Raw genomic sequence first — 60,948 nt, 5'->3', positions numbered from 1 at the left:
CTGCAGGTGGCATGACCCCGAGTTATACTGAAAGTCAGAGGTTTACATGGTTAACAGGAGCTCCTGAACTGCACACCATCATTTTATTTAAAAGTTACAATAAATAGAGGCATCAAGAAACACAGGATGTTGTAATATAAAAGGATTTAGAAGAGTTAAAATCACAGATTGTAAGTAAAAGATTATCAAATTACTTTAAATAATAGATGTGATAATATAAAGACGAGAAAATGTACAAATACAGCAGATTTGCACATGCTGTGATTCTATGAACATCTCTATAGAGAAAATATAAACTTCACACAAATGCATACAAACAGTGGGGACCCCCAAGCTGCCCCGAGGTGTGCGTACACAGCTTAATGTGAGACTTCCTGTTTCTGACAGTACTGTACAGTACAGTGGGAGATGCGCGTTGCATTGTGGGGGTACAAATACAGCGCAGAAAGGACAGCGGGGAGCACAAAGGGGTAAAAACTGCACCTCGGCAACTTTTAACACCAGCCTGCTGTAATGTGAATTCATGTGAGCCTTAATTAAAGCGCGACTTTTGGCGGCTGGCAGGCTGACAACTGCTGGAAGAGCGAGGAATGTGAAGGGAGCGGAGAAGAGCGGCAGGGCACACCGCTGTCTCCAACTGCTTTGTCAGCTGAGCTGTTTGCGACCCGAGGCCCATCCGTTATCACAGGCCTCACCCGAGAAGGTAAACTACCTTCGTCCGCTGTGCCTGATAACGCTAACCGTGGTGTGTATATTCCTGTCTGGTTGTGTTGCTTTCTCGACACTGAAAACGACAGACAAACCAACTAAGAGCGCCGTGTTGTCTCAGCTATCGCTAGCTTGGCAGCTAATGCCAGTTAGCTCCCGTGGAGCAGCTGCGTCAAAGTGCAGCGGCTAGTCTGCGGTCAAAACGGAAATGGGAATACGTCGGCTTCAAAATAAATGAAGTCAATTAAAAATGTTCTCTTATTTTGTATATTTCTGTCTTAGTATTTATGCAGATTGGTAAAATCTCAGACTGCAGTGCAGTTCAGAAAGCTAACTTAAAAAAACACCACAGGTCTACCAGCAATAGTTGTGAATAACACATGAATATAAATGATGACTAGTATAAATGGCTATTATAGTCATATAATAGAAATAATCACTTTACGTCGTGCAAGTTGTAGGTAACAACTGTGTTTTAAACCCGTTGAACGACACCAGTAACTGTCACACATTAACGTGCCCCATTTGCTTCAAATGATTTGTCAGGTTCGTTTGGCTTTTATTTTGAAAATTCAAATCGCCTCCTGGCAAACTCGGCGTCTGTTTGACACCGTTAGCTAGTGTTTGCTAAACTGTGATTGTTGTTGCAATCATGTTCACGGAGCATCTTGTCCACTTGAAACTGAGATGCACACACACTCGAAACACACACACACAGTCGTTCTTTGTTTGTTTGTTTTATTCACATTCTCAGCTTTCTGCTGTTATAGTCCTGCACTTTGCTCACTTTGGCTTCATGCAATGCAATTAGTATAAGTACAGGATGAAGGCCACGCCCCCTCGACCCTGTCGTCTGTCATATAGTCATTATTTAATCAGTTGCATGCAAGCTTATTTGTCTTATTATTCACCTGCTAATAAACTAATAAACAGCATCAAAACAAATCCCATCAACACTGTGCAAAACAAGGGATTTAGGAAAATGATCAACACCCTAGACAAACGCTGCACAGTGCCGTCCCGCAACTATTTTTCTGTTGTTGCACTACCTGCTCTGTACACGCAGCGTCGAGCAACGGTGGAGACGGAATTTCAAGCAGTACAACATTTTACGGCAACGACAAAATGTGAGACATTTGTTGTTTTTATGTTTATTTATTGTTTTTATGTTCAGTCTCAACTGTTACGAAGTTGATGTGGAGTTACTAAGTGCAATAAATATTTATACTGGAAAAGAGAATCGTGAGAGAATCGTGATCTCAATTCTAAGCCAAAAAATCGTGATTCTCATTTTATGCAAAATCGTGCAGCCCTACTCCATAGTGATTTAAATAGTCCTCTAATGAGTGAAAGGGCCTTGGTCTGATCACAGGAGGACACAAAGTGAGGAAGAGCTCCTGGTGTTAAGAAAAAAAATCTCTTGTGAATAAGCGAGCAGCCAGAAGTTTACCAAGTGCCCGTGCACTTTAAAAGGCTTTGTTCCTCTGGACGTTACAGGATTCTCCCATGAATTTCACTTCAAAATTCTTTCAGTGTCTCTGTCAGAGGAAAGTTTGACGAGGCGGGTAATATCATGAGTTAGCACACCGGGCAGATGCTGCATATGTGGAGGAATAACATTTGTTATTGATTTTTCTGCACACGTTTTGGAATAACTTGGGCGTGGAAAGTTGAATAGTCGATGCAATTATTTCTTTTCTTCAAATACATCTTCTCTCTTGTTTTTTATCTAGACGGTAAGAAAGATGGACATAGCTTCCACCATCCTGCAATCTGAAGGCCACCAGGTGGCAACAGGTGTGATTGTTAAGAGACTCCCAGTCTTACAGAAGTGTGTCGGGGTGAAAAGGCTTTCTTATGTTCGTCACCCATTATGAGTGACATCACACTAAATAAAAAATGAAGCCTGTTTTATAAACGTTGGTCAGCTGTGGTGTTTTCCACTTGATCATTGGCTAATGACTTACAGTCACAGGCCTGTCCTGTGAATCCACGGGCTCTGCCTCACGTTCTACTTTTAGAAACAACTGAGAGCGTAGTGCTCTATTGAGAAACCAGAGAGGCTTTTAAGACAGGACGGGGCCTGATTGTTCATAAATTTGAGAGAAGAAGGATTTTACCCTGAATTCTGGATTGAACCAACCTGGCTGCAGCATTTTGGATCAAGTCAAGACTTTCAGGGAGTTTTTAGAAGAACCTGAAAATCTGAAACAGGATATTTCTCATTTTAGCAACATTGCACAGATTTAAGACATGCCTGTTGTGAAACCTGACCAATTTATTGCTGACATTATTTGCCAATTATTTGCATTTACAACAACAGTTGAATGAAGAATTTAAAATGTAGAGACACCCTTCAACCATGTTGTGGGTGTCTAAATTGCCTAGTTTGCCCACCAAAGAGGATTGTGCAGCGTCGCTGTTGAAAACACGTACTGTGAATGCTGCAAAGAGAACAACCAGCGGATTCAAGCAGAGTCACGCAGACTGTAAATAAATAAGAGTGCGTAACAAACGTTTTATTTTTCTGCATCTGAATGAAAAAAATATTGTCTGGTATTTTGAATTCACTCTTGAAAAGGATTTGTGTCGTCTGACTTCATAGGTAAATGCACAGCAATGCAAATATAAATATATAAAGAAGAAGTAGAGGTCCTTGCACTCCGGAGCTCCATGATTCCCTCGAATCAGCCTTTTTTCTTGTGAAATGTCTGTTTGCCATCTCAGCTTCATGTTAAAGAACATTGATTTGAACAGGTTAACAGAAATCTCTTCTTCGGACAGGAGTCTAACCTCGTGGTGGAATTAAAGCTCGTTTTCTAATATGCTCTGTTTGCTGGTTCAGACTCCTGTTGCACCACCGCAGCCCAAATCTATAATTCACTTTGCCTTTACTGGGCCAACATGGCCCAAGAGTATTTTCCTTTGGTGAGGCCGTGTGAAGGAGAGTGCGCTCTCCCTGTGAGAGCCCCTTCACTCGAGCTTTTGTTTGATGGAAAATCTCATGCCTCAGAGAATCCACGTCTCGCAGACAGCTGCTCGAGTGTCCTGCAGTGCGCTGGCCTCCACATGGGTCTGGCTCGCATCGCCGCGCATCTGCTTTGATTGTTGTTACATAACTTGGCATTTGGTCCTCTGCGTTCCTACCCCTGCCTGCTTTCAGCCCCCCTTCACCTTCCCCTCAGAAAGCACCTCGTTGTATTCCTCTCTACCTTTATCCACTGTCCTCTGAACATCGAGCACTTGCCTGTCCCCCTCTGTCTCTGCTCTCGACGTCATGTCTTGCAGGGTAATATTTGACCCCTCGTTTTGTTTCTGTACTTCTGATTGTTGAGTAAGTCAGTGATTCCACACCCGAGTCTTTGACAGCTCGGCCTGGATTTGACACATTGACAATGATTTAAAGAATAATCATGTAAAGTTTGGGTCAGTAGAAAAGTCTCAAACTAAAATAAAGACAAAACAGGCTCTTAAAATGTCTTCAATGTCCTGTTGCTTCTTGGTGTTCAAATTGAAGTGCGATTACTTTTTGAAGTTGTCACATTATTCATTCTGCATCGTTCTTCTTTGGTCGTCACACACACTGTCATTTTAAGACATAGTGATGTGGTGTGACACACTAATGTGTCATCTTCTACTGGTCCTCTGTAGGGCTGGGTACCGCCACTGATTTCTAGAATCGATTCAATTCGATTTGAATCTGGGAAATTTTGCCTCACACAGTCAGAAATATTATAATTCAGATCTGTACATTTACATATTTTTGTATCTATAAGAAGGAAGCTGACACTTTCCAGACTTTATCAAAGGTGTGAGCATCACAGCGAGGCCTTTGTGTCAAAGTAGCTGAGGATAAACACAGAAACACATGAAGGAGATTTTCCTGTTCTGGATTTTATAAAAATATTCTGCAGTACATCAAAAACGAAAGAAAACCATTAATCAACATATGAACATCACCTCTGAAGTTACAGCAGTTTTATTACAGACACAGCGTTTTGCATTTTGCATCATTTTAAAAAGTATAAATTTGTTCAGTATTGAACAGCAGAAATGAGGTTTTCTTTTCGGAAGTAAGTAAAAGAAAAAAAACAGCGGCTGACAGCCTGTAAACAACGGCAGACTTGTGCGTAACAAGCAAGCGAATAATGAAGAAAACAGATTTTTAGACGGGAAACTGTTCGAGAGAGAGAGAGAGAGAGCTGTGCATCCTGGTGGAAGCAAAACAGTAAAAGTCAGAGTGAATCCATGACGATGTTTATGTGAAGCGTAGTTTGGATCTTCTTTGGCTGCTGGTTCGGTCAATATTGTTTGGAGAGACATCAAACTAACAGCTTTAGAATCAGTGAAAAAAGGGCGTAAACACAAAGCGCGGACCCGCCGACACATCAGAGTCAGCGAGCTGTCGGCTTTCAGCCCCGACCGTGTCCGTGCCGTCGGTGAGAAAGTCACATCTCACTGATTCTGATGCGTCGGCGGGTCCGAGCTTTGTGTTTACGTCTCTGTGCAGAGTCTGTGCTCCTGCTCTCATTTACTGTTACTGTCGATTATTAAAACCCAGCCTAGTCCTTTGGAAGTGTAACAGCAGCAGAGACAGCCTGATGACTACATATAAAACAACTATTCAGTAGTCATCATAGCCATGAGTAATGACATACTGCTGCAACAATCAAAAGTATAGTTTATAGTATAACAGCAACTACATGAGGATGGTGATATTTTGGTTGGTGCTGTAATCTAACCTCATTCATTTCATTGAGGTCATGCACTTCCTCAGCTCCTAAAATGTGTCTGTTTACAGTGTTTTTCTGTTGATTGCTGATTTAAGTGAAGTGAAAACCAGATACGTGTCACAAAGTTGGGGAGGAGGGCAGTGAACACGAAGGCGAGATAAGCCCTGACTCTCGCTGTTTCTGATCTGTGTTGGAAGGAAAGCTAATCCTTGCACACCTACAGAACTGAACCTCCACCAAAGGATGTCTGTGAATACAGAGCAGGCGAAGACACTCCCGGGCGGCAGCGAGCTCACGGCTACACCTGCTGAAGCTAACAGCCAACAGAAGAGCCTAACTGGTCTCCGACCCGGACCAAATGCAACAGCTTGTAGAAAGAAAATCAGTTTTAGCCGTCTTGGCCTGAGCTGAACTGAACAGTGATTTAATTTGAGCTGCTGTGAGGGAATGTGGTGTGATTGAGTTATAACTGATTTATAATAAACAACAGCTTTGTGTCATAAAGTGAATACAAGAAAGGAAAATCTTTTCATGAGTGTTTTTCTATTTTCTCTGTGGCTCAGGAGGCCGGTGGTTTGATCCCTGACCCTCCCAGTCTGCTTGTCAGTGTCCTCGTGCTGATACAGAACCAGAGTTTCTCCTCATGCGTTGCCTGGAGTGTGTGAATATGTGAGAAACTGGTACCTGTAGACTCAGAGCTCCTGAAGTAGCAGCCCTTTAACCAGATTCCTTGTTTTATCTGTCAAAAGTCTAAAATCCACAGACATGTGTAATTAGTCGTGCACCTGACCAGCAGCTATACGGTATATCATTTTTACATTGTTTGGTTAAGGTTTAAAAAGGATCTTGGAGAATATCCAAAGTATATGTTCATTCACAGCGATCTGTTTCTTTTACCGGTAGAAAGGACTGGCGCGGTAACACTACTCTTTTCCAAACGGAGGCATTTATTTATGGCTTTTTGTCTCTGCAGGACACGCATCCTTGGGATAAAGAGGAATTCCAACATGGGGGTGAAAACCTTCACCCACAGCTCGACCTCGCACAGCCAGGAGATGCTCGAGAAGCTCAACGCTTTGCGCAACGAGGGTCATTTATGCGATGTCACCATCCGAGTCCAAGACAAGCTCTTCCTGGCCCACAAAGTGGTTCTGGCCTGCTGCAGTGAATTCTTCCGCTCCAAACTGGTGGGCCGGCCAGAGGAGGAGGACAAGTTTGTGTTGGACCTTCACCACGTGACGGTTAGCGGTTTCGCTCCCCTGCTGGAGTACGCCTACACGTCGACTCTTTCCATCAGCACGGAGAATATCATCGACGTCCTGGCAGCTGCCAGTTACATGCAGATGTTTGCTGTGGCTAGTACGTGTTCGGAGTTCATGAAGTCAAGTATTCTGTGGACTCCGGGTAACAACAATAACAACAACAACATGGGAGCGGATAAACCTCACGAATCGGCACCGGAGAGCGCCTCGTCAAACTGTGCCCTGACACCGCTGGATGGCAGCGTGTCGCCGGTGTCTTCCGATTGCAGCGTGATGGAAAGAAATGTTCCCATCTGCCGCGAATCGCGAAGGAAACGCAAAAGCTTTGTGTCGATGGCTTCCCCCGAGAGTCCGCTCAAATGCACTACACAGATGGTCACCACCTCCCCTCAGATCCCCAACCCATCGCCCTCGTTCTCAGACAGCGCAGCCCAGCCCGTGGAGTCCTCCCTGGCCTTCCCCTGGACTTTCCCTTTCGGTATCGACCGGAGGTTTCACTCGGACAAATCGAAGCTGCCGGAGAGCCCTCGCTGTTTGGAGCAGGGAACCCCGGGGACCTCGGAGGTAGTGGTTGGCCGTCGGCTCAGCGACTTCCTAACGTGCGAGAGCTCAAAGACGGTGTCTTCACCTGTCGCAGCGGAGGAGGAAGATGTAAGGGTGAAGGTGGAGCGTCTCAGTGACGAAGAGGTCCAGGAAGCATCGTCACAGCCAGTCAGTGCCTCTCAGAGCTCGCTGAGTGACCAGCAGACGGTGCCGGGGAGCGAACAGGTCCAAGAGGAGCTCCTCATCAGTCCACAGTCCTCCTCCATAGGTGACCGTCTTCGTCCTACCTTCACGGTGCATTGTTGTATCATATGTGCGCCGATTATATTTGGTTAAAACGTTCGGCTTAGATAAAACTTCGATGTGCATATTGTGTTTCTCACTGGTGTAACAGGGCTGTGTCCTGACCCACTTAAGACGGCGCTGCTTTGCAAAGTGTGCAGTCAAACCTGCCTCGCCCTGCTCCCAGAGCTGCCTCCCCACCCACTGGATTTTTATTTGTATTGTCTCAGTGGAAAGTTTTATTGTCCACTGGTCCAAATTCAGCTTGAAAGGCTTTTCTGCCTTTCCATAAATAAAAAGAGGAAATGGAAACATTCGTCATTTTTTCCTAAACTGTTTAGTGGCACAGTGCTTTGTTATCCAGCAGCATCAATCCCGAAGCAGGGGATTAGCCTTCAAAGAGTGTATTAGTCTAACCGTGTCCAAGATGTCATGCTTTAGGCTTTATTTTCAGTCGACAGCTACCGTGAGTCATTTTCTTCCCTCCGTCTTCCCAGGCTCGATGGATGAGGGCGTGTCAGAGGGCTTACCGTCAATGCAGAGCACCTCTAACGCTGGAGGACATGCGGAAGATGATGAGAGGTATCGTGATTTGTTGAAACTCGCTGTGAACCAATCATAAAGTAGGAAAGAACATATAGACGCGGCTCTCGCGACTGAACGTCTGGGCCACACCTGGTTAGATAATAAAGACGTCGTGTTTGCACGGTAATCTAAAGAATGGTCGTTGTGTGATGCGTGTTAGCACGCTCCTCAGTGTGGCGCACATCGCTGTCGTCACTAATCACACGACACATATAAACACATATATACTTGGTTAGGGTCGTGCTTTCTGTTAACTCCTTATATTATAACCAGCAGATGCAACAACGGTACTTGTAGGTGCACGCACATGCTTGTTCATGCTCACACTTATGCTACGTCGTGCATGTCGAGTTGTTACCCTGATCCGCTGTCAACACTGTTAAAATAGAAGAAGGGCATTTTGATGACAGATTAGAGCTCTATACTGTAGACTGGGACTGGACTGCATCAATGACTAGTCCTCTGTTTGTGTTTCAGGTTGGAAGGTATTCAGTATCCGTACCATCTCTACATCAGTCCTTCAACACGGCCTGGCACCAACGGCCCTGACCGGCCCTTTCAGTGTCCGACCTGCGGAGTCCGGTTCACACGCATTCAAAACCTGAAACAGCACATGCTCATACACTCCGGTAGGTGAGATATGAAAGCAGGTGCATCACAAGATTCTTCATATATGACTGCGCAGCACCACGCCCCTCTGAAGTAAACAAAAATGTTGCAGCCTTTGTTTTCTGAGACATTTTTTGAGACGTTGTCTTTTTACTTGGAGACAAGAAGAACAACTGGGTTAATACATTTCTCGGTTGTGAAGTTGCTAATGAAGATTTTAATAAAAAGGTTAAACGATACAAGTTGCTGCTCTTGTAAATGCCTCAGGAAACAAAGGAGACTTTCAAGGAGACTCTGATCTAAAAAACCTTAGCAAAGGCTTTTTGTGATCTCACACGCGTGGACACAAACACTTGTGTAATGCTAATGTACAGATCAGCAAGCGTGGTTTTGTCTCTTTTTCCAGGCATTAAACCTTTCCAGTGTGACCGCTGTGGGAAAAAGTTCACACGGGCCTACTCCCTAAAGATGCATCGGCTGAAGCACGAAGGTAAACGCTGTTTCCGGTGCCAGATTTGTAGCGCCACATTCACGTCCTTCGGTGAATATAAGCACCACATGAGGGTCTCCCGACACATAATCCGCAAGCCGCGGATTTATGAGTGCAAAACGTGCGGCGCCATGTTCACCAACTCTGGCAATTTAATTGTACACCTGAGGAGTCTGAACCATGAGGCATCCGAACTAGCAAACTACTTCCAGAGCAGGTGAGGAGTCCGGGGGCGCCGCCCCCATCTTTACTCAGATCTCACCTGGATGAGAAAAAAGTTGAGTTTAGATTCTAACAGAAGGCTCGTTGTCGTGACTTTGGCTTTGTACAACTGTTTTTCAGATGATTTGAATGCTTAGATCAAGGGTGTCTGTATTTACTGGGGAACTTTAACTGCTTTGACACAATTGTTTTATATTTTGGGAATAAGGATTATCTGATGAGTTGAATGAAAACGTCATGACCGCTCTGATAACTGTGGTGTAAATGTGAATACTGATAATGAGGCCTTGTCCACAGCACTTTGGCCTCTGTTTGTTTCGGTCACTGCTGTGAGCACTGTGTGCTGTGGCAGGTGTGGAAACCCTTTTCCACATGATTCAAAACATGGGAAAACTGGGAGTCGTGCCCCGTAACTGGTCCCATGAAATAAAACAGAGAATATCATTTCAAGTTTCTCTTTGAATAAACAACAGTCATTCAATTACATGCATATGCTTGTAGATGGGGCTGCCACAAATTATTATTCTGATACTCAACTAATCAGATCCATTGGACGTAAAACGTCCAGCTGACTGCACCAGCAGCATCTGCTCTATCATTAGCTTACAGCTGGAAGTGTTTAAGGTGCTCACTAAAAATGAAAACAGATGATAGTTTATTAACTTTTAATGAAATTTGCAGATTGTTTCGGTGAAGTTTAATAAACTCCTTGCTATCTAAACTATAACAGGACACTGGAGTAAAGTCTCGACCGTCTCACACTGTTGTCAGTTTGATGTTTATTCAGCTGTGTAAAAACTTTAATCTCAGCCAAACCGATTTACTCAGGAACAAATAAAACACTGAAAAAGCCAAACAACAACATTCATAATAAGAGTAATATTAAAACTAAGTAGCTGCCGCCATTGTTGGAAACTGGAACTGGCTGAGCTGCGCTGTGAATTCTGCCATTTGTCGGCCGCATTTGGAGGAGTCTTTGAATTTGGACATCCTTTGTTGCGTCGCTGTGGCATCATTGGCTTACAAATGCAGCCGCAGGAGGATGTGTCCTCTGAATTTGGACACAGCTACGATACCAGACACAGCTTCTTCTTCTTCTTTGGTGTTTAACGGCAGCTGGCGTCCTTGTAGATGTAGTGCTGCCATCTTCTGTTTCAGTCCGTTATTACACTCTTAAATCAACGATTTTGATAGTCGACATAATTGTGACTAGTCGACTAATCGTGGCAGCCCTAGGTGGGATGCTAATAATAGTAGCCTTGTGAGCTGGGTGTAGCAGCAGAGGAACCAGTCCCCCAGCTGCTGCAGGCTCCGGTTGGAGTTCATCACCAGCTCACTTTGGAAAACGCTGCTGGTAGTTTAGTTACCGTTCGACTGGCCCAGCTTATGCCACACTAAGCAAACAGTTCCTGGCTGTAGCGTTGCATTTACTGCACACGAATGGTCTCAAGCTTTTCATTTAAGTGTCAGTAAAGAAAGTGAGTGGAGACATTTCCCAAAATGTCAAACTGTTTCTTTAACATTCACCACTGAGAGGAAATTACAAATACCTCAAATTTGTTTCAGCTCTGACTGAAAGATTTCCAGAAGTAAGAGGATGAAGTGAAGTATCGAGAGTACAAACAAGAACTTACTGAGTTTCCTTAACACACAGAGTAACTGTCCAAATTATAACTCGTAGTAATAAGCACGCCTGAGAAACTATAGCGTACTGTAGCAGGTACTGTGTGTGGTGCCTTTGTCATCTCTGCTTCTTTAACCAAATCTAGGAGGTTATTTGTTTTCATCATCAGCTAGTTAGCTTTAATATTACTCTTATTAATCTTTCTGGGTCACAAAATAAACTTTTAACATATTTTCAGGCGAGAGTGTAGCTGTGTAAACCTCAAATATCTGCTCGATTTATCGAGACATCGCATATTTGCAAAAGTGCTCCAACGTTTTCAGAGACGTCTGTTACCCACCAGCTCGAAAGCTAGCCGAGAGGTCGAGGGTCACTCGAGCCGGCGAGAACGGCAAATTTAAGATAACTTAAAAATGTTACTGTTTGGCTTTTTCAGTGTTTTATTTGTTCCTGAGTAAATCGGTTTGGCTGAGATTAAAGTTTTCACACAGCTGAATAAACATCAAACTGACAACAGTGTGAGACGGTCGAGACTTTACTCCAGTGTCCTGATATATTTTAGATAGCAAGGAGTTTATTAAACTTCACCGAAACAATCTGCAAACTTCATTAAAAGTTAATAAACTATCATCTGTTTTTATTTTTAGTGAGCACCTTAAACACTTCCAGCTGTAAGCTAATGATAGAGCAGATGCTGCTGGTGCAGTCAGCTGTAATTTTAACATCCAATGGATGCACGATCTGATTAGTCGACTATCAAAATAATAATTTGCGGCAGCCGTAGTTTGACAGTCTGCACATGTGCAGCTGCAAGATCGACGGCACTGACACGTTTGAAAGAACATCCATGGAAACCATGTGATGAAAGCTCGGTGTCACTTTGGCTCAGGCAGCACCAGTTTCTGTATCTCGTATGTTTGCCTGTACCAAACGTTCATGTAAAGGATGAGTCCACCAATCCCACACACTGAATCAGTGCTGTTATTACACCAATGACTGAGTCAGATGAAGGTGCATCACAAAGATGATGAATTTATTAACAAATTTAAACTATGCTGTAACTACAGAAAAACACTCTAAACATGTTTCCTTATTTACGATAGAGCGTGCTGTCATAGAAGGCCTGTTATCCCTGTTTTACTGTCTGCGTTATATTTACTGTACAGTGATTGTGCAATTAAGCTGAAGCCTCAGGCTTTGGGTTGCTCTAAACATTTAGTTTCTGACAGTTTTTCCACTTTTGGCTCAGTATGATGTCAGTAAATATGGTCGTCTCAGGCACGCCGTCGCTGTTTAAACCCAGTGTTTATGAGGGAGAGCCAATCACGCCAACGTTTACCTAAAGAGAGGGCGATGACGCCGTCTGTTTCCAAACGCTCAGGAGCTGCAACAGTTTACGATGTTTTTCTTTCAGTTGTAAAATACTGAAAGTTACCCCTGAAGACGTTTTCAATCTGCTACCATGTGAAAGAAATACAAGCAACAGACCTTACACGTGTGACCCTGATGATGGAACATGTGGAGTAGCTTTTAGCTTTTAGCGGCCCGATTATGAGTTTCCTGGTTATCTGGATGCTGAAGGTGGACAAAGTTTCAAAGGAGTTTGATGTACTGTGCAAAAGTCTTGAGCAGATTTCTTTATATATCTTTTCTGCTAGGAAAATAGGAGATTGTTACAGTGACTTGCTGAGCTTCAGGAACATTTCTCCATTCTTCTGGAAGGACATCCCAAAGCTCTTATTTTGACTGCATTTCGTTCCCTGCTCTCTGAAGATGATCCCACACTGCTTCACGGAGCTCTGGGCTCCCACTGGTCCTCGGTGTGGTTTGTCTAAGCTTTTACTGCATTGGCAGGATCTTTGTCACGCTGAAGAACGACGCTGCTGCCGAGCAGAGGCTTTCCACATGGTGGATAAAATCTGATGGTGCTTTTCTGCATTTATGGTTCCATCAATTATGGCAAACTCCTCAACACCACTGACTCAAACATGTTTCACTGATAGGCTCTAGCAGCCTATCTATAAGTGCCTAAACTGGTCCCTGGGTGTTAGCACTGATTCATCTGTTGAGTTTGGGCCTTTTAACGCTGGAATGATTCAGCTCAATAATAACCAAAAGAAGCGGCACAGAAAAAAGTCAGCCTGAGGGTGGCTCAAGACTTCTGCACAGTACTCCAAAGCTCAGGCTTCGGACCATCACGGACAGGTTTTAAACCGAGCTGTTTGTGCTGTTGCACAGACAATCCCTAACCCTAACGTGGTCGTCTCAGGCACACGGCTCTCTCTTCAAATCGTCTGTTTCCGAGCAGCCACCAATCAGAAGAGGGAGAGTGGTCTTGTTCCACATAGAGGACTAACGGCAGCACAGTGGGATAAATCTTTAACTTAAATATTAATAGAACTTGTTGGAGATTAGTTTCAGGTTTTTCAGCTCTGTTGGCTGCAGACCCACTGCCCCTCGATAGTCTCCTCCGTTGGCTCGGTGTTACCATCGGGATAAAGTCTATAAATACCCAGACCTCATCCCGAAAGTAGCCGCAGTGTCATCGGTGCATTTTTGGTCTACTGGTGGTCACAGTGACAGAGAGCTCATCTCCATGGGGAGACACGTGGACATATGTTCTGTGTATTACAGTATTTGTATATACAAGTATTTTACAGTGTGTTTTTGTGAAAATCACATGTGCAGTTATTGTCGGGTGACGGGGAACTTAACGTGTTCTCTTGGTCCACGCAGTGATTTCCTCGTGCCCGACTACCTGAGCCAGGTACAAGAGGAGGAGGAGGCGCTGGGAGTCCAGTACGAGCTGGAGGAGACCCAGCATCATCCGGTCTACCCGGGCAGCACCTCCGCTTCCACCACCACCCCCGCCTCGTCCTCCTCCTCAGTGCAGATGCCCGTCATCTCCCAGGTCTCCTCCTCCACCCAGAATTGTGAGAGTTCCTCTGGCTTCCTGTCACCTGAGCCCCTGGATCCCCTGGAAGCCCCAGCCTCCCCGAAGATGGACGCCGATGACACGGCGCCCATGACAGAGGAGACCAAGATGGACAACAGCGTTGGTGGCAGTTCCCCAGAGGTGTTTGAAGAAGAGCAGCAGCAGCAGCAACATGCTCGGGCCAAGGAGGTGGCTTCCATTACCATAAAGTGATTCGAGTCTTCTACTTGCCCATTATGTCTTATTTTGCAGTCATGTCATATGGGAATATCGGTTGGGACGACTGGATGTTGCCGCCTCATCGTGTGAAACTGTCAGGACGCTGCGATTGAAGTTTTCTGATACTTCGACTGACTGGCGTTTCTCTACGCAGATGCTGAACACCTCACCAAACCCAGCAACTCAATGTCAGCTGTTGTTGTTGTTGTGGGGTTGTTTTTGTTTCAAATATAATATTTCATAAACCTTCACTGTTGATGTGAGATTTCAGTGGGTCAGAAGATCTCGCTCGAAATCCAAGTTTTTTTTACGAGTCACTTAAAGGAGGAAGGTTGTTTTTCCCATATGACGTGAATGCAGCACAAGCTAAAGTCATTTCTGTCTTAGCCAATTCGAGGTCTGTTAAATCGAAGCCTTGCTCTACTTTTGGAAAGTGCCTGAGAGTTCCCATTTTAACAAAGTACCGTGTAGAGAAAGAAAAGCTCTTTGCTTTGCCAACAGTGACAAATCAAGTCTTTGGAAAAAATGTTTGTATTCATTTGTAGTGCTGATGCTAGTTTGTATTGGCAGAGACTGTGTTATTCCTTTAGTGCCGTTGCTATAGGCAAACTGTTAAATGTCAATATTATCTATATTGCAATAGCTTGTACTGTAGTTTTACTATTTGAATGCTGTGAATGTTGGTTGTTGTGAAATGATATGTCAGGTGTGTGTATGTGCATTTCTTTGATCAGTATGAACACATTTCATTTTTTGAAATTACTTGACAAAGTATTCCCGAACACATCTGTGCAGTATACGATTTTCCTGTTTAGACTTCGTGACGTCAAATATCTCAAGATTGGATCGGCACTAGAGCGACTTTTATTTTGTAATCCAACGAAATGGATACAAATCGAGACTGAAAAAATCACATTGTTACTTTGTCGTCAACGACTGCAGTATTATATATTCCCAAATGTGATATGGCAATGTAGCATCCCAGCCTTCTTTCCAAAGGCAGTTCATTGGATAGATGTTCACGTGGCTCAGCAGGTGCGTTGGACACTGCATCCTGACTATTGGAGCGATGTTACACTGACAGCGTGATTTTCTTTGCAGCTCTGTGGGACTCTGAGCTCAACCAGGATTTAGTTTTTTTCTTTCTAGTTGTTACAAAGGGGACGATTCCCTGACTACCATTAACACTCACTGAGCAGTTTACTGGGAACACGTAAACAGTGGCACACATCCGCTACATCCCCTGTAACAACGACCACTGTATAAGCTTTGTAACAACAGCTTATGGATACACGTGGCAGTGCTAAAAACTGCAGTTCCTCTAACGGCCACTGGGGGGCCGACTGTGGAAGCTTGTTAATACGCAGCAACTCACATATATGGGTGTTGACCTTGGTGCATTCAATTCATTTGTATGTGACCAACATGACAGGCTGGTCACATACAGCCTGTCATGTTGGTCACATACAAATGCACATACACGAGCTTCTTTGTGGCTCTACAAAGAAGCTCGTGTTTCAGAGTTTTATCAGAAACATCAAACTTTGCTCCTGTTGATGTTGTAACGTTGTGCTGGCTAACGTCGAGACTCTGAACTCTAAAACTAATATGTGACGTCACAGTAACGAGGAGTATTTTTACATTAACTGTTAAACTGCTCAGTGAGTGTACAGTTACTGTAGCCCAGGAAGCAGGAGTGACCCAGTGTGATCACGAGGCTGTCGAGTGTTAATGTGATAATGTTGTTTTGAAGTAACCCGTCTGCTAACCGTGAGTTGAACCTTTGGAAATGTTACCCACGCAGGCCGTTCTTCGTGTTACTGATTATTTTAAATGTGGATTTTCGGGTCAGACTTTCTGTTACCCGCATTGTGACAACGGGCTTGTGATTCTGTTGCGCCTGAACTTTGAGTCGAATGCTACTGACGGCAGCTGGGTTCTGTGCTTACGTTCACACGCGCCCCCAAAAGTCGTACAAACAGCTCATTCTTGCGCTCACTCCAGCAGGGTGCACGAGCTCGATTGTAAACGTGAGGATGAATACTGCTGAGAATCCAATCAGAGCCGTCTTAAGAAGCAGCGGTGTCGCCCCGTGCCATCCGTTCAGCCCTTTTTTAAATGTCGTGCCATTTGCCCTTTTTCTCTGGGTGCAAACCGAGCTTTTTCCTCTAGGACCAAATGTTCTCTCTCTTATTGGGGATTTGCCGTGGCAATCAGTACTTGCACATATTAAAAGAAAGAGATAATCATTCAAGCGGTCCATGTTATTTAGCTGAGGGGTCCTGCTGTTCTGCCCTTTACAACACTGTATGATGTTGTGCGTTGAAGAGGCTAGCCTTAGTAAGTGGACCTATTAACTCTAGTTGCACAATTTCAGAATTGAAAAAAAAAGACAGAGTTTTCTATTCTCCACGTGTGTGTCACGCTTTTCATCTGTTGTGTTGGTGTGTGTATTCAGATCACCTTTTTTATAATGAAATGCTGCTGTTTGTCGAAACGCAAAGTGCCCAAAATATTTTTGTGAACCAATGGTGTGCAATAAATGGACCGGTGTCGTTTTAAAGGTTTTCGTTTTTAAAAATATACATATATATATATATATATATATATATATATAAAATATAAATATATGAAAAAGAAAATAAGAATGTATCATTTTGTTTCAATCTAATGTGACTGAATGAAAGCGAGCCCGTTTGATCTGTGAACATCTGTAAGCTTTGACATGAAACGACTGGCTGTGTCCAGCTCCTCTGTGTTTGTTTGGGAAGGCTGCATGTTCGTGTCGTTCCGTGACGTGAAAGAGAGCATGTGCTGAGTTGGTGGTATGTTCTGTCAAGGCCTTATTTTGTAGCCGACTCTTCATCCGATCTGTTGTTCAGCATGCCCTCTTCTTCTTTTCTGTACGTTATCCCTTTTTTATGTGCAATGTTTCAAAAGATATCTTGATTATACGAGTACACTTGATGTTGTATATGTTTTCCAGTCCATACCATTTATTTAAAAGTATGAAAATAATAAAAAACAAAAAGTACCCCCCGAACTGGTAGCTCTTCATAATGGCATATATATATATTTTTGGTGATTTTTCTATTCTGGTTGCTGTTTCATGGCATCTTTGGATATTCTTGTTAAATGTGAATAGAACAGCTTAGCCTGGGAGTGGGCGGGGCCTTGGTAGTCTTCACTTTGTGACTGTCTGCAATGTGTGTGTATATATATAAATATCCAGTATATACACTCATACTATGTTGCATATTCTTTATACTGTAGGCAGCCTGATTACAACCTGCTTTGAGACAGATTGTTGTACTTTGTGTCTTTGATATTGTATTTAAACTGTAGTTTGGAGAACCTGTACAAAAACATCCCAGATAGTAATGCAACCTGCACACACTGTATCCGGGGAACTGACGTTTGTGGTGGTGTTGAGTGTTTTAACTGGATCATATTCCACAGTTGGCTGTTAAAAACTGACGAGACCACTCTGTATTTAAGAGTTTATGGTTGTTCTCAATCTTTGCTAGTGTTCTGGCTTTGCAGTCCTGTTGTTCTTAAAAATAGTTGTTTTGTAAAAGTTTAAAATGTAAATAAAAAAATCAAAGTCAGAAAGATTGTCACTGAACTTTGAGGATTTATTTCGGAGTGTGTGGAGTAACACGCCAGGGTTGTTGGCCCTGCCGTTGTCAGGCTCTGTCCACTTAACCTGGACCCCGTCAAGACAAGTCGAACATATACGGACATTTTTGTGTTATCAAGCAGTCACAGATACAGACAAGTACAGATAAGACAGTATTAGGAAAATATAGCGACAGCTTCTACAGACAACGAAACCATTTCATGTTTTTAAAGTTGAAGCCACTTAAAAGCTCCCAAAGAAAACACACCAGCAAAAACACGGTGCTTGTAAATCAAGACAATCTGACTGATTACAATGTTTCTTCCATTCATTTCATCTTTTTTATGTGACAGTTTTAGCATTTGTTCTCTTAGCTGCGGCTGTGCTTAACAGTCTCATAGTGAAGAACCGATAAAGCCTGAACTGAGACAGAGGCTTAGTCTAACTACAGATTTGACAATTCGGTTCAACTCAGTTTTATTTTGCGCCAAATCACAACAGCAGTCACTTCAATGTTCTTTACATTATAAGCCGCTGCAATAATACAGAGAAAATCCCAACAGTCAGATGAAGAAGCGGGAAGGAAGAAACCTCCAGCAGACCCAGGCTCAGGGAGGAGCACACCTGCTGCTACTCGATGGGCGGAGGGGAGGAAGAGAGCCAGAGGTTAATGATAACTAATGATTAAATGCAGAGTGGTGTATAAACACTTACTGAGTGAAAAGAGGTGGAGAAGTGAAGAAGAAACAGTGTGTGCATCAGTGCATCATGGGAAGCCCCCAGCAGAGCACTTCACTCTAATAGGGGTCAAACCACTAACCTTGTAAATAGCAGGTGCTGCTCTGCCTCCTGCTCAGGGTAACACTGCCGGTGGTATGAAGTTACCTCGATAAGCTCAGACCCTGTTTGTGGTGCTTCTGCAAATCATTTGCAAATCTGCCCATACAAATATCAACCAGTACCTAAGAATACTTACAAAACTGAAATGAAACCAGCCTATGAAACAATCTGCTATTGCGAAACATATAAACAAACAAACTTCCCACTTCAGAGGACCCCACAGAAGTCATCGTGCGCTGTCACAGTGAGCAGCCTGCGAGCCATTCAGCTGCTATTTCATTCTTTTGATTGTGTTGATGAAATGCGAGATCTTCCACTGTCTGCCTGGAGGACGGCTGCCACCAGAGCTAAGTGCTGTGTTTTTGTTTCATTTATAACAAAAAGCCACAGCTGCCGTCAAAGCCAACAACTGTGGGAGGCGGCGTTCTCTGTGTGGCAGACGAGATGCTGCAAAATGAAAAGACTTCAGTGGATTGTTGTTCCACCTTGTCAGCTCCATCTGGCCAGTGTGCACGCGTCGCAGGCCGTCTGCAGTAACCTTTAGGGTAGAAGTGATCGACTGGCTTCAAACCCACGGTGCTCCGGGTTTACACACCTGTGCAGAAGAACGCACCACTTGTTTATGTGGACCTATACTGAAGCATAATGGATGTTTACTGCTGTGGGAGACGAGAATGTGAAACAGTCAAAATGTCCACCTTTAACCAAACGTGCTGCCTGAACCTTGAACAAAGAATTTCAGTGGAAAGTTTCATTTGTGACGGGCTGCAAACTTAAACCTGCTCCGTTTACAAGCTGCTTTCATGAAGTCGAATTAAAACTGAAGAACCAACAAACAGCAGCCAAACCACGAAGAGGTGGGAGAGGTCCGGGGTTTCAATCTTATTTCATACGTTTTATATTTCATAACATCAGCATCGTAGACAGTCATAGTAGAACTCATGATGGCATCAGGACTGCTGTACTTGTACTGGGTGGGAAAACTGAGTCATTAATTTTTTGTTTTTAAAGCTAAGAACCTTTTCTTTAACGGAAATGAATATATATTAATATCAACCCCTGGTTCTGGTAACAAGTTGCCTTTCATAGTCATTCCCAGAAATATTTAGCGGAGCAGAAATGACCAGTGGATGAAAATTTGGCTAAGCTGGAGTCATTTGGGAACGTCTGGCTGATCGTAGACCCATCGCAGGAAGTCCTTCTCTTCGCACGGCTCATGTTGGATGAATCTTTAAAATGTTTTACACACAATTGTTTGTTTTTCTAAAGATGCACATTGGATGATTTAACCTCCTAGGACCTGGTGTCCACATGTGTGGACGTCACATTTTCGGTTATTTAGACCAAAATACTCAATCTTGCTCTACATGGGCCTGATATCCACTTACGAGGACGTTATGCTGCTACTGTCCTATCAAAATGTTAAACGAATGTCCTCATGTGGCTCTGATTTTTCTTAGAAACAAAAATTAGAATAAAAAAAAAATTCTTTGTTTTCACATTCATCGTGTCCCAATCAGCCCAAATATCAAAGAGAAATGAAAAATGCTGCAGTGGAAGAGTTCAGGTCTCAGGAGGTTAGAGTAGATGATCCTTCTCTCTTTGCCATTAAAGGCCAAATAAACTACAGCTCGTTTGGATTACGCAGGTGGATGAATATGAATGAATGAGTGACGGAGCAGTTGTTCACTCCCACCCCTGCATTGCTTCCAGTACAACTCCATTGCATAATACTGGGCTCAGACCTGTAAAGGTTTACTGCAGATGCATTTATGACTTGTTTACATTCTGGGCTTATCTGCAGGTCGTGAACGTCCCGAGGCGAGTTCTTAGACACACGGGATACTGCAGTTTTCTGAGCGATAATGCTGTGGCGCGCATCAATGCCAGGAAAAATAAAACACACTGCATGACTAATACACATGTCATACATTCCCAATCAATGGAGGAGTTGGATTCAATGGAATATTCCACAAATCCCGACCTTGCCAGATTCATTAGCCCTTTGTATCCACAGAAAATAATAACTCCGTCTTTCAAGCGACCCGAGGATCTGGGTAATGTTACCGGTGATCATTGCAGTTGACATCTTGCAGTTATGCAAAAGGTTTGTTCCATTACGTTCAAAGATTCAGGGACCATGATGACAGCTGTCTGAGAAGGATTGACCGCAATGATTTCTCCCTTTTCCACAGCTGCACTCGTGTCTGTCCACCAGTAGCTCTACTGCACTAAATACCTGCTAATAGAAGCAATAAGAAAATCGCTTCATCTGCCCACTGTATTATGTCAATTTCCATTCATTTCTAATGAGCTTCTCAGAGGCTCACTCGGTGTCTGATTCTTTCCACTACAGCTCAGAATTTATTGTGCTCTCTAGTGTTGGAAAAACCTCATTAAAGCCAGACACGGAACACCCGGCACCTCATTCCAGTGTAAATTCCTTCAGCTCACGTGATGTCGCACACAGTGCTGTGGCTAGACGAAGAACGGGAGGTAAACATGGCCACCTAAAGGGCCTGTTGCAGTGAACCGATGGATCTATCCTGTAGTAATAGGAGAGATAACCTCTAAAGGCCACTGTGATCACGGTTTAGGAGGCTGTGCACGCTTTGTCCTTCACTTGTGTTAATATAATAATATAACACTGATCAAAATAAGTTGCCTTGTCTTCCAGTCCCAGCAACACCTCATAGGATCCAAATTAAAGCTAATTTCATGCTGTGTGTACAGAAAGTGACTCGGACTCTTTGTGTGATGCCCCCACATGCCTCTCTGCCAATGATCCTAACTGATAGATGTTAGCAAAGTTCATCAGCACGTCTTTAGTGTGACTTCTCCCATGGCTCATGCAGTTGCCATCAGAGATGGGCAGTAACACGTTACTTGATAACTTTTTTCAAGTAACGAGTAAAGTAAGGGATTACTATTGCAAAATCGGTCATTAGATTACCGTTACTTTCCCGTAGGAACGCTGCGTTACTGCGTTACTAAAACCGTGATTTTTCTGCGAGAATGTCTCACGACAGTGATGTAAGCGAGTGCGACGTTAGTGACAACAGCTGTGTGCAGATCAACAATGGATCATATATCGAGTGCAGAGAGAGTATGAGCGTGCAGCGTTTAAAGCGTGGAAGTACTGACCTTACTTTGAGTTTGATTCCATAAAAAGTGACAAAAACATTAGTGTCCGCTGTGCGTGGGAAGAAAACTTCTGTTTACAGCGAAAAAAACCCCTAAACTTCCGAGCAAGCACCGAGTAGCTACGACGTAATGGGAAACTCACAGAGAAACTCGCGGATTCTTCCACTGACCGCGGCACACCTGCACCAGGGTAAACCTCCGCCTACCCCACTCCTGCTTTACAGGTGAAAATAGAGCAACAGGACCGCTGAGTCTTTGACTTTATTTATTTTCTGCTGTGTTTTACTTGCATCTATTTGAAAGACTGAGTGTAAACACAAAAAATATTTTATTTTATGAGCTGGAATGTGCAGAAAATAGGTTTAAATGTTAAACTAATTTCTTCCAGTCAGAGAATGTTGCAGATAATTAAATGTTTGCTTGATGCATAAAGTTAAAAGATTAAAACTAATAAAACAAGTTTTAAAAAGAGACTTTTCCATTTGATTACATTTTGTATGATGGATTATGCAGAAAAAGTAGAATTGGGCTGAAAGATCTATCGCTTTATCACCTCTTCAGGTTGTAAATCGTGTTTTTAAAAAGTAACTAAGTAACTAAGTAATTAATTACTTTTGAAAATAAGTAATCAGTAGAGTAACAGGATTACTTTTTTGGGGAAGTTGTCACGGCGGGGTGCGCCGATGTGTGCGGAAACAGGACCCAAAAACAGATGATGACGAGGAATAGTAATGATTAACAGAAAAGTGAACCTTTATTGCGATGACGACAGGAAATGAACCAAGAGACCAAAGCAAACAGGCAAAACACTAAGAAACAAAACACTAAGCTGGCAAAACACTAAGAAACAAAACACTAAAGGTACTAAGACCAAAAACTATAACTATGACTGAGGTGGAAAATAAACAGGCTATGACTATGACTGTAACTCTGGTGAGATAAACAGACGAACTGACAATGGCATGAAGAAAACAAAAGGCTTAAATACAGACATGAGGTGATCAGGGGAAGTGGCGACACATGGGGGAAAACAGCTGACAGACATAAACCTAATGACAGGACCAGGAGAGGAAAGCTAAATACAATGAACAAAGAACACATGACATTGTCAGAATAAAACAGGAAATGACAACACAACTTAACAGACCTAATACGTGATGAAATAAATAGAAAACCCCAAAACATAGAAAACCCAGGAACAATAACTGCCTAAACTAAAGGCAAATAGGAAATAACACAAACTAATAACATATCAAAAAATACAAAGAAAACTCAGAGTGCTGGGTCGGAGACCCAGCCTGTGACAGAAGTAATCAGTTACCGATTACTTTTTTCAAGCAACTTGACCAACACTGGTTGCCATACAATAAGATGAGACATTAAGAGTTCCCAGAGAGTGAATGGACCAACTGGGAGTTTTTGGCGTTCGAAGCGTGAAACTACTTGATTACTTTTTCACTCCAAGCCTCTCTCCTATGACTCTGGGAAGTTGTGGCAGATTTGTGGCAGATTTGTGGCATGCTAGGTTTACCTGGAGAAGGTCACAGTGGTGTTGTGCAGGAGAGCGTTTTGCTTTATAAAGCAAAGGGGGGGGGATAGCAACAAACTCTTTGATTCTTTGATAAAGTCGTGGATCTGGGTCATTTTGACCCAGCATTTTCAGTTTCATATATTTGTCTGTATTATGGGAGGTATTCTGATTCTCTTGTTATGCTTCGTTGATTATTATTATAATTCTGTGTTTCAGTTGATTCTGGTTTAGGGTTTTGTTCTTGTGCCCTCGTGTTTAGTGTAGGTTTAGTTCAGTGTCAAGTCTGCGTCTTTGTGACTTGTTTGTTTCCTGTTTTACTTTGAAGGTCCTTGTCTTATGTCAGTGTGTTCAGTTTTGCTTCCCCCGTCTCGTCAGGCTCATCAGGTCCAGCTGTGTGTAATCTCCCAGTCTCCTTCAGGAAGTATTTAAGTCATGTGAACTCGTGTTCTGATCGCTGCTCTGTGTGTGAATGCACTGTGTGTTCACCCTGCTGTCATATGACAGATAATGTATTTGAGTGGGTGAATTTTGTGACCCTTCCTCAGCGGCACTGAAGTGGCCGAGGGATTTCTAAAGAGGGGTGGACATGGAGTAGCGCCAGCTACTTCAACACTTACTTTAAAGGTGATTAAATGTTTCCTGTTGATCCACCTGTTTCACTCTTGGCCTCCCCTCAATCACCTCTGCGAATGATCTTGGTCTATTCCACCAGTATGACACGATTTTAATATTTTGACAAATAATTTAACGTCTTGTGATGAAACTAGCTGCTTTGGTTTGTAGATGCAGTGTTGATGATCGGGGAGCTTCAAGCTTAAAGAAATTAAATAGCAGTGCAGTAATGAATCACAGTTCATATTGTTGATGTGATCAGCTAGCTAGCAGGGCTGCATGTTATCTATCATATGTTTCTGTGAGCCTGGAAGCATCTCAAACACGGGCTGTGTTTCTTTGTATCCACGAGTCCATACGTTTATAAGGCCGTAGCATGTGTTCATGGAGGTATATAACTGGAAGAAGTATCCTTACCTCTCCCTGTCTCCTGTCTGTGTCACTGCCCAGTTAGCATTATAGTGCATGGATACTCCATTAATGCAGCACAGCTCTGTGCAGCACTCCCTTGCCTACTGTGCTGCTAGTAAACGTTTCAGGATGAAGTGTTTTGCAGGTAGTGCTCTCGCGCTGTGAACTGTAACACATGCTCATGCAAACTGCTCACGTTCTTCTCTGTTTGTTCTAGCAGAAGCACACAGGAGCAGGGTAAGAGAAGATGGCTTGGATTTGCAGCCGTCACTTTGAAAGCTTTTGCTGACTGCTGAGCGATAGTAAGTAGTAAAACACATTTATTCATATGAACATGTGCCAGACGGTGACTGTTTCCAAACATTATCCACCCACCTGTCTATCTTCAGGCTAGGAGCACATTTTCCAGCAGCAAACCATCCAGTGGGTTACATAATAAAGTCAAGATTTACTGTACGGCTGGTCAGCCTAGTGGCAGTCCTGACTTCCTATCCAAGCTCTGGGAAGGTGGCATCCTGCCCACCTGGGACTCGTATGGTTTCTAAGAACCATCTCCCATTCAGAAGCCGAGCTGTCCAAGCTGCTGCTGCTGCCTGTAGCCATGCTACATACTTCTGTTTGAGGTTATGTGAAATAGATTTATTGCTTTAGAAGAATCAGTGTGAAACTGCTCTGCATGGACACTTTGGGGTAATTGAGTTATACGATGGCCTGAGAGTCTTTGTGTGGCTCTCCGGATTTTCAGGAAAATGGTTCCATGTGTTTGGGTGTGTTTACATCAGTCTTTGTAGACAGGAGCAGTTAGTCTTCACCTTTAGCTCTGCTAAAGACACTGGGTAATGCCTGCCTGCGCTCGGAGCAGCGTCATTCACACCAACTGTGTGTCCCAGCTGATAACAGCAGAGCTGATGCACAGGAGTCCTTTCACCGACACTTACGGTTGGATGTGGTGACAGAAAATAACTTCCATCTGTAGGAGTAACAGGAGCCTTTTAAATCTGTCTGCCTGTTGTTACTAATGGTTTACTGATTTAGAGAGAGCACAAGAAACACTGACATACAACAGATTTAGTGATTGGCACATCCAGCAGACACTTACGTAATGAAAACAGTATATTTGGACAATAAAAAATAAAAACATTTCTACACAGATCCTCAGAGGCTCAAATGTAAAACAAACTGTCACGGCGGGGCGAGCTACGCACAGTAGCTCGGCGTGCCGGTGTAGCGTGCTGACTAGACCCAAGCGCGGCTACGGCTAGCGGTGGGTTTGGAGCAGACACGCAGTTATTCCAGTAACGATCAGTGCACGAAGCGTGGCTTCGGAACTGTCGTTACAGACAGAGAGCGAGCGGAGCCGGGAAGAGAAAAAGGATTGAAGGGAAAAACACTCACGGTTGCTGAATCAGGCGGAGACTGACGTCGGCAGAGTTTCGGAGCTCCTGACACGAAGAGAATGATGTCTGAGCGGCGAACAGGTGGGTGGCTTTTAACCCCGGCCCCGTGATCAGCTGATCACCAGCTGACACAAACGTTTAAAGAAATGAGCGTTAAATTAAATATGCTAATTTCAGCTCCATTTTTTAAATTCTTGGGTAGCAGCTTGATTTACGACTAATTTCTTCTGATTGGCTGTGCCTCAGAGACAGAAGCTTTTTGCTGCTGGTGGGAGGGGCTTTACAGCCGAGGCTGTGCTCCTCTCTTTAACACCGTAGACCCAAGAGTAGGAAACAACATGTTGAAAGCTGAATGCTAAGAGCAGGGAGATGGCGTGAGCGACATTAGAAAATATGCACACCAAACTAAAGGATTTCAAAAGCACGTATTTATGACATAAACTTTAAGATTCCTGAGTTCAGTGGTTGTTGTTGGTGCCACATAAGCTAGTCTGAGATTTTCCTTCATCTCCAGGGTTTCCAGAGAACGGTCTGAAGAAGGGAAAACTGTTCTCCGGGGGAAATGCTTTGTTGGTGTCAGAACAGACCAGACTGCTTCAAGCTGACGGAAACGCAACACCAACCAAGCTACGCAGACAAGCATCTCTGAACGCACAACACGTCAAACCGTGAAACAGGAGGGCCACACACTGAAGAAGAACCACACCAAACACGTTTCGAGAAAGAACAGGAAACTCAGGTGACAACTCAGTTTCACGACAGTAAGGAGAGTGGCCGGCATCGCCTGGTTCGATGAGTAGTTGATGTGGTAGACGGTAATTTGGTGTAAACAGCATGAAAGCATGAAGCCATCCTTCCTTGTGTCAGTAGTTCACAATAATGGTGGCGTGTGGAAAATAACGAGTTCACCGTACTCAAAAGACCTCAACAGTCACCAGATCTCAGTGCAGTGGAGCAGCTTTGGGATGCGGTGGAGAACGCCGCGGATGTGCAGCCAACAAATCTGCAGTGACTCTGCGAGGCTTTCACGTCATTGTGGACCAAAATCTGGAGGAAATGTTTCCAGGTCCTTGTTTAAGCTGCGCCACGGTTCTGAAAGCAAAAGGGGTCCAAACTTAAAAAAGGACCGGTGAGTGTATGACCTACCACACATTATCAGCCGTGTACATGTAAAAATATACTTACTGCGTGTCCTGAGGTAGAGAATCTGGAAGTCAGGTTTCATTACTTCCTGTGCCCTGATATTAGGACATGTGGGTAGATTAAATCTGTGTGATGTGACAAAGTGCTGACACTGGCCCGTGTGCCAGATGTTTAGTGCAGTCTGAACCTTGAGCTACAGTACTGGCTCACAGCATTTACTTGCACACACACGCCGACTTCATTCCTTAAAAATGAGTTCATGTTTAGTGTGAACATCCACGACTGGAATGGAAGATACATGACAAAATACGGAAAAGCAGAAGCAGTCGTCTTTAAATTACACTGGATATGTGATGGGTGACATAGTGGTGATGAAGACGTGGGAGGCGAGACACTGAATCTGGGCTGCTTCACTTAGTAGAGCTGTGAACAGCAGTAGCTGTCCAAATGTATAGTTTAAGTCTTATTTTACCAGAAGTTTATAAAGCACATAATTATGGAATAGGAAACAATAACCTGGTTTTAGTCTTTTAATAAATAGTCCATCTTATCTTAATGACCTTGTAGTACCATATCACCCAAGGCTGGACTGGGACAAAAAATCGGCCCGGGCATTTTGACTAGAGACCGGCCCACCAGGATAAAGATTGAAAATGTGACGTCATTCAGGGGTAAAACCGCAAAGGATTCTGGGAACTTGTGGCAAGAGGTACTAGCGCACGCAGGCTTTCAATTGAAATCAGTCACACAGCGATAAAAAGAAACACAAAAATGTCAAGAAGCCGTTGTATTATTAACTGCAATAGCCGGTTGCATGACAGCCACGGGAAGCCGACGGGTAAAGAGATCGTTTTTTTTATCGGATTACGTCGTTGAAGAGAAATTTTTTAAGCCATGTTTCCGAAGTAAGAAGCAACGGATGGTCTGGATATACCAAATATAACGTCCCAGAACACTCCAGCTCACAGGTTACTCTGCTCCAAGCATTCCCACAAAGGTCAGTCTGCTGTTGTAGTTAATGCTTCATTTTTCTTAACATAATTGGTGATATAGGTTACAAGCAAGTCTGGCGCTGAACAGAAATGGTCGCGCTATGCTCCTCCCTCGTCATGCTCTGTCGATATATTACCTCACTCTGTCCTGTCTGGGTCTATCACCAGCATTGGTCCCACATTACTATCCATCATCAACAGTTCACTGAGGCAAGGCTGTGTTCCATCTTATTTTAAACATACTGAGGTAACTCCTCTGTTAAAAAAAACAATCTCGATCCTAGCTCTGCTAGTAATTACTGACCTATTTCAAAATTGCCATTTGTCAGTAAATTACTTGAAAAAATTGTTGAAAATCAGTTCAGGTCTCTATTATGTCAATTACAGATTCTTGACCCTTTTCAGTCTGGCTTTCAAAAGCAGCACTCTACAGAGTCCGCTCTCTTAAGAGTCTATAATGATCTGTTAATGGCATCTGACGCAGGGAACTGTTCTGTGATCATTTTGCTTGATCTTAGTGCAGCTTTTGACACCATCGACCACAAAATCCTACTTAACAGGCTGAAGGTTTTGGCTGGTGTATCTGGCTCTGCCCTAGACTGGTTTTCTTCCTACTTATCAGACAGGACCTTCTCTGTTAGGACTGATAGGTTCTCCTCTAACACTGCTGCCCTGACCTGTGGTGTCCCACAGGGCTCAGTTTTAGGTCCATTACTATTTTCTTTTTATATGCTTCCTTTAGCTGGTATCATTCAATCTTTTAGCGACCTGTCTTATCATTTTTATGCTGATGACATTCAGCTCCATATGTCCTTTAAGCCTCATCAGCTGGATAGGCTGTCCACCCTAGTCCAGTGCTTAACCCAGGTTTCTGATTGGCTTTCAAGCAACTACCTCGTTCTAAATACTAACAAGACCGAGACCATGATCATAGCTCCTCCTGAGCTACATTCTAAAATCAGGTTCTTGCCTCTTTCTGTCCATCTGTCAAGTCAAATATTTGAAATCTTGGAGTAATATTTGACTCTTCCCTGGGCCTTGACTCTCATGTAAAATCTTTGTCTCGTTCCTGTTTCTTTCATTTAAGAAACATATCTAAACTGCGACATATGGTTTCCTCAGCTGAACTGGAAAAACTCATTCATGCATTTGTGTCATCACGCTTAGATTACTGTAATTCCCTGTTTACTAGCTTGGATAAATCATCTCTCTCTCGCCTCCAGACAATACAAAACGCAGCAGCCAGATTACTAACTCGCTCTACCAAGCGTGTTCACATCACTCCCATCTTATATTCTTTACATTGGCTCCCAATAGAGTTTAGAATTCGCTTTAAAATTCTTGTTTTAACATACAGAGCACTAAATGGCCAGGCTCCAGATTACTTATCCAAGCTTCTTTTAAAATACACTGCTGCTCGTCATCTCCGCTCACAGACTCAGAGTCTCTTAGTTGTTCCCCGTACACGACTGAAGACAAAAGGGGACAGAGCCTTTCAGTCTGTTGCACCAAGGCTGTGGAACAGTTTACCACTACAATTACGTTTGCTTGACTCTGTGGATTCTTTTAAAAAACAGTTAAAAACTCTTCTGTTCAAACAAGCCTTTTGTTGATCTACATATTTTATTTTATTTTTTTTTACATTATTTACATTTGATCTTTTACATTGTATATAATGTCTATTGATTTTATTGTTTATTTTAATATTTTAATATTTGTGTACAGCACTTTGTGATTGCCTGTCTGCGAAAAGCGCTTAATAAATAAAGTTTACTTACTTACTAAAGTTTACTTTGTTTATTGTGCATAAATAGTGAATTGTCCTGACACAATATTGCGTTTCGCTTCTGTTATTATGGTACATTGACAAAAACATATACTTTTATTCACAGGAGAAAACAGTTGTTCTGTATCACTAATTGTCCAGTACGATTACAGCATACAGTATTATTGTCACTGCTACATTTCTGTGATGGGTACCAGAAATGATTTCCACTACTAATTAATTACCGTTGAGCTCAAAGGTCCTATTAATAAACGGTTAACGAATGTGTATTTATGACGACGATTTGTGAGACTGGTAAACTTACCTTTGTTCGTACCATGGTCTTTGATTTTTTCCTCGTATCTTTTCTTTGTCTTTTCGTCGAGTCTGTCTTTGTACGGACCGGCATTGTTCTCCTTTTGTTTTGTACATTCCTTTTTTTGCGGCAAAGAAAAAACAAGAAGGTATTGGAACCGAAGAATGAACGTTTTGCGGTGCTGCAAATGCTTGCATTTGATGCGGTACTTGGATTGTTTTGCCACGAGTTCCCGGCATGCAATGCGCGAAAGTCACATGATTGCTAAAGAAGGGGGCGGGTGCATTTGGCCTCCTCGGCTGTAATTGGTCCAGCCCAGAGTCGATCATGACCAATTGGCCAATCCAACACCTTTCATTGTATATACCCTTCCTAAAAAAAATAAAAAAAAAATCCATCGGCCCATAAAAACAAAAAATCGCCAGCGGCCCACCGCCGCCCGGTATGCCCGATGGCCAGTCCAGCTATGATATCACCCTATTGCTGTACATTTTGGGAGGAACACCCTTCAACTGGTGCGGGAGTATGAAAGGGAATCAAGGAAACTAGCGGATTATAGGAACCATCTCCGTTTCAACCTAAGATGCAGACAAAGCAGAGTTGTTCCTAAGAGCCTGCGCCTTGGATCCACTGTCAGGGGATACAGAGCAGACTTGATTCTACAGAGAGCACAAAATCACCTTTTAAGTGAAAGGATAAGACAGGTCCATTTCACTATAGATGCCCTCCAGATCAAGATCAGCCAGACCCTGCAGGAACTGGAAATCCTTCTACCCTCTCCAATCTTAGAAGAGGTTTACAAGTTTGTGAACAAGGCTCAGCGGGCCCAACACTCTAAAGGAAAAGAAAGACAACGCAGGAAATTCCACACCGTGCTTTCAAAAACACACACTCCTCATCCTGAACCTACACAACCCAGAGAAGAAAACACACCTGATGCCAGTCAGGAGAAATGGGTGAAGAACTTTTCAGACAGGAATCTCACTGAACCTGAAAAGAGAGTATTAGCCAAAGGACTCAATTTTGCCATTTCTCCACAACAGCTGCCCATAGTGGACCTCATCACAGCCACAGAAACCGCCATACGGATTAATAAATTATCACAGACAGAAGCAGAGCAAATCAGGATGAAAGTCTCAGCCACCCTCTCCAGTGCCAAAGTCCCTCCGTCCAACCTCACAATACAGGAAAAGAAGGCCGTCGCTTCCCTGAGCAAAGACCACAACATCACTGTTTTACCAGCTGATAAGGGAAGATGCACCGTGGTCCTAAACACTACAGATTACCACACAAAGATCACTACTCTCCTCAGTGACAACAATACCTACGGAGCCTTAAAGCGAGACCCCACAAGCAGCTACAAAAAGAAAGTTATAGCTTGCCTTCAAGACTTTGAAAAGGACAAAATTATTGACCGCCTTACATATCACCGCCTTTACCCAGGGGATGCCATACCCTGCATCTATGGACTTCCTAAGATCCACAAAGAAGCTGTCCCACTCAGACCCATAGTCCCATAGTCAGTAGCATAAACTCAGCCACTTATAACATTGCTAAACACCTTGCTACCATCGTTGCTCCTCTCGTGGGGAACACCCCACACCACATCAAGAACTCCACCGACTTCACCGACAAGGTCCAGAAACTTACCCTGGATCCAGATGAAACCATGGTGTTCTTTGATGTAGTCTCTCTCTTCACCTGCATACCCACCACGGAGGCCGTGGAGACTGTCAGAAAACGACTACAAGAAGACAGCTCCTTGGAGGACAGGACCAACTTCACACCCGATCAGATCTGCACACTGTTAGACCTCTGCCTCACCACTACATACTTCAAATACAACGAAGGCTTCTACAGACAAACACATGGCTGTGCCATGGGCTCCCCCGTGTCACCTATTGTAGCAACCTTTACAGTGGGGCAAAAAAGTATTTAGTCAGCCACCGATTGTGCAAGTTCCCCCACCTAAAATGATGACAGAGGTCAGTAATTTGCACCAGAGGTACACTTCAACTGTGAGAGACAGAATGTGAAAAAAAAATCCATGAATCCACATGGTAGGATTTGTAAAGAATTTATTCGTAAATCAGGGTGGAAAATAAGTATTTGGTCACCTCAAACAAGGAAGATCTCTGGCTCTCACAGACCTGTAACGTCTTCTGTAAGAAGCTTTTCTGTCCCCCACTCGTTACCTGTATGAATGGCACCTGTTTGAACTCATCATCTGTATAAAAGACACCTGTCCACAGCCTCAAACAGTCAGACTCCAAACTCCGCCATGGCCAAGACCAAAGAGCTTTCGAAGGACACCAGGAAAAGTATTGTAGACCTGCACCAGACTGGGAAGAGTGAATCTACAATAGGCAAGCAGCTTGGTGTGAAAAAATCAACTGTGGGAGCGATCATCAGAAAATGGAAGACATACAAGACCACTGATAATCTCCCTCGATCTGGGGCTCCACGCAAGATCTCATCCCGTGGGGTCAAAATGATCATGAGAACGGTGAGCAAAGATCCCAGAACCACACGGGGGGACCTGGTGAATGACCTGCAGAGAGCTGGGACCAAAGTAACAAAGGTCACCATCAGTAACACACTACAACGGCAGGGAATCAAATCCCGCAGTGCCAGACGTGTTCCGCTGCTGAAGCCAGTGCATGTCCAGGCCCGTCTGAAGTTTGCCAGAGAGCACATGGATGATACAGCAGAGGATTGGGAGAATGTCATGTGGTCAGATGAAACCAAAGTAGAACTTTTTGGTAGAAACTCAACTCGTCGTGTTTGGAGGAAGAAGAATACCGAGTTGCATCCCAAGAACACCATACCTACTGTGAAGCATGGGGGTGGAAACATCATGCTATGGGGCTGTTTTTCTGCCAAGGGGACAGGACGACTGATCCGTGTTAAGGACAGAATGAATGGGGCCATGTATCGTGAGATTTTGAGCCAAAACCTCCTTCCGTCAGTGAGAACTTTGAAGATGAAACGAGGCTCTGGAGCCACCTCCACAGGACAAGACTCAGCAGTCCATCTGCATCTAAAGGTCAAAGGTCACTCATTCGAGGATGCCAATGTTCACATTTTGGACAGAGAGGACAGATGGTTTGAAAGAGGAGTGAAAGAAGCCATCTATGTCCACTGTGAGCGACCATCTTTGAACAGAGGCGGGGGTTTACGACACCAACTCTCTGCCATCTATAATCCAGTTTTGAGATCCTTCCCAGACGCCTTAACGCCCACTCACATCCTGGGCCATCTGACCTCAGGAAATCACATGATAAGGTGGGGCCAGGTTTCACAATGAACACACCCGAAACTCTGGCTGATTGGGACCCACACCCAGTTTCACACCTTGGCTCAGGCGATTAGAGGATCATCAGGGGTCCTTTTGTCCCTCGTTGGGGGGAAACTCCCACTAGGTTTATATCTGGGACTCTCCACCATTTGACCTTAGAACTGAAGAAGCTTCTCAGATGAGAGGTGAAACGTCTTCAAGCAACTTAAAGAAGTCCAGACGCTTTTCTTTACAAGCTCCTTTGATCACCCTATTAGAGCACTTCGCTCTCGCTCTGCAGGCCTACTTGTTGTTCCTAGAGTATTTAAAAGTAGAATGGGAGGCAGAGCCTTCAGTTTTCAGGCCCCTCTTCTGTGGAACCAGCTTCCAGTTTGGATTCAGGAGACAGACACTATCTCTACTTTCAAGATTAGGCTTCACACCCCTGTCTCTCTTCCACAGCATGTCCTTATCCTGTCTTCCTTCTCTCTCCCCCACCAATCACAGCAGATGGCCCCGCCCCTCCCTCAGCCTGGTTCTGCTGGAGGTTTCTTCCTGTTAAAAGGGAGTTTTTCCTTCCCTCTGTCGCCAAAGTGCTGCTCATAGGGGGTCATATAATTGTTGGGTTTTTCTCTGTACCATCTACTGTACAATATAAAGCGCCTGGAGGCGACTGCGGTTGTGATTTGGTGCTGTGTAAATAAAACTGAATTGAACATAAAAGGAAAAAGAGACCTTTCCCCCTGTATGTGTAGCATACAGTTTAAACATACAGTGACTCCTGTTGGATATCATAATGTAAACTGAGTGCTTGCAAGTGAACAATAAATTACAAAAGTCAGATGTGGTGAAAAAAATGAATAACAATTTCCAGTTCAGAGCGTGACATCATCTGGCAGTATTTCTTGATGTGTTAAAAGAGGACAAACCAGAGATTTAATGTGAGCATCCAGAGTGAAAGCTGCAAAAGTCGCCCCAAGGTTCCTGATAGAAGGTTTAGCAAATGTGTCAGGGGCACCTCGAGTTTCCATGACCTTAGTTACAAATGTGTCAGGGACGTAAACACGGACTTCTGTTTTCTCTTCACAGAGTTAATGGCCTCTCAGGCTGTGTGACTCCTAAATGACAGTGACAGCAGCGCTGCGGTGGTGGTGGAGTGGATTTCATCTTCTGCTGAAGCGCTGTACGTCAGTGGTGCTGCATCACGTCTTTGCTCTGCAGCTGCTGGGCACCTGAAGCTTCTCAAGTATCAGACGTCTTTGGAACATTGCAGTGATGTTCTTGCATCTTGGAGTCAGACATGCTTTATGAGGTTGTCTAATGGCATTCATACGTACTTACATAAGCTTAATTTATCAATGAGGTATTTGGCCTCGCACTCCGTTTGCCCATGTAGCAGTCTGCTGTCACGCTGTATGATTTGGTTAGCAGGAGTACGCTTGAAATCAAACCTCTTTTATCCGAGTAGTGCCAGCAGCGTTATCGGAAAAGTGTGTAAGTGTGAATCCTGGGGTAAGGCTTCCTGTCTGATTATTCACTTTGTGCTCAAAACCATCAGCATCACAGCAAAACTGGGAGCGACTGCATGCTGCAGCACTATCTATCAGTTATTTCCAGAAGTCTGCACACAGTCAGCTCGGAAACGCTGAACTGGAGACGACGCTCTGTTTTGATGACTCAGGCTGTTCATTTGCTAAAGTGTCACCAGGCATTTGTCAGAGCGTCTCCTCACGAGGATGTGCAACAATGATTCTGCGGGTATGAGTTAACCTGGGCAAACTTTACTAGTGTTCACATGTGCACCTGCTATAAAGGGTGTGAGCAAAAAGAGGGGCTGTGCCGAGGGTGAGTCTCTGAATAGCAGGTCGTGGTCAGTAACTTTGCTTGAAAGCTTTACCCTTCAAAGCCGCATCCTCACACCGTGACATACAGCGCTATAGAAAGCACACTGAACTTTTCACGTCACAGAATCTCCCACATCGACAAACGCGGCGACGATCCAGTCACTAACCTTTGTGCTGGTGCACGGCCCCTCTGGCCCCCGAGCCGAAGCCACCATAATAGGGCTCATATGATTGTTGGGTTTTTCTCTGTGTCATGAAGCGCCTTGAGGTGACTTTTGTTGTGATTTGGCGCTATATAAATAACATTGAACTGAATAAAAACAAAGTGGACTCCTGTTCTGGATTTCAGATGACATGTTGGGGTTTGGGATAAGATGAAAGCAATGAAATACAGTTCTGTCTCTGTGCTGTGGTTCATTTCTATTTCAAACAGCAATCGATTGTCTGGCAACAATCTTTTCTAAAACCCTGGCGAGAAATGGAAGTCTGGAAAAGGTTCTAAAATTATCCAAGGACTTAATATCCAGAGAATATGTTTTCAGAAGAGAATCGTACACTTGTTTTTATTTGAAATAAACCGGGACAGTCAGGAGTGAGGAATTCATTACAGACAGAATGTGCAGCTTCTTTTAGGAATCTCACGGGGAGCTTATCCAGAGCACATCAGGGCCTCATTGTATTAATCATCTCAGCGAGAGCCTCCATAGAAACAGAGTGTTTGACTGAAGTTCAGATGACTAACGACAGGTCAAATTGTGTTAAAACCCTGCTAACACACACACATGCCAAATATCTCTTGGATGCATCAATCGCACTGTGACTGTGTGTGGATGTTATATAGAAAGCAGTTATGTCAAAAAGCATATAAAAAGGTGCTTCTGTGACTGAGGCAGGTTCTGTAAGGCAGCGGTCTCCAACCTTTTTTGTGCCACGGACCGGTTTATGCCCGACAATATTTTCACAGACCGGCCTTTAAGGTGTCGAGGATAAATACAACAAAATAAAACTAGTACCGGTACCGAAAAAAAGAAGATTTATTCATAACACACTGAAAAGACCCAGGAAAACCGAGTTAACGATAAAAACGATAACAAAATCACGCTGAAAACCGATAAAAACCCTGAAAACTACACATTTCACACCTGAGCCTCAACTCTCGCAGCCCGGTACCAAACGACTCACGGACCGGTACCGGTCCGAGGCCCGGGGGTTGGGGACCGCTGCTGTAAAGCACTCTAAATGCTCAGCTAGAGTAGAAAAACGCTGTATAAGAACCAGGCCATTTATCATATGGATAGAAAGGGTTCATGCATGTCGTCCTGTTAAATGAGACTCGTGGGCAGGTTGGGGCAGCGACTGCTGTGCCGATGGCTCGTTATAAAAGTACGGGCTCAGGTGTGGTAAAGGAAAGCTGACCTGTGGCTACAAGCTGTGGATACTGGCCAGTGGAACAAGATCACAGACATGACCTTTGTGTGAAGAGACTGGGTGAAGAGCTCAATCATGCAGAACGTCCTAGCATAGATACACTGGCTCTTATGTAGCACTTCTCTGCTATAACATAGCACTCGAAGCACTTTGTATGTAGCTTAATCCCTTTGCATCAAAAGGAGACAGCTGAATGGGTTCAGGCATCAGACTGGGACCCCTGTTGGAAATTTTCTTTAGGCATGTCCAACTGAGACAAACATAGGACATTCTGGACAACTGTCTCTCAGTTTGCTTGGGAACCAGTTTGGTCTTCTCTGCTTGGACCAATTTATTTTGTGACCTGGACGAAGGTAAGTGTTGGATGATGGATTGTGGCCTGTGAACATGGTTGTTACTGTTTATTGTGCAATACAAACTGCACTTTTTTAACAATCATAATTGTGACGTGTAGGAGAAGATACATTTCTAATAAATGGTTTGGTTTTACAGGTGTGCTGTCATGTGTGCATACTCCCAGCATGGTGTTGATATCCACCATGTAAGAGGAGCCTTTCCCAGTAAATCTCCCCCAGGCTACTCTGCAGTATCACTTAGATTAAAGTGCAGAGTTTAGACATTTATGAAGAGTCATTTTATGACCTACTGCTCAGTATCACAGCAGTGAACTCCATTAGTGCTAAAACTCTTTATAAAAGAGGTGTCTGAAAGTAAGGCTGAAGGGAGCCAGTCTGTTCTGTGTGTACTTGGCCTATGTGCACCACCTGTGGAATTCCCATAGTCTTTACCAACACAGGTACAGACATTCATTCTTAGAGAATTCCTTCACAACATTCCTGTTTGTTTGGTTGTTGGGAAACATGAATGTGTTTCAGAGTACGCACGATCTGATATCCTCGTGTTGGTGTTGTTCCCAGATCAACATACTAAATGTTGTTCCAGGATCAACATTGCAAGTGACCAATCAGAATGTGGTGACGTCATACTTTTGTGACTTCGGGAAAAACCGCCGTAAAACAAAAAACTGTACTTAAGCTGCGAGAAACCGCCTCTGTCCGCCGATCAACGGACCCTGACCCTGACCGTTTAATAAACGCTAAGCAGAACTGATATTGTCCTTGCAACATTGGAATTTCATAAATGCACGAATGGCTTGGTGCGCAAAAGAATAACGTGACAACAATGTGATTGGTCACTTGCAATGTTGAACCTGGAACAACTTTTACTATGTTGTTCCAGGATCAACACGACGATATCAGATCATCCTTCAGGCTACAGCGCTCCCTCGCTATGACGCGGTTCACCTTTCGCGGCCTCGCTGTTTCGCAGATTGTTTTGTGTGCAGTTTTCCATGGCTTTTTTTGTTCGTTTGTTTTTACAGCGTATTGTGTTCTGACTGGCTGTAGACCATTGTCAACCAATCTCGTGCTGTGTCTCCTGTACAGTACAGAATGCGTTCAGCTTGTCAAATTTACATAAATCTTCGATCCCTATCAATCAATCAATCTTTATTTATAAAGCACTTTTCATACAGAGAAAATGTAGCACAAAGTGCTTTACATAGTTAAAAGCAGCCCACCCCACCCTCCAACTCACTCCCCACACTCTCAATACACATATATCCCCCCACCCACACACACATACACACACGCGCACACTTAAAGAGTAAAAATTGGGCTGGGCTCGCATGAGCCAAGTGAGGAAACATTATAACAGAGAGCCGTCTGCACCGGGAGCCGGTCACAGACCGCAGCCTCCAGGCTGGGCACACAGCGGGAGGGAGGCCAAGGAGCCCCCCAACCAGGCTGAGAGGACCCCAGAGACCCAGCAGCCACGGTCAATAACAGCCCCGGTGCAGAGAGCGCCCTCCGAGGAAACACTGGAGATATGACGCAATACGATATATACAGGGTAAAATGATAAAATAAATAAGAACAGGATACAATATAAATATAAATATAAATAGAGTAAGAAGATTAAAAAATGAATAAGAATAAAATCAAAAAATATTAGGTAAATCCTAAATTAATAATAGAATAACAGGATAGAATAAATAAGCATAAAATAAATAAACGCTAAGTAAAAGCTAAATTAAAAAGGTGGGTCTTGAACCTGTTCTTAAAAACATGTACGTTCTCTGCGGCCCTGAGCTCCTCCGGCAGGCTGTTCCACAGACGAGGACCATACCACTGAAAAGCTGCCTCTCCGTGAGTATGTGTCCTGACTTTAGGGACAATCAAAAGGCCAGTACCAGAGGACCTCAGGGTCCGCGAGGGTTCGTATGGTAAAACCAGATCTGAGAGATAAGAAGGCCCAAGACCATTAAGACATTTAAAAACCAATAAAAGAACTTTAAAATCCTCCTTTGTTTACATATTTATGTAGAACTGCATCTACATGTATGTCAGACATAGATTTTGTATGGTTGGGTAGTCTAGGTATAATAATAATGGATTTAAAATCGATCCTGAAACACACGGGGAGCCAGTGCAGCGATTCTAAAACCGGTGTAATGTGGGCGTAATGTCAGCGTGACTCTGAAGTGCTGGACTGTATGTTTGTAAGTTTTCTCCCCAACAAACACGACAATGCCGATGAAACATTTTGCACTGTCAAAGGCTCCTGCAGTTGCCTTTGGTTTCATTCTATAATACTGGACTTATTTTTCTACGAAGGTTTGAACTTTAGAGTGTTTAAACAAGAGAAAAAAGTCTGAGAAAAGTGTATAAAGTGTGTGGTGAAGGGTTTACGGCCTAAAATAATTGTAAAAAATAAAGTTGGCGGATTTCACCTGTTGCGGGTCATTTTTAGAAAGTAACTCCTGCGATAAACAAGGGACCGCTGTACTTTAATTTTAATTCCATTAGTTTGTGTAATAAAGCTACTGATCAGAAAACTTTGTTTGTTTTTCATTCACTAAGTTGTGAATAGTGGTGGATCATGAGCCACATGAGTTCTTGTTAAATTTCTTTATGCATTTTGAGCTCTTTTCAAATTTGCAACTGCAGGCTAATAGCTAGCCAAACAGCTAGCTATTAGCCTGCAGTTCATGCATTCAGAAAACACCCGCAGTCAGCTTAGGTCATATGGTGGTGTCAGCCCTGGCGTGGACATATTTGTGTCTGACAAATGATGAATTAGTTTGTTTGTTACCCATTTAATCATCTGGTTACTCCACAGATTTGTCTCAAGTGGAAAAATGTGGAAAGATTGAGGTCACATTTTCAATCTAATTTGATCTCTCATTCTCGCTTACTGATGTTCCTGAATGCACCGAGGAGTCGAGTAAGTTTAAGCCATAGGAGAGATTAAAACTCTTTGTCATGGAAAAAATGCGTGAATGCAATAAACAGCAGTGCAGTTATCAAGGCTGAGCGTACATCAGATGTGTTTGATAAATAGATAGGCTGGATGAAGAAAACCCACGTGAAAGGAGACAGGCATACACATGTGCAACTTTTATTTGACTTTGGCTACTACAAACACTCAACCGTAACAGTGAATTTTGGAGAAAATGAATCAGATGTTTTCACTACGGGGGATAGCTGGCATGTGTCTACACATGTGAGCATAAATCTCATGTTCTCAGTCACATGCTTGCTATGTAGAAGAAGAAGCAATGAAATGCATTATTTCGGCGTGCTCTCCTACAACATAATTGATTTGGAGATGCTCAGCATTTGAAGGGCTAATTCTGTAACTGGGAGAAAGCGCCGACCCTTTGTTTTTGTTGGTCTGTCATGAGTCGTGGCTCCAGATACAAAATTAAATTAAGGGCTTAAAATAAAAATCAAATCTTAAGGAAATGAAAGTGTTCATCCAGTTTTGGATCTTGTTAGACCCAGTGAGGGGAGACAATTTTCCAAAGGGAGTGAGTAGGTAGCAAATAACATAAAATTACATAAGCTGCAGAGGAAAGGCTGTAGGCAATGGAGGGGTATAAAAGTTTCAGTGTTCAGCTTGGTGCCCTTTCAAGCTGTCTGCTCATGTGGAAACATATGAACATGTCAAATTCCAGCCTCTTGTTGTGAACAGAGAGGCTGTTTTCAGCACAAACAGTGCACCACTCAATTTGCATTGCCGTTTCACCAGCTGGGATGGTCTCTAAGTGGCAATAAGTCCCACATTCCTGCTGTGTAGCATTTCTGCTGAGGGTTTCTGATCTGGACACCAGGGACTCGGTGCTGGCTTGGCTAGGTGTTAAGATTTGCAGCTCTCAAAACTTTCTGTTTCAGGAGAAAATATCCCCATTACGCTGCACTGATAAATATAAAGTACAAATTTGCAGTCATTATAAGTAATGCTATTACCTCATCCTGAAGGTTTGCAGCCACTACAAGCTGTAAAGTTATTTTCTACTTTGCATCATTCTGCGGTAGGTCAGATGAGATGTGGCCGAGGGACAAGCTGTCTGTCACGGCTGTTATCTCAGATCCTTTAGTGGCTCAGTCGGTCACGAGAATACACCACGCAAGAGACGTAAAACCTTGTAGCAGGGACCGAAGGCTCGATGGACCAGCTGAGGCTTCGGTGAGCTTTCCCTGACATATATTGAATTGTTATGCTGAGAGCTGGCACGACAGAAAATGATCATTTTTTTCAATTCAGCATACCGAGCGCCTGGATGGCTACAGGGAGATTTTATATCTGACTTTATTGTATTGTGTTAATCGAGTTCTAAGTGGCAACTCTGGCCACTTTAACAAAGCATTAACACGTTACTAGACCTGCAAATAGAAGCTGTGTCTGCCTCAGAGTTTGAGCTGCTGTGTTTGTAGTTTTGGTGGCTTTTGGAGGAATTTCATTGAACTATTGGACACATACCGTGCTTTGCTGTGAGGTAAAGAAAGTTTACCTCAAGAGACACATGACCAATTCAGTTCAGTGCAAAATCACAACAACAGTCACCTCAAGGCACTTTTCACTGTAAGTAGATCCTACAATAACACATACAGAGAAAAAGCCAACAATCATATGACCCCCTATGAGCAGCTCTTTGGTGACAGTGGGAAGGAAAAACTCCCTTTTAACAGGAAGAACCCTCCGGCAAAACCAGGCTGAGGGAGGGGCGGGGCCATCTGCTGTGATTGGTTGGGGATAGACAAATAGGATAGAAGTCCGTTCACACCCATTATCATAACTATTATAACCGTAAGCCCACAGAAGCCCCAGTGTCCAGAGAAACATGCAGACTCAGAGGGTGGATTTAAACCCAAGGCCTGCTTGCTGTACGGGAACAGCTACAATCAGCACACCGCTGTGCGGCTGATTTCGATAAGTGTGTATGACTGAGGCTGTTGTTATTTGTAACAGCATGTTTGCCTTTAACATTATAGGCACAGGGTGTCAGACTAAACCAGGAGCACAAACATATCGACCATGAATGTGTTCACATTTAAAACCTTTCACTCACACATCTGCTCATTTTGCATCATGTTGCCCTCTCGAGTTTCACACTCTCTGATAGTCTGAGCAACACTTATGATGCAGTTTAAGCTAGCTAGCAAACTAAAGTGGTAGGCACTTAAAAATGGACTCCGTTTACCTGCAGCTCAGTATTCACATAATGTGCCCAGATACAACTGACAGCTGGTAAACAGGGCGCTGTATGAGAAAATGCTGCCACGGTTGTTTCTGAAGAAAAATGTGTTCAAGTTTTGGGAAAAGGGTCAATGAGACAGATGTACTGCGTTTGGTATTTGTGACATTCTGTTGTTTTGTTGATCAAATGAGTTAATCATGAAATCAGACTTTTATTAAGTTGCATCACATGATTCTTCCACCAAATCCAGAGGAGATTATGTCAGTAGGCTGGAGTGTATTAGAAAGATCAGCAGCAGAGGTTACACTTGGTGTGTGTGTGTGTTGATGATTCACAGCCGAGCTATTCAAAGTCATTTCCAAGTATGTGTTATTCCTGTAACAATGCTGGGATGAGACTCCCGGCTGCTGTCAGAGTTACATTTGTGATGCATTGTTTTCAGGCGTTACTAAGGACACTATCTCTACTTCACAGGAAGCCTGACGTCAAACAGCGCTCTCATCTTCTTAAATAATCTTCCCAGAGATCTAGAAGGTGCTGCCTGGACAGTGTGTTCAGCGCGAGCTCGTATGAGAAAGCCAGGGCCTGGGATTTTTTTACACTCTCATCATTTCAGCCACGTTCTGCGACCCGAGCTGTGTTTCCACCTCCTCACGTACGTGTTGCAAAGAGGCTCTTAAGATGACAGATTTGCGACACGGGGCACGTGCTGCAGGCTTTAAACGCACACTTTCACTTTTTCCTCATTAGCCATTGTCTGCGACAACTCTGTTTCATTTTGAGATGAAGGGTGAAATTTATATCAGACAATTAGGACCAGTTTTTGGAGCACATGAGGGATTTCTGAAGCGATGCAGCGATGTCCAACCCACCAACCAACCATCAGAAAAGGGTCTCAGCACTTTTTTCCATTCGGTCATGACAGAGTCTTTCCATCGCATTTCAGGGAAATCGTGGAAAAGCCGACCTGACAGCGGTGACAGTAAAGCGCCTATGACACCTCTGACATTTTCCAGCAGTCCTGTTGTCAGCCAGCACATCTGGCCAAGTTTAGGATGGCAGAACCTGCATATGAACATGGAGGAAATTAGTTTTGATCATAATATGTTAGTAAGAATGTGCGACATGTGGCCACGCATACTGAAGGCATTTTTATTTTGTAGATTAGCATCATTCATCACTCTGATAAGTTTAAATAGAGTAACCTCAGAACAAGGAGTCACTCATATCGTTAGTTCAGACTCAAACACTCAAACCGTAACCCTGCTGCACGCTTGAGAGCGTAGGCTTCATGCATGGGTGATATGTGAGTCCTATGCTGGTGCTGCTGGGGCGGCAGCATCTCTGCTGGGGACAGGAAGAGACTGAACAGGCTGATCCGCAGGCCCAGCTCTGTTCTAGGATGCCCTCTGGACCCAGTGGAGGTGGTGAGTGACAGGAGAATGGCGGCTAAGCTGTCATCCCTGTTGGACAACATCTCCCAGCCCATGCAGCAGACTGTGACAGCACTGAGCAGCTCCTCCAGTGGCTGCAGCACCCACGGTGTGGGACGGAGAGATTTCACAGGTCTTTCCTCCCCACTGCTGTCAGACTCCATAATAAAGACTTTAACTGATCAAACACATCCACACATGTGCAATAAGACTAAGTGCAATACTCTTTCCTGGCACCATTGTATTATACTCATATTGTATATAGCATTTGTATTCCATTTTATTTGATTGTATACAGTATTTTATTTTATTCTATTGTGTACAGTATCTTATTGATATCTTATTCCAGTGTTTTTCTCTGCAACTTTGCACTCTCCACTGCTGTAACAAAACTAATTTCCCACGCGTGGGACTAACAAAGGTTATCTCATCTTATTCCAACCATAATAAACTAATTTATTAGCCAATGATTAGCCGCCCTAAATTAACAGTGTTGGTAATAACCACTGTCATGTCTTATATTCCTGTAATGGTTAATCTGCCAGCGTGGATCAAGATGGTCTTTGTGTTGCTTCAGTGCTAAAAAGCAATTATGGTAATTATACACTTTTACAAAAAAAAAAGCTGACAAAATAATAAAGCTGTCATTAAGAAGTCAAATTACAGTTATTTACATGCTAAACTGCTTTCTTAAACAAGTCCAGTGTGCCGGCTCACATTTGGGTATAAAATGTCAATTCAGTTTATTTGGCTTGTTTAAAACAGGCAGTGGGAGAGTTTTAGAAATAGGTGGTTAAACATAATTCATTTTCATTATTTGTGTATCACAGTAAGGCACATATGTACACGCCGGAGCTGGGCTGTTCTTTCTGGGGTTATGAACTTGATTGCAGAAGTATAGAGCTTTTACAGCAGAGGTCCTCAACCTTTTTTGCACCACGGACCAGCTAACGTCTTACAATATTTTCACAGACCGGCCTTTAAGGTGTTAACGATTAAAAACCCTGAAAATCATCGGTTTCACACCCGAGCCTCGACTCTCGTGGCCTGGTACCAAACTACTCACGGACCGGTACCGGTCTGTGGCCCGGGGCTTGGGGACCGCTGGAGTACACAGCTTTTTTTCTACATTTTTAGGGCAGAATATAACACACATACGCTGGATGAGTAGCAGAGGACGGACACACACACACTTGTACTCACATCACAATATAATACCAATACCAATATAAGCTCAGTTAGCTGCAAACTGTTGCATGGTGTAACTTTATAGGATAAACTGTTATTCTTGCATAAGGTGAGATACACAACTGGTGAAAGGTGCACCTGAAGCAACATGCTCAGACTGAGTCACCATGTCTGTTTCTTACTAACAGCTCCAGGACTGAGTACAAACAGTGCACACTCTCAATGATGGCTGACGAGGTCAGAAGTCTTGCAAGAACACACTCTGGATACTGAAGCTCCTGTGAAAAATAGAGCCTCAAATCAGAAGTAAAGTCAAATTTCATTTGTATCTGCAGGGAGGCTGACACACCTGAGCCCCGCCTGCCTATAAGAGCGAACTAAGTCCGGACTATGATGATGTTGTTGGTGTGTACTGGTGCAGCCATGACAGTGTGAACAGCAACCGTGAGGAAAGGACTTAATAAAGACGCTGAACAGTATAAACATGTAGTCGGGTCTGCCGCGTGATGTTTACAATGGACTTATGTAGCAAAGAAAAAAATGATAAATAACTCTAAATATGTTTTGTATTTTAGATTCCTCAAAGTATGGCACCTTTTCTTTGTTGACAGCGCTGCAAACCCTCGACTTTCTTTCAGTGATGTAGTCACCTGAGATGGTTTCACCTCACAGGTGTGCCTGCCAGGGTTCATTGGTGGAGTTTCTTGCCTTCTAAATGAGGTTGTGTTGTGTAGAAGTCAGGTTGGTTCACAGCTGACAGCCCTGTTTGACAACTGCTGGAATTATATCATTGGTTCATATTATGGCAGTCAGAAAAACCATCAAGCCCTACGATGAAACTGGCTCACATGAGGACGCCCCAGGAAAGGAAGACCAAGAGTCCCTCTGCTGCTGAGGATACATTCATCCGAGTCACCAGCCTCAGAAATCGTTAACAGCAGCTCAGATCAGAGCCCAGATAGATGCCGCACAGAGCTCCAGTATCAGTCTGTGTGTCTGATACTTTATGGTCAAATAGCTGCTAAGAAACCACGACTGAGGAAAAGCAACGATCCTGATTATTCAGAGCTGCTTTCAGGAGTGTGGCCATACCAGATGTAGGAGTCTCGAAGATCTTGAGCTAGACTCTTCTGATTTTTAGATTCCAGCACAGTAAATAGAGTTTGCAATTCAGACCTACAAACCTGAATCAGGTTGCACACAACACAACCCAGCAGGTCAATGAGGAATCTTTCTTTTACTTATCAAGGAAAATGCTAAATATGCCTCAAATTAAAAGAACACCATTACAATGATCTATTCTGACAGCACACCTAATTAAATCAAAACTAAAGCATATCATCAAAAGGTAACTGCCACAGGAATCACAACTGTCAGTGAAAACACCCACGAACTATGTCTGCTGCTTCTCTCAGGGCATCATATTCATATTGATAAGAACAAAAATCCCACAAATAAAGATGCTCCATCTTCTGGTAATTCAGCACTTGGAAGGCGGTGCCTGCTGCTTGTTACTGCTGGTGGAGAAGCTTGTTGTTCTTATTGTTGTTGTTTGTGTTAAAGTTTTCTAAAATGGGAGCTCCAGATGATGAATACTACTACTTGTTCAAAGTTGTACTCATTGGAGATTCTGGAGTGGGGAAGAGTGATCTGCTGTCGCGTTTCACAAGAAATGAGTTCAACTCGGAGAGCAAGAGCACCATCGGGGTGGAGTTCGCAACCCACAGCATTCAGGTGGATGGCAAGACGATAAAAGTTCAAATCTGGGACACAGCTGGGCAGGAGTGCTGCAGAGCCATCACCTCAGCGTATTATCGGGGTGCAGTCGGGGCTCTCCTAGTTTACGATATTGCAAAGCACCTGACATACGAGGATGTGGACCGCTGGTTGAAGGACCTGAGGGACCACGCTGACAACAACATCGTCATCATGCTGGTTGGAAACAAGAGCGACCTTCGACATCTCAGGGCCGTGCCCACTGACGAGGCCCGAGCATCTGCAGAAAAGAACAGTCTTTCATTTATTGAAACTTCAGCCTCGGACTCCACTAACGAAGAAGAAGCATTCAAGAGCATTCTCACAGAAACCTACCGTATCATATCTCAGAAGCAAATATCAGACAGATCTGCACACAAAGATTCCCCAGGCAACAATGTAGTGGACATAAGTGTCCCCAACACTGGATGGGCAGAGGGGCAACAAACTCCTCTACTGCCAAAGCCTGTGACCCCGACCTCCTTTCCCAGAGTCACGTGAGTCTGAATACATAGAATCATGTTTCAGTAATCAAAATGTGAAACCTGTAACAATAGACCCAACGATGTTTGCATGTTTTTCAGCATAGTCATTATTTTGCACTGAACACACACCTCACGGCTGCAGCTTTCCAGCTCAGCCACACACACTACCAACAACACACACACACAGACAGCCTGGTATGGTGGCGAGGCGTGATTGCAGATACCGTGCAGGTGCATCCATCTCCCCTGCAGCGGCACCACACCCACGCCAGACCACGCCCCGCCACACTACCCTTACCTTGTGGAATATTTTGCAAAGCACACTGTGCATGTTGTGCTCTTTCATTTTATCCCATGGCACACACTGCAGTGTAAGCATATCTATGTTCCATCCCTTCTTTGCTGATCCACAAGCATAAAGCTTTGCTGGGATCAAACTTCGTCATGGAAACTTGTAAATGGAATTATAGAGAGTGCTGAAATTTGGAGTAACAGGGGAAGACTATCACATGTACAGATAGTGTATCAGTGTCACAGCAAACAGCCCACTAGCCTGGTTAACCAGGTTGGCACAACATGCTGTTCATGAAGACGCTTATTGTTCACCAAAGCAGAAAGCTGCCCTAATCTAGTTCCCAGCTCCTCACTTGATCTACACCTGAATCAGCACATGGATGCAACTTTTACATGCACCTTGGTGATGGTGGAATTAACACCCACACAAAATCAAATCTGACATGAGACACATTATTCTTGGCGCTATACCTGTAAAGGACGCATTCACTGATAATATATGCATGAATCAATAAAAAGAAAAAGCTGGAAATGGAAAACAAAAGAAAACAGAAAAGAAAACGCTTCATTAGTCGTCATATTTCTTGGCAGCTGAGCAAATGCTCCCAAAAATGTGGTTATTTGACCATCTGTCAGAGTCATTGTTTTTAATGGCCAATGAATACAAATAAAGTTTTTTAAAAAGACGAGAGACCCACGCTCAGCCATGTTATCAGTGTTGATGTTATGTAGTTTTACCACCAGAGGGCACTGTTGGCAACGTGTTTGAGCTACAAATGCGACAGCTAGCTGTTGGGATGTTTTTGTCTGTTTGTTTAGTGCATGTTTATGTCCTTTATGGGTAAGGCCTCGGCTCAGGTTGGAGTGCAGTAGCCTGGGGCTGAGTCTGACCTGGGTCCCTGCTGTGCGTCCTTTGGTGTCAGTGTTCACTGTCAAAAGAAAATGTTTATGTCCTTCATAAAGGACAGGACATGTTCTGTGCACCTAGCATTGCGAGCATTGGTGTTTTTAAGCGAACAACACAGTGACTTTTTTCCCTTTGTGTCAATGCAGAAGCCTTCCAGTGATTTGTGGAGGAAAGGTGGAAGAAAAGCGCTCCACAAATACATCAAGGCTAAAAACAGCAAGTAAAGATGGATGATACATGAAAAAAAGGACTTTTCTTGCCAGGACAGCTGTCTTACAGGCATACTCAGCGCAAAGGTTTTACATAATTTTCACATATAAGTTTGGTTAAACTGATCGATCAATCAGCCTGCCTGCAGAGGACTCAGCTCGCTGTCACAGCTGATTACAGAGGAGGGGCGTGGGTGGATGGGGGGTGAGGGCCGAGGTGTGGATCTCCACTCATCTCAGGAATGTGTGCAGGTTCCTCTCCAAAAGCGCTGACGTCAGGAGTAGCCTTGGATTAGAAACAGGCAGGTTATAATAAAATGGTTGTGCTGTACAGCTGAACGGTTCCTTATAAGAAGACTCCCAGTGCCAGTGAACTGTACACCAATGAGACACTGAATGACAAGAAGATTCATCTATACACCCCTAATGTTTATGTGTGTTTGTGGATAATGTGGTTTATTGTAAACGTGGTGTTTTACTGTCCACACTTTCTTTTCCATCCAAAGAAAATGATTTTCAGCTGTTTCTGGTCTAGTTCCCTTTTCCATGGTTCTTTAGGACCCTGGAGGCCGCCATGGGCTGTGCTAACACTAACAATGATGATCTTTCTGTTCTCCAACAATTAGCCTAATATATTGATAATTAATCAACATTTACAAGTCAAAGGCCTTAAAACTTCTGAAATGGTCTTAAATTTGGTCTGAATGTGTGACCTTATACATGGTGATGTGTTGCATTTAAAACTGTTGTCCTTGAAACTGAAGGAAAGTCAGTAAAGTTTATTTAATAGGAGTTTTTCATAGACAAACAAGTGGTGTACACAAAAAAATAATAGGCAATATAAATAAATAAAAACAATAATAATAATTCAATAAAACTCTCAACAGAAGCCTTTTTAAATGAAATGTTCTTAAAAGAGTTCAGCATTAAAAGAGGCCTTCTGTAACACCAGGACATGTCCTTCAATGCACATATTAAACACATATGTCAGACTGCTTCTTCCATTTGTGCAACATCTCTAAAGTTAGAAATATCCTGTCTCAGAGTGACGCTGAAAAACTAGTTCATGCATTTATTACTTCCAGGCTGGACGACTGTAATTCATTATTATCAGGAAGTCCTAAAAACTCCCTGAAAAGCCTTCAGCTGATCCAAAATGCTGCAGCAAGAGTCCTGACAGGGACTAGAAAGAGAGAGCAGATTTCTCCTGTTTTGGCTTCCCTTCATTGGTCTTAAATAATCAGGCCCCATCTTATCTTAATGACCTTGTAGTACCATATCACCCTATTAGAGCACTTTGCTCTCGCTCTGCAGGCCTACTTGTTGTTCCTAGAGTATTTAAAAGTAGAATGGGAGGGAGAGCCTTCAGTTTTCAGGCCCCTCTTCTGTGGAACCAGCTTCCAGTTTGGATTCAGGAGACAGACACTATCTCTACTTTCATGATTAGGCTTCAAACTTTCCTTTTTGCTAAAGCATATAGTTAGTGCTGGACCAGGTGACCCTGAATCCTCCCTTAGTTATGCTGCACACGGTGTAGCTGCCGGGGGATTCCCATGATGCACTGGGTGTTTCTTCTTCACTCACTATGTGTTAACAGACCTCTCTGCACTCAATCGTATTTGTTAATAATCTCTGGCTCTCTTCCACAGCATGTCTCTATCCTGTCTTCCTCCAATCACCTCCTTAGCAGATGTGAGCCTGGTTCTGCTGGAGGTTTCTTCCTGTTAAGAGGAGTTTTTCCTTCCCACTGTCACCAAGCGATTGCGTGTAGGTGCCTGTTTGATTGTTGGTGTTTTTGCTGTTTTACTGTAGGGTCTACCTTACAATATAAAGCTTCTTGAGGCAGCTGTGATTGGACATTGTGTCAATAAAACTGTCAGTAATTTTCATTCAGTGAGTTTTTCCACTCACAAAGTCAACAACATGTAATTTTTAATGCACAGTTAATTCCCATTTGCTCAGTCAGAATTTGAAGAAGGTATCGTCTCTTCTAATCTCAGCTACGCACCAGTGATGTCATCTCTGAGAGCTGAGGTGCCAAGGAGCTACACCCGATTAACACACACTGTTATTAAAGTAAACAGCCGTATACACAACCACAACCCTGGACCAGAGAAGCACCTGTTGAGGCGCACTCGAAGGTCCACACAGGTGAGTAAACCAAGCACACATTTCTGGGCCCTGAGGGAAGACATTGTACATAAAGGAGTGATTTAGGCAAACTCTGGCTTCTGTTTTGTCTTAATCCTTCGTGTCAGCTCTTGCAGAGAGGAAAGCCGATTGACGGGCCCACCTTTCTGTGCCTTTGCACGACAAATGAATTGAAGTTGTCAGACCTGCTTCTGTCAGCCAAAACGTTAAGAAATACAGTCATTATGGAGATATATGTTCTCATTCATGAGGTCAGCTGGGAAAGCAAACAGACGATGTGCAGCACATTGAGTGTTTGTGGTTTTTCATACTCGCACACACCACCAGTGAATAAAGACAGGGTTAATGTCTGTACTGGGACTGAACCAACATTTGAACTTCATTGGAGGAAGCTGGAAGCCAGTGGCTGTCCCCACTGTGCAGACTCCTAACCTTACATAAGTCAGGACACATCTGCAAATCAACTTGGCCAACATCAGGAAGGTGCCCATAGCAAAAAGATTCACAAATGGGCCACACGTTGTACATCGATTTGGTCAGGACGTATTTTTTTCAGTCTTGCAGGCCTCACTTCATAAATCATTGCTCTCCGCATTAGATTTCTGTGCTGCATAAAAAAGGAAAGAAAAACATTCACAGAGCTGCTGACGACTTACTGTTGAGCTGTAACACTGCTTCTGCCTCCATCATTACAGCTAATGATTAACTGCTTAGGCAGCTTCCCCTATTTCAGTTTACTATTACCAGTGTTGGGTAAGTTACTTTAAATTAGTAACTTAGTTACATTACTAGTTACTTCTATCAAAAGTAACTCACTTACTTCAAGTTACTTGTTACTTTCAAAGTAACTAGTTTCCGGGGAAAGTAACTTTGGTTTTACTCAGAATTCTCTTGTTAATGTGTTGCTTCCATAACTGGATACCCAGCCAGATTGCCAGTCTTCTAGCTTGCCTACATGTTAACACTATCCTGCCACAAGTGCACTGTGCCACCTACCAATAGAAAGGAAAAAATAATGTGCACATTTCCACGAGAGAAATCCCACGCCTGGTTCTATCCTAGCTTTTTACATCCAACACAAAAACTGCAGTCGTGGTGCTTTGATTGTACTCAGAACTCAGAAATTCTGCCTTCTGAATAGGAAGATGTAGGTAACACCAGACTGCAGATGAGCTGCTTACAGGGCTGGACTGGGACAGAAAATCGTCCCGGGCATTTTGACTAGAGACCGGCCGCCATTATAGGAAAAATCATAAAGCCTTTGAATGAAAACAAACACTGTTGTGACAGTGATGTTCACTGTTCTGATGGTATATATGCATCAATCTATCAATCGTTTGTTGTAAGACTCAATTCAATTCAATTCAATTCAATGTTATTTATATAGCGCCAAATCACAACAAAAGCTGCCTCAAGGCGCTTCATAGATACAGAGAAAAACCCAACAATCATATGACCCCCTATGAGCAGCACTTTGGCGACAGTGGGAAGGAAAAACTCCCTTTTAACAGGAAGAAACCTCCGGCAGAAATAGGCTCAGGGAGGGGCGGGGCCATCTGCTGCGACCGGTTGGGGTGAGAGAAGGAAAACAGGATAAAGACATGCTGTGGAAGAGAGACAGAGGTTAATAACAGATATGATTCAATGCAGAGAGGTCTGTTAACACATAGTGAGTGAGAAAGGAGACTGGAAAGGAAAAACTCAGTGCATCATGGGAATCCCCCGGCAGCCTACGTCTATTGCAGCATAACTAAGGGAGGATTCAGGGTCACCTAGATTCAGATAATTATTTTTTAAAAGCTAGACATTTTAAATGAGAATAAGAAAGAAAAGTATGTCTTTGTGCCCCCCTTTCCCTGTTAATGCCCTACCTGCCCCCTGGCAACACTTTGCTAGACCCGCCCCTGCACAGTTACCAGCTGTCAGCTACTTAGAAAAGGATCCTGGTGTTATTTGTCTCTCAGAAACAGTTCATAACTTCCCTTCAACTCATCCATGTCACCTAAAAGGTAAACCTGTTTCTCCATCACCCGTTCAGCTCTGATGGTTCAGTAAGGACATCTCCTGGTTTCATCTTCATGTTTCCCTCTCACCACATATCCAAACCAATATCATGACCAGCAGCTTTACAGCTGTGGCTCCAGCAAACATCAGCTGATACTAGAAATTAATATTAAATAAATTCTAACAACAGCTGATCAAGCTTAAACGTGCTGCTGTTGTTTAGCACGACATCGGCTGGTTTCCTCTTTCGGCGCAAAGTGATAAACAAACAAGAGAGACGATCAGCTGATCATTGATCAGTTTCATGATTGAAGTAGAAACAGGAGAGAGAGGGAGAGAATGAGAGAAGAAGAGGCAGCTGTGCAGCAAAGACAGAATAACTCCAGCTTTGTGTCTTTTTCATTGTACCTGAAGTCCGGGACAAACTGTTCCTTTTCACCTCAATAAGAAACGCGTAATATTTTCTCTGAATACCAGACGATTACGTCTTTTTACGGGACGGTTGGCAACTCTACTAACCTTATGAACAAAATAAAGTTCACTATCAGTAACATCATAGCACCACCCAGCTGTATAGAAACTCCGTCAAGCTAGCTAGCACGCAGTACGAGTTACTGTAACTGACTGTAAAAAGTCAGCATAACAAAAATAAACTCCACCTAAACTTGGTTCATATCTGACCCAGATAGACTGCAGGTCATAACTTCTTACCTGAAGTTCAGTTCACCTGACACTCGGACTGGCGGCTGCCTCTGGTCTCTCCTCCTGCCTCCCCTCTCCCTCATCCACCTGCTGGCCTCTGTGGAAGCTCCGCCATAGCCACCACCAAACAACTGAGTTATTTTTTACACATCTGCCAGCATCTGGACAATCCACCACCTTTCATTGTTTATACCGTTACGGAAAAAAACAAACAAAAAAACATCGGCTCATCAAAACGAAAAATCACCATCGGCCCACCGGGTCCAGCTATGGCTGCATATGTGTTTAGTAGTAATTTGTTGTTGTAGCGGGCTAGCAAAACAACTGTTTTCGAGGACATTGCCATATTGGAATCCCGACTTCTCTGACGAAGTTAACCAGAACTCGAGTGTGACATCATTCCCAGGTCCGTGTTCTGATTTCCAAGGTAAGTCGAACGCAACACATGAAGTAATGAATAACGACTAAATCTCAGTAACGATTAATGCATTCCTGATTTTGGCATAAGCAGTTACCGTGCTCGGTACCAGAATAATAACATAGTTACTGTAACGCGTTACTTAATAACGCGTTAGTCCCAACACTGAGTATTACTGCGTAAATGTAAAAATCCATCTTTCAGGTAGGACTGCAACATTGTTGGGCTTCATTAAGCAGCAGCACCGTTTAAGCAAACTATATTTGCTTGTTTTTGTTACCTAAAAAGTCTAAAGTAAGTCTAATGTCTAGGGTTTGGTCACCAGTAATGAATGAGTGTGACTTTGTTCTAGCAGGATAACATCTCTGCTTTTGTGTATGATGTGGTCCTGTGGCTTTATCAAGCCATGGTTTCCAGCTCACACTGCAGAGCGTTGTGTTTGAATACAAAGTAGCTGGAATGAGGTCCTCCATGCCCGAGGCCATGGTTCTCAACTGCAAAAGGTTGGACTGTCTGTTCTGGGTTGGCGATTTCTGCTTCATGCGGAGGAGTTCAGGTGTCTGAGTCTTGTTCATGAGCAGGGGAAGGTGGACTGGAAGACTGAGAGGTGGATTGTTGCATCAGGCTTCTGGTCTGCTGAAGTGAGGAGAAAGTGGATCCTGAAGCCATGAAGGCCAAGCTGGAGATTTACATTCACACCCTTACCTTTGGGTAAACTTTGGGTAGCGACCAATAAAATCTGATCACAGCTACGGGCGGGGGAGACTGTCTGAGCTCAGACAATTCAGAAAGGCTGCAGAGTAGAAACATAGAAGGTTTGCTGTGGTGTATGGCACTATTAGATGTTCGTACTATACGCTTTACATGGTATCACTTTTCATCTGATGTGTGCATGGTTTTGTTTTATACCTTAAGCACATTTTACACGTAATCAATTGCAAAAACGACATTTTTTAGAGCTGTTCACCAACTGAAGGGCTCCAGTCTGACAGGATCTTGTGACCAGCTCATTAGTGCAACTTCTCCACATCTTTTCTCTGGTTAACAGATCATGGCGGACTTTTTTTCAGGGTCTGCTAAAACACTGGACACTGGGTGGCCTGGGGGGGTTACTGCACCCAGTTTTCATGCTGTTGTCCAACCTGACTGTACTGTGTGTTAATCAGAACTTCAAAGGCCTTCACAGAGGGTGTGTGAGTCCTTTTAAGGAGAACTGTAAAAGAGCTTTATACTGGAGTAAGTGAATAGGCAATATTTACAGTGTGTAAGTGCATGGCTTAAGTTTGTATGCTCCCTTTTTCAGAGCTTTTTGGCTTTCCTCTTTTCTTACGCCCACAAGAACACACACCTAATACAGTACACAAAACCTCTCACCCTTACACATTCCTGCATTTACCCTTGTGGGGTTTTTTTAGTTTGTTTTGCTGAACCTGCTGCTCCTGCTGATGTCTAGTTGCACCACATGCTGACTTCTGACTCCAAGAGCGTGGTGGCCTGTCTGTGAACTGAGGGCAGCATCTGTCTGAGAGCTGTACCTGGCTGGTACTACGATGTGCTCCAGACTGCTGAAGTCAGAGGGTGAATGTAAATGTTTATGTCTGCTCTTAATTCCCTAATTTGGCCAAATTGGACGTATGAGAAGGTGATGATCTAGCCTGGCCACAGGAATTTTCATGGACAGAGTGCTGAAGTACCTAAGCACTGATTTTAAACACTTAAGGATGAACCTGAAGCAAAAACACTGGGGATCATGTATCTTGCATCAATATAACTTTTTTGTGACAGGAATGAAATGCTGTGCTAAACTTTGCTAATGTGCTAGCCAGAAGTGCACTCCCATATTGTAGAAGTGCAGTTAGTGCTTTTAGTTCAGCCCTCCACCAGCTGATGAGATAAATGCCCAGTATAACATAAAGGTCTAAACATCTCTTACTTTATTCAGATTTCACAGAGTGTATATTTGTTAATAATTTGATTTGAATTATTTTGGATGAAGATAAAATGTAAGATAATGGAGAATTTCAGTTTTACTTTAAAATTTTGTTTAGTGTAATGTTTACAGTTATATTGAATTTTCTTTCCTTATTTAATTTTTACGTACTGTTCCTTTAATACATGGCAATTGTGCACAGGGGGAGCGATCGCGATCGGCACTGTGGAGTAACAGTCGTGGTGATGAAAAATGGTTGAGCGTCCACTCCAGCTGAAGGAGTTTCTGACCTAAGTGGAGAAGTTCAGCTACCTCGTGTGAGAGGAGAAGGGAGACGCACAGACATGTCTGCAGAGATATGCATGCTGTTCCAGACTGTTGTGGTAAATAAAGAACATGAAAGCGAAGCTGTTGATTTACTAGTCAATCTACGTCCTTCCAAGTGGTGGAGATCAGTTTTCTCCAAAGGACGGTTTGGCTCTCTCTTGGCGATACACAGCAAATCCAGCATGTCCAAATTAACACTGTCGGATTTGATTTCAACACTATTAAAGTGTCTATATGGGTCCACACCAGAGAGTGTTAATTTAACTCTTTTTGGAGAGTTGGTACGTTAACTCTGATTTAGTGTTAAACACCAAATCTGTCTGGAGTTGATAATTTAACACTTGGTGTTAAGAGTTTATATATTAACTCTCAAAGAGTATTTTAGTTTAACTACGTAAGAGTTATCTTCTAATTCACTCTAAAAAGCGGGAATTTTACTGTTCTGAACTTCTAGAAATTTCTTTTGGAAATAAACATTTACTAAAAAGATGCAATGGTTTTTGAAAAACATTTATTCTGAACTGTGCACCACAATTTCAAAGCATTCTCTGAAAGATGTAACAGTGTACATGTTCTCACTTTCATTAGAATTGTGTTTATCAAAAGGTCTGACATGGTAAATGCAAATAACAGCATCTCATCACTTATTTCTTCAATACAATATGCATGTCCTTCATTCATCCCTTTGTGGAACTTCAACGCACTTCTGCTCTCCCCCATATTCCATCTTCACAAGCATATCCTGTGCGGAGATTGAATAAAAATTAGTTGACACTAATTAATGGCACAAAACAATTGCAGCACAGTGGGAAAAAAAGGAATCATCTTTGAGCCATTACTTGTGTAAAGTATTTTCCCAAAAGACAAGGACACAGGCAACAGGTAATACTGAACTAAATGTAAAACCTCAACCTTTTTCATTTTTACCTAAACCGTGTGCACAAAACTCTGGAGGGATCTATGCTAACGTAGAACCCAGTCAGGACGTCTGCTACTGCTGTTTGCTCGTTTTTTTAATGGGCGATCGTTTTCAGGCTTCAAGTAGCACCATTATACCAACATTTCACATTCTACACATTGTTTTAGGCGTATTTGACCAAAGGTTTGACTGAAAATTCACATGCAAGCTTTTTTTCAAGGCAAACAATACCTTTCAGCTAGCTAAAACAGAATATTGTGCTATCAGCGAGCAACATGGCTAATGCCTTTCACACAGCTTTGTCTCAACTCCAAAGAGCCACAGAAGTAAAAGCTCATAATAATAATTGAAACAATCTTTGAAAAAATGACTTACCAAGCAGGGCAAACAACTCAAATATGTAGAGCAAAATGTTCTGAAACGGCTTCACTTCAGCTTCGATTGGAGCCGTGCTGGGGGCGGAGTCTGTGAATTCACTCTATTGGTGTCATAGCCCGTCTAGGAGTTCAGAGTTAAGAGGTCAAGAGTTAATGTTTCCATTGTAACACCTCCAGATTTGACAGAGAAACACTCATTTTTAACACTCGATTTTAACTACTATCATTTTACACCTCAGAGTTACATTAAAAGAATGTGACTCTGCTTAGAGTAAAATTAACTCTACTTTTGCAAGAAGACTATTAACACCAAAACATTTAACACTTTTGAATTTGCTGTGTACGGTGAGAAGTTCGATCATCAAGAGGAGACAGTTGAAGTGTTTGGAGCGTCTGATAACGATGCTTCTGGGACGAGGTGTTCCAGGCATGCCAGAGATGGAGTGTTTCCCAAGATGAGACTATGGAAGTGGCTGCGAAGAGGGACGTCTGTAACTCTCTGCCTAGGCAACCTTGGATAAGTGGAAGTGGATGGATGGATAGATGGATGGATGGATGGATGGATGGATGGATGGATGGATGGATGGATGGATGGATGGACAATGGATGAGTGGGTGGATGGATGGATGGATGGATGGATGGATGGACGATGGATGGCTCGATGGATGGATGGATGGATGGATGCATGGATGCATGGATGGATGGATGGATGGATGGATGGATGGATGGATGTACGATGGATGGATGGATGGATGGATGGATGGATGGATGGATGATTGGATGAGTGGATGATGGATGATGGATGATGGATGATGTATGGATGTATGGATGTATGGATAGATGATGGATGGATGATGGATGGATAGATGAATGATGGATGATGAATGGATGAAGGATGGATAGATGATGGATGGATGGATGAGTGGATGATGGATGGATGGGTGAATGGATGGACGATAGATGGATGGATGGATGGATGGATGGATGGATGGATGGATGTACGATGGATGGATGGATGGATGATTGGATGAGTGGATGATGGATGATGGATGATGGATGATGTATGGATGTATGGATGTATGGATAGATGATGGATGGATGGATGGATGGATGGATGGATGGATGGATGGATGTACGATGGATGGATGGATGGATGGATGGATGATTGGATGAGTGGATGATGGATGATGGATGATGTATGGATGTATGGATGTATGGATAGATGATGGATGGATGATGGATGGATAGATGAATGATGGATGATGAATGGATGAAGGATGGATAGATGATGGATGGATGGATGAGTGGATGATGGATGGATGGATGGATGAATGGATGGACGATGGATGGATGGATGGATGGATGGATGGATGCATGAATGCATGCATACAATGCATGCAACTAAAAAAAAACCACAAGGGTAAATGCAGGAATGTGTAAGGGTGAGAGGTTTTGTGTACTGTATTATGTGTGTGTGATCTTTTGGGCGTAAGAAAAGAGGAAAGCCAAAAAGCTCTGAAAAAGGGTGCATACAAACTTAAGCCGTGCACTTACACACTGTAAATATTGCCTATTCACTTACTTCAGTATAAAGCTCTTTTACAGTTCTCCTTAAAAGGACTCACACACCCTCTGTGAAGGCCTTTGAAGTTCTGATTAACACACAGTACAGTCAGGTTGGACAACAGCATGAATACTGGGTGCAGTAATCCCCCCAGGCCACCCAGTAGATGAATGATGGATGATGAATGGATGAAGGATGGATAGATGATGGATGGATGAGTGGATGATGGATGGATGGATGAATGGATGGACGATGGATGAATGGATGGATGGATGATGGATGGATGGATGGATTGATAAATGGATGGATGATGGATGGATGGATAGATGAATGATGGATGATGAATGGATGAAGGATGGATAGATGAATGGATGGACGATGGATGGATGGATGCATGCATGAATGCATGCTGGATGGATGAATGGATGGATTCATGGATTCATGGATTCGTGGATAGATGATGGATGGATGGATGGATGGATGGATTCATGGATTCGTGGATAGATGATGGATGGATGGATGGATTCATGGATAGATGATGGATGGATAGATGATGGATGGATGGATGGATGAATGGATGGATGGATGGATGGATGGATTGGTAGATGACGGATGGATAGATGATGGATGGATGGATGAATGATGGATGGATGGATAGATGATGGATGGATGGATGATGGATGGATAGATGGATAGATGATTGATGGATAGATGATGGATGGATAGATGATGGATGGATGAATGGTAAATGGTAAATGGCCTGCATTTGTATAGCGCTTTTCTAGTCCCTAAGGACCCCAAAGCGCTTCACACTACATTCAGTCATTCACCCATTCACACACACATTCACACACTGGCGATGGCAAGCTACATGGATGAATGGATGAATGGATGGATGGATGGATTGATGGAAGGATGGATGATGGATGGATGGATGGATAATGGATGAATGGATGGATAGATGATGGAAGGATGGATGGATGATGGACGATGGATGATGGACGATGGATGATGGACGATGGATGGATGGATGGATGGAAGGATGGATGATGGATGGATAATGGATGAATGGATGGATAGATGATGGATGGATGGAAGGATGGAAGGGTGGATCGATGATGGACGATGGATGATGGACGATGGATGGATGGATGGATGGATGGACAATGGGTGGATGGATAGATTGATGAAATGCTGGATGAATGGATGGATGGATGGATGATGGATGGATGGATGGATGGATGGATGGATGGATGGATGGATAGCTGATCGATGGATGAATGGATGGATAGATGATTGATGGATGAATGGAAGGATGGATAGATGATGGATGGATGGATGGATGGATGGATAGATGATTGATGGATAGATGATGAGTGGATGAATGGATGGTTTGGCTCTCTCTTGGCGATACGGTGAGAAGTTCAGTCATCAAGAGGAGACAGTTGAAGTGTTTGGAGCGTCTGATAACGATGCTTCTGGGACGAGGTGTTCCAGGCATGCCAGAGATGGAGTGTTTCCCAAGATGAGGCTATGGAAGTGATTGCGAGGAGGGACGTCTGTGACTCTCTGCCTAGGCAACCTTGGATAAGTGGAAGTGGATGGATGGATGGATGGATGAGTGGATGATGGATGATGGATGGATGGATTGATAGATGGATTGACAATGGATGAGTGGATGATGGATGGATGGATGGATGGATGGATGGATGGCCGATGGATGGATGAGTGGATGAGTGGATGATGGATGGATGGATGGATGATGGATGGATGGATGGATGGATTGATAAATGGATGGATGATGGCTGGATGGATGGATGGATAGATGATGGATGGATGGATGGATTCATGGATTCGTGGATAGATGATGGATGGATGGATGGATTCATGGATAGATGATGGATGGATGGATGGATTGGTAGATGACGGATGGATAGATGATGGATGGATAGATGATGGATGGATGGATGGATGATGGATGGATGGACAATGGATGGATGGACGATGGATGGATGGATAGATGGATAGATGATTGATGGATAGATGATGGATGGATGAATGGATGGATAGATGATGGATGGATGAATGGATGAATGGATGAATGGATGGATGGATGGAAGGATGGATGATGGATGATGGATGGATAAAGGATTAGTGGATGGATAGATGATGGAAGGATGGATGGATGATGGACGATGGATTATGGACGAGG

At 43.4% G+C, this 60,948-nt stretch overlaps 1 protein-coding gene, 1 long non-coding RNA gene and 1 pseudogene across 4 annotated transcripts; all 3 read left to right on the top strand.

The window, feature by feature from the left end:
- Window positions 1-388: 388 nt before the first annotated feature.
- On the top strand, window positions 389-17,456 carry zbtb44 (zinc finger and BTB domain containing 44). 3 transcript variants are annotated; one of them, XM_004537941.6, is made up of 7 exons: window positions 389-470; window positions 565-703; window positions 6,415-7,514; window positions 8,026-8,110; window positions 8,591-8,742; window positions 9,129-9,429; window positions 13,795-17,456. In XM_004537941.6, the coding sequence occupies exons 3-7, from the start codon at window positions 6,449-6,451 to the stop codon at window positions 14,204-14,206; spliced, it is 2,016 nt and encodes a 671-aa protein (XP_004537998.1). In that variant the 5' UTR covers window positions 389-470; window positions 565-703; window positions 6,415-6,448; the 3' UTR covers window positions 14,207-17,456. The 3 variants fall into 3 exon arrangements, with proteins under 3 accessions (XP_004537998.1, XP_004537997.1, XP_012776997.1); XM_004537940.6 differs by having other exon boundaries at window positions 404-703; XM_012921543.5 differs by having other exon boundaries at window positions 404-703; window positions 9,129-9,212; window positions 13,795-13,958.
- Window positions 17,457-24,584: 7,128 nt separating this feature from the next.
- Window positions 24,585-29,599, top strand: LOC143421998 (uncharacterized). The gene is made up of 3 exons (XR_013101581.1): window positions 24,585-24,671; window positions 24,759-25,847; window positions 26,281-29,599. It is a non-coding gene; the product is annotated as an uncharacterized LOC143421998 (long non-coding RNA).
- A 16,667-nt stretch (window positions 29,600-46,266) lies between these two features.
- LOC101469009 (ras-related protein Rab-11B pseudogene) lies at window positions 46,267-46,921 on the top strand (annotated as a pseudogene).
- Window positions 46,922-60,948: the final 14,027 nt, after the last annotated feature.

The sequence above is a fragment of the Maylandia zebra genome, linkage group LG14 (assembly GCF_041146795.1).
Source record: "Maylandia zebra isolate NMK-2024a linkage group LG14, Mzebra_GT3a, whole genome shotgun sequence".
NCBI lineage: Eukaryota > Metazoa > Chordata > Actinopteri > Cichliformes > Cichlidae > Maylandia > Maylandia zebra.
This window is presented reverse-complemented; position numbering and strand designations above follow the sequence as displayed.

What these genes read in the sequence shown, in the direction of transcription:
- zbtb44 (XM_004537941.6), top strand. Translation starts at nt 6,449, where the DNA reads ATGGGGGTGAAAACCTTCACCCACAGCTCGACCTCGCACAGCCAGGAG. An exon ending in TCCACAGTCCTCCTCCATAG is followed by an intron (nt 7,515 to 8,025) that starts GTGACCGTCTTC and finishes CCGTCTTCCCAG; the next exon opens with GCTCGATGGATGAGGGCGTG. An exon ending in CATGCGGAAGATGATGAGAG is followed by an intron (nt 8,111 to 8,590) that starts GTATCGTGATTT and finishes TTTGTGTTTCAG; the next exon opens with GTTGGAAGGTATTCAGTATC.